The sequence below is a fragment of the Chaetodon auriga genome, chromosome 3 (assembly GCF_051107435.1).
Source record: "Chaetodon auriga isolate fChaAug3 chromosome 3, fChaAug3.hap1, whole genome shotgun sequence".
Lineage (NCBI taxonomy): Eukaryota > Metazoa > Chordata > Actinopteri > Chaetodontiformes > Chaetodontidae > Chaetodon > Chaetodon auriga.
The window spans coordinates 28262965-28331204 of record NC_135076.1 but is presented as its reverse complement, the minus strand read 5'-3'; the positions used below and the strand labels follow the sequence as shown (position 1 = coordinate 28331204).

General features: G+C 44.5%; 8 protein-coding genes across 10 annotated transcripts; 1 reads left to right on the top strand and 7 right to left on the bottom strand.

The window, feature by feature from the left end:
* Nucleotides 1-1507: 1507 nt before the first annotated feature.
* Nucleotides 1508-11941, bottom strand: sec16b (SEC16 homolog B, endoplasmic reticulum export factor). The gene is made up of 24 exons (XM_076726696.1): nt 11670-11941; nt 11283-11380; nt 11065-11167; nt 10236-10438; nt 10000-10151; nt 9846-9907; nt 9519-9657; nt 9197-9427; nt 8369-8466; nt 6650-6731; nt 6411-6528; nt 6216-6327; nt 5909-6014; nt 5660-5797; nt 5461-5574; nt 5090-5174; nt 4796-4955; nt 4509-4669; nt 4369-4397; nt 4099-4194; nt 3930-4019; nt 3722-3836; nt 3314-3352; nt 1508-3221 (listed from the first exon to the last, which is right to left on the bottom strand). The coding sequence occupies exons 1-23, from the start codon at nt 11939-11941 to the stop codon at nt 3336-3338; spliced, it is 2781 nt and encodes a 926-aa protein (XP_076582811.1). The 3' UTR covers nt 1508-3221; nt 3314-3335.
* Nucleotides 11942-13362: 1421 nt separating this feature from the next.
* Nucleotides 13363-15238, top strand: gadd45ab (growth arrest and DNA-damage-inducible, alpha, b). The gene is made up of 4 exons (XM_076726714.1): nt 13363-13493; nt 13885-13986; nt 14099-14306; nt 14447-15238. The coding sequence occupies exons 1-4, from the start codon at nt 13444-13446 to the stop codon at nt 14558-14560; spliced, it is 474 nt and encodes a 157-aa protein (XP_076582829.1). The 5' UTR covers nt 13363-13443; the 3' UTR covers nt 14561-15238.
* Nucleotides 15239-18226: 2988 nt separating this feature from the next.
* Nucleotides 18227-42134, bottom strand: gng12b (guanine nucleotide binding protein (G protein), gamma 12b). Of its 2 annotated transcripts, none has more exons than XM_076726716.1 (4): nt 41954-42134; nt 37003-37064; nt 20076-20196; nt 18227-19981 (listed from the first exon to the last, which is right to left on the bottom strand). In XM_076726716.1, the coding sequence occupies exons 3-4, from the start codon at nt 20166-20168 to the stop codon at nt 19856-19858; spliced, it is 219 nt and encodes a 72-aa protein (XP_076582831.1). In that variant the 5' UTR covers nt 20169-20196; nt 37003-37064; nt 41954-42134; the 3' UTR covers nt 18227-19855. The 2 variants fall into 2 exon arrangements, with proteins under 2 accessions (XP_076582831.1, XP_076582832.1); XM_076726717.1 differs by lacking the exon at nt 41954-42134 and adding an exon at nt 39083-39205.
* A 250-nt stretch (nt 42135-42384) lies between these two features.
* Nucleotides 42385-47481, bottom strand: LOC143318705 (protein wntless homolog). The gene is made up of 12 exons (XM_076727170.1): nt 47411-47481; nt 45976-46259; nt 45764-45888; nt 45524-45679; nt 45304-45440; nt 44705-44873; nt 44520-44617; nt 44374-44437; nt 44127-44270; nt 43949-44032; nt 43693-43858; nt 42385-43594 (listed from the first exon to the last, which is right to left on the bottom strand). The coding sequence occupies exons 1-12, from the start codon at nt 47479-47481 to the stop codon at nt 43494-43496; spliced, it is 1599 nt and encodes a 532-aa protein (XP_076583285.1). The 3' UTR covers nt 42385-43493.
* dr1 (down-regulator of transcription 1) lies at nt 46732-50212 on the bottom strand. The gene is made up of 3 exons (XM_076726710.1): nt 49304-50212; nt 49021-49184; nt 46732-47758 (listed from the first exon to the last, which is right to left on the bottom strand). Exons 1-3 carry the CDS (start codon nt 49521-49523, stop codon nt 47612-47614), a joined length of 531 nt encoding a protein of 176 aa, XP_076582825.1. The 5' UTR covers nt 49524-50212; the 3' UTR covers nt 46732-47611.
* A 578-nt stretch (nt 50213-50790) lies between these two features.
* LOC143318405 (retinol dehydrogenase 8) lies at nt 50791-53582 on the bottom strand. The gene is made up of 6 exons (XM_076726708.1): nt 53415-53582; nt 52481-52642; nt 52164-52343; nt 51982-52075; nt 51312-51495; nt 50791-51180 (listed from the first exon to the last, which is right to left on the bottom strand). The coding sequence occupies exons 1-6, from the start codon at nt 53509-53511 to the stop codon at nt 50944-50946; spliced, it is 954 nt and encodes a 317-aa protein (XP_076582823.1). The 5' UTR covers nt 53512-53582; the 3' UTR covers nt 50791-50943.
* A 100-nt stretch (nt 53583-53682) lies between these two features.
* Nucleotides 53683-60795, bottom strand: scinla (scinderin like a). 2 transcript variants are annotated; one of them, XM_076726700.1, is made up of 17 exons: nt 60734-60795; nt 59717-59909; nt 59448-59602; nt 58484-58645; nt 58218-58367; nt 57940-58026; nt 57155-57287; nt 56925-57013; nt 56608-56823; nt 56387-56520; nt 55807-55897; nt 55364-55534; nt 55094-55268; nt 54892-55007; nt 54727-54804; nt 54561-54621; nt 53683-54481 (listed from the first exon to the last, which is right to left on the bottom strand). In XM_076726700.1, the coding sequence occupies exons 2-17, from the start codon at nt 59895-59897 to the stop codon at nt 54312-54314; spliced, it is 2169 nt and encodes a 722-aa protein (XP_076582815.1). In that variant the 5' UTR covers nt 59898-59909; nt 60734-60795; the 3' UTR covers nt 53683-54311. The 2 variants fall into 2 exon arrangements, with proteins under 2 accessions (XP_076582815.1, XP_076582816.1); XM_076726701.1 differs by lacking the exon at nt 60734-60795 and adding an exon at nt 60301-60560.
* A 6286-nt stretch (nt 60796-67081) lies between these two features.
* On the bottom strand, nt 67082-67721 carry LOC143318410 (uncharacterized). The gene is made up of 2 exons (XM_076726715.1): nt 67527-67721; nt 67082-67418 (listed from the first exon to the last, which is right to left on the bottom strand). Exons 1-2 carry the CDS (start codon nt 67705-67707, stop codon nt 67201-67203), a joined length of 399 nt encoding a protein of 132 aa, XP_076582830.1. The 5' UTR covers nt 67708-67721; the 3' UTR covers nt 67082-67200.
* Nucleotides 67722-68240: the final 519 nt, after the last annotated feature.

Genomic DNA, 68240 nt, shown 5'->3' with positions numbered 1-68240 from the left:
TCCTCGCCCACTGTGCTGGCTTCTCATGAGAGTGTCATGGCATTAAAAATTGCCACCAGCGAGATCGACACTGGAGCTGACACCTTAACGGTATAATATTTAAGAGCGTGCAAGAGCATTAAAGTATACATGCAGTTACTAGTGCACACAACTTTGCCACTTCATATAGGAAATAAAAATGATATAGGAAATGCAGGCAGTTGATCATGATTAATGGCTAGTGATGTAGTATCATGCCAGAGTTCTGAATCTGGAGGCCATGCTGACTCTGAGCCACTGGGGATGACATTTCACAAGGCCCATCACTTCATCGCCCTGAATTTATAGATACACAGATTTAAATACATCAGTTATATTAGCCAAACATATAGTGGATGACAGCTTTGATGGCCCACGCTGAGGACAGAGGGCAGCTTAATGTTTTCAACCCCTCACTGCCACACACATGAAAAACATGTTCGACACTTATTTATTCTCAGGTGCAGGCTTTTCATAGTCCGGGAGTTCAGACACACGGGCAGCAGTAGCAGCAGTAAAGTGCTTTAACAGAGTCATAAGCCAGTCAGAACATGGGAGGTGTTTCAGACATTACTGCGACCACATCACGTTACACACACCACAGAGTTTTAATGGTTCAGGGAAGCTTGTTAATCAGTCAGTCACTGCTGCTAGGCAAAGTTATACACCTCTATCTTATTTTACTCATGGTGCTTTCTCTTCATTATTTGGTTCAATAGTGCAGCTGTTTCCATGCTGGATGTTTTGTTTGAGCTGTGGGTTTGCAGTTCAGGCTCCTTGGTGTCATTTTTGTCATGAACATGTCAGTTTCACATGATTTAACATATTTATACAATCAGAAATTTGGAGTGAAGTGCAGAAGCTGGCCCCGAGGCCGTGAGTGGACAGGTGAGTTACAAAGACAGCACCTGTACTGTGCTGTGAGCTGAGATTTACCCTAATACAAAGTGGGAAATTACCCCCAAATCTTTGAAATGTAGGAGTGCAGGTATCATATTCTTGTTTTCTTGTAAAGTCAAATTGTCAAATAGTTTTTCTGAATTTCAGTTTGCATGTAAAGTCAGTGGTAAATCAGTTTTTTTAACAGTATTGCTGAGCACAGCAGGTATGTTTGGTTCATCAGAGTCTTTCAGACTTCATTATGTAGCAGCTCAAGCTCAAGCGTGTTAAAGGGAATCACATGAAGTGTTAAAAAAGAATGATAAGCTCAATAAAAGTTGTTTCTTACTAAATGGTAATATTAAAAAAAACATCAGCCCTTCGGGTTTCATTGGATTTACAAATGTTTGCTGTCTGAGTAATCACTTAAAACAATAAGGACATGAAAAATTTAGTTTTCAAAAATCAGATTTTTTATAAAGTTACATATTTGCCAGAAGAGGAACGGCTCAGATTTTAGTCATTCAGTCAATTGAGACTCTTTCATGAAGCGATCCACTCTGAACGTTTTTATGCTCTGACTTGCTAACGGCAGGCGGTAGATGGTGATAATCCTGTTTACGTAAGTCCCTCCAGTGTGTTGGCAACTGCAGACTAATGGTAAAAGGAGACGGCACCTGCCGTGTTGTCACTTGCTCTACATTAAGTGAGAGGCCCTGTTTGGAATCCCGGTTATTTCTTGGCAAGATGTATTTATTCAGTATGTGACTGGTGAACGGGTAATTAATACATTTCATGTGGTGGTACAGAGGTACAAAAAAAAGCATTGGCATAATACATAAAACACAAAGTCATGTGCCAGAAGTACAAACAAATCTCAATTACAGTAAAAACGCTACAAGGTGAGTCGTAAAAAGATTTTCTAAAATGTATTCCAAGAGTATATATTACTGTGTTTTATATACATTTAAAGGAGCAAACAGCAGCTTTGTCGCCTCACAAACATTTATTTAATAAAGCTAATAATAAAGCCCATTCTCGGATCAAGACGTTGTATATCATCAGCACATTACAGTTTGATCCTATAAGAATCTGTTAGCTCGGGGTGGAGAGGTGTTGGCTGTTCGCCTGGTGGAGCCCCCCCCCCCCCCCCCCCAAGTAATGTGCTATCATTAGTCTTGGCAGCGCGACATTGAGAGAACACATTCTTCCATTATTTCCTGTGTCTGTCTTACCATTAAAAGGAAGTTATTTAGCTTAACAAACAGTAAAAATAATCTGCAGTTGTTTACATTGTGCTAGAATTTAGAGCGCAAAAGTCAGGCTACAGATTGTGTTTACTCACCGTGGACGATTAAAGATGGCTTCTGTGAGGCTAATAAATGACCACAGCATTGGATTACATTTGAGTGTGGACGTCATTTATGTTTGGATTTTCAGCTGTTGGTGGATTGTGTGTAAGTGCAGAGACGTTTCATGGTAAAAGATGATGCAGTGGGATTGATGGATTTACACTTGTGCTAATTAAAGGGTTAGTTTGGATCATCTGAAGTGGGGTTGAATGAGGTGCTTATCCACAGTCATGGTGGTCAGCACGCCCCAGTTTGGAGAAGCTTCTAAAGATTTATACTGTACAAAATACATTTTGCTGCTGCCCCGTCCACATCAGGACATTGCTGAGCTTCCTACACCAGAAGCTTCTCCAAACTGGGAGCGTGCAGACCACCATCTACCGCAGGTTACCACCAGCTGTGGATAAGCACCTCATACAACCCCACTTTAAAAAATGTGGACCAACACTTTAATTTGGCTGATTTTCTGGCAGCAAATGCAGCAAGGATAATCATCCATGTGTGAGCTGAGCTGTCAATCTGATGACATACTGTCCAATACTCGGAGGGCAGATTTGAGGGAGTCACAACTGCTGTTTTAAACTTTTTCCACCACATTAAAGCTCCAGATCAAATCCATCATACGAAAATGGTTACTGGGGTCAATTAAGATATCCCTTTCCCCAAATATGTCCTGCATCCCCTGGTGAGTTCCCTGCCGTCCCTTTCAGGAAACACACCCCAGCTGTTTGAGTCGTTGCAATATGAGTTACTGTGCCAGTCCATGCAGAGTATTTCTGTATCTAATATGCAACATGATGGTGGGCGAGCTGGGCGTTTGAAAGGGCATCCTTAAAAAAGACGTGGGTGGTGGGAGCGGTATGGATCTTACTGGTGTCCATCCAAACTCAGGTGAAGCTCTCATTAGACTCAAAGGCACTGTTAATGGTGGGTGGTGGGATGTCCCCTCTTTGGTTTTAGCTGTCAGTGATCCTACAAACAAAATACTTTAAGTAATTCATGTGAATCCTTTAGAAATCTTAAATAAGGTACAGATATATTTATCTTCAAATGGCTTCATTTACCTGTGATACAGGCTAGTGGTTTCTACCCCAGCTGCTGGCCTATGAAGAAGACATGGATATTTATAGAGAACTATCACATTTGCTTAGTTTACTGGCGGTATAATGTCATCAGTGGCAGTATCACTGCTGCCAATGCTTTAAATTTCAGTCCTAAAAAATGCAAGCTGCATATCATTTGCTTCAGCCAAGACATGAAACTGGACACGCTGGTCAGCAACTGTGTTAATGGCAGCGATGCAGCTCCTCTGAGGTCAGTGACCTCAGAAATCCCACACAGCACAAGAAGAATGTGGAGCATGGCAGCATATTGAAGACCCTGATAGATGAAATCTCAAAAACTAAAATCAACAGTGATGATTGATCAACGCTGACGAGTAAAAACTATTTCTAAAATCTTTCATAGCTCACCTGCTTTCCTGGAGAAGGGGTTGACCCCTGCAGAGGAAGGCTGGCTGGGAAACGTGTTGGGGGAGACGATGGCAGGTGGAGGAGGAGGAGGACTGAAGCCGGCAGTAGGTGGTGGCTGAGAAAACAAACAAACATCCATATCTTACATCACCAAACTGAAACCTTGAGGAGAGCTGAACACTGTGATGAATCTTTGCTCCACTCTTACAGGCTGAGCTGGGCTTTCCTGCTCCGAACTCTTCTGAACATCTTTGGGCTTTGATTTGAACCAGCTGCTGAACCATCCCACCTTGGCGCTCTGCACAAAACACAGAAAATAAGACACAAACGACTGTGATGTGTTTTAACAGGTATCCATATGACGGCGCTGCACCCACCTGTTTCGGAGGCTCGTCGTTCTGCTCGGGGGCCTTAGCACCTCGAGGAGGGCTGTGCTGGCTTTGCCCCTGCTGACCGATGCCGACCTCCAGCATCTTCAAAAGCAAATACACACATCCAGGTAACTTTAGGGAAACATGTACCAATGCACTTAAAATGTACACACTATTTACAGAATTCAATTTTAGCACCATAAATCCAGAAAAGATGACATCAGACCTGCCATCTTTGCTTTTTTATCAGTACAGAATATTACAAACATTACTCACTGCGCCTCCCCCAGAGGACGAGCCGGTCTCTGCAGGAGCAATGAAATCAAAATATCACGCACAGGCGGACTCCCCAGAGCCCACAGTGAATATCTGAATTGAGAAAGGAATGAATGCTGTCTAACACGAGGGCTTCTCACCCTCCGCTGCTGATGGCTGAGCACTCAGAGGACAATGTGGCGAGGCAGTTCTGACTTCAGCACTATCTGTGTTATGATAACTGAAGTCTTGGCTCACAGCCACTGTGGGCACCGGGGGAGAATAAACCACTGTTCCTGGCACGGGATAATTGGCGTGGGGCCTAGGCAGAGAAACGGGGAGAGAACGATGACATAACAGGGTCCATTAGGACTGATATCACATGTGCAGGAAGAGTTTTCCTCTTTGCAGTTGTACTGAAAAAGGCATGTTAATGAACATTTTGTACCAGTTCTGAGCTCCGCTTGCGTCCCATGACAACGCAGCTGTTTCCTCAACGCTTCCTTCGACTGGATGCTCTGAGCTTTCTTGATCCTCAGCGGCTCTGTAATAAAGGAGTTCAGGCTCTGGACTCTGGATGTCACTTCTCAGGTCATCCAAGTTCGATTCTGTGCAAAAATAAAAATGACAGCAAGTATTCTTTAGAGTATTCATTAGCAGATGTAGAAGAAAGCTGCTGCTCTCTCGTGGGAAATATGCCACACAGTGCATCATTTGAGCTAATGAGAGGATTAGAAATTACCTGAGTGCGTTTTTCTGTCCTCATGGGCCGAAGCACTTCTCTCAGGAGGTGGATGGTGCGTTTCAGTGCAGTCAAAACTCCCCGTCTGAGTAAAACAACACATTTAGGCTTCAGTTAAACGGATTTAGTCAAGAGTGAGCACTCTGAGCAAAATGCTAACATGCTCACATTTAGCAGGTGTAATGTTTACCCTGTTCACCTGTTAGTTTAGCGTGTTAGCATGCTAACATCCGAGGCTGGTGGAAATCTCATTAAGTATTTGACAAACTGAAATTTTGTCCCAATGATTTCACTTGGTACAAGGTGCCAAATTTCATGGCGATCTATCCAACAGCAGTGGAGACACAGCAGTGAAAACCACAAGAACTCACCTGCAAACTGTGGTACCTTGCACGGAGCTGTTTCAGCCAGTCAGGTTCCTGCTCGACTCCACAAACACCTGCATCACTGAACTGACCCTCAGAGTGTCTCAGCCTGTCTGACAACTGCAGGAGACAGGACACATACACTCACCTATACAGTTCATTTATGTAGAACTAGCTTTGTGTGTATAGGAGGATGTGTGCATACCTTAATAACCTCCCCAGTCAGCACAAAGAAAGGCTCCCTCTGTCTGAGGATCGCCTGTCCCACCACCTCACAGTAATGAAAGGCCTGAGATGCGAGTCCACAGTCCAGCAGCCGACTTGCATACAGGAGCTTGTACACCTGAACACAACGCAGCAACATTCAGCATCATAACGTGGCTGCGAACCAGAGATGTCTTATTTATAAAACTGTTTGTACACAGCAGTGAGATCTGGTGTAAATTTTAGTTACCTGGAATGAAGGTATTGAAAAGCATTTACCCCCAAGTGTCTGGCAGTACTCATACAGCTCAGTGCACTGGATGTCAGAGTTTGTGGCAAAGTTTTCAAAGGATTGCCTAAAGGTGAGGAGAGGATACACCAAAGACCGAAGATAGATTAGAATAAGACAGATTGAAGGACAAGTTCTCTTTCATAGAAATGGAAGATAATGATGTTGCTGCTTTCAATTCTGCATCTCCATCAGACTTATATTATTATTACAGAACATGGTCAGCAGTTAACCTGATGAAGGGCACTAAGGAACAGGTGCAGCTCACCTGTGGCTGCTGCCTAGAAGCACCAGTCTGTCTGCCTTCTGCGTGAACACCCCAAAGGGAACGCTGGCTGTCAGGTAGCACACGTGGGCGGCATGTAAGAGGCCTTTGGAGGCTGCACGGCGACGAGCAACACAAAACAATCAGTTTGCTTATCTGTGCAGAAACATTACAGCGTGTCTGTCAGTGCATCTGTACCGAGAGTGTCCCCCATGGTGACGATGGCCTTCTGTTGGACGGCGGGGTCTCCGGTCTCATTGGAGAGCATCACAGCCAGATGGGGCCTCCAGTCTCCCCATTTTTCATTCCCACAGCCCTGAGTGCAGGACATCACCATCAAAACTTTCATGAGCCGACAAGGTACAGGCTGATATTTCACAGTAACTGAAACTGTGACCATTGACGTGTGTGAGGAGTTCATGTGCTGCATGTTTTACCGCGGCTGCAGCAGGGATTCTCCCAGACAGCAGCTGGAACAGAGTCTGGAGGGGATCGCTGGCCGTTAGCTGGCCCGTAAACCTGCCGAGAGAGCAGTTTTTGTCATTGCACGTCATAACCGAGGTGTTAGCACGCGCTAGCAGCAGAGCCTCAAACTCCCCTCCTGTCAATTACAAATCAAAATCACCCCGGGTGTCCGTGAACCCGCCCAAAGACATTCCTCCAGTGTCTAGTATCACAAGAGGACATATGCTGCATGGGACCTGCTGGTGATGCCAAAATAGTTTGTAAAAATAGATTGGGTCACATGACACATAGATCTGTAGTTTAGTGATATGGAGTCCTCGCTCAGCACAGTTCTGCTGAAAATGGACCCCTCCTCTGTGACTGAAGCAGAGATTAAAAGGCGTTAATTGAGTTTATTGTACTGTGTCAAACCAGATTAGTTAGACTGTCCAGGAAGGTGTTAATGGTCAGTTATGTTCTGTAATAAGACGACCTGCTGTACATCACAAATAACTCAGGAGCCAAGATAAACTCTGAAAAACAATGTTGGAAATGACATTTTGTGAGCTCAAACAATTAATCATCATTGCTTCATTAATAACAACTTTCCACCTTTGACTAACTGACAGATTACAGTCAGCACCAGTCAGCGTGCTTCATCGTGTGTGTTGCCTCGTGCACAGATATGACGCTCATTTTCAGCAGGAAGCCATGTTTCAGTGAAGAAGAGCTCTGATCTCTTCTTGGTTTCATCATGGTAATTACCTTCCACAAACTCTAAGTCAAGGCCATTATTTTAGGAAACTGGACTGTGGGAAAGCCACGGGACATGCTGGGTGGAGTAGACGTCCCATCCTGTCCTGGTCATGTGCTACACAAGTCACAAGTTCAATCATCTGCGAGTCGCCCTCCACTAATTCTGACCACGGCCCGACGGTGCAGGACTTCATTACTTCTTCTCACTTACTCTGTTCTCTTTTAAAAATCTCAAATACAGATCAAACAAGGGCAATGTTGACGTGCTAAGGATAATGTTTACCATGTTCGTTATTTTAGTTTAGCATGTTAGCATTGCCAGAGCAATAATAATTCATCCTGAGGAGAACATGAATGTGTGCATCAAATTTCATGGCAATTCATCCGATAGATAGATATTTCACTCCTGGTGGTTCAATCTGGACCAAAACGGTCGACCGACAGGCCGACTGACAGACTGACCATCACTAAAGCCATTCCACCTGCACGGCCAAAACCATGGACGTATCAAGGAGAACTGGAGTTTCATCTGAGACTCCTGCTGCTGAGCTGGCTGACTTCCTGTTGCTCCCTGTGCTCATGAATGGGCTAAAATACTTAAATCAAACGGCTCCTCCAAATATTATCGGACTGCATGGATTCTATACAAAGACTGTTCTGTCACGGCTGCTTTTCCAATGGTTGTGTGTGGGGAAAATGCTTGTTGAACAAGGAAGTTGCAACTCCAAGGCCACTATGCCAAAATGGGGGGCCGGGGGCTTAAAACTCTCACGGGAGGCTGCAGATGTACTCCAGATACAAGCGACAGAAATACTGGCTACATTTCCTTGAAGTTTAAATCAGACGACAAGTATCTAAGTTTAGTCTGAGGGAGAATTGCTTCACAAATTACCACCTGTGTGCAGAGTTGTCGTCTGACTTCTTGCAGCTGTCATGTCTCAGATTGCTTTTCTCACCTGTTTAGCACAGTGGTGTAGGACCTGTTGTCCATTTTGCTGGCCAGAAAAAGTGCATGCCCCCACAGGCCGCTGCTCATAGCTGACTCCAGGGCCTCCTGGAAACACATGGGAAGGTGTGAGAGGACAAATATTCAGATCCCAGCACAGCATGACATCCATGACAACTGCTGAGTATATGCAAAGTATTTCAGTCAGGCCCTGGAGAAGGAGAAATTCATATTCTGGCATTTGCTAACACTGAGATTACAGCAGTGAAAAGTAACTACAAGTACACATAAGTACTGTGCTGTAATTACAGTACTTCCATTGCATGCTGCTTTATGCTTCTACATTTCAGACTGAAACATTATGTGATTTTTGGTCTTTTTGGCTCGTGATCCTTTAAACAAAAGCAGGGTTGGGGTTCCTGTCATGGCTTTTCTTCATCCTGTTAGCAGTTCACCTTTGACCTCTGCACTTCTCAGATGGCAGAACTTTGATTTTTCTTCTCTCCTCTCCCATTAATCTTCTCATGACCCCTCTGATTTATCAGGTGACCCTGTGGGGGGAGCTGACCCAGGCTGGGAACCACTTGACTAACCTTCCTTACATTAAGTAGTTAAAACTATCTCCACCTCGACCAGCTACAGCAGTGCGATGCTGCTTACACACTGATGCAAAAAGAATCTAAATAAAATTTTCTGCTGAATGAGTACTTTGATACTTGAAGTACATTTAGCTGAAAATACTTCTATATGTTCACATTGTAGTATTGATACTTTTCCTTAAATAAAGGAACTGAATAAATGAAGAAAGCTGAACAGAGTTGAGTTGAAAGGCAGAAACCTTCTTTCTTCCAGCCAGCAGCAGCTGGGTGTAGCCCTGCAGGGCCTTCGCAGACGTCTCTGAGCTGAAGCTGCTCCAGCTTCCTGTGAGCAGGTCGTCTCCTTTGCGAGGTGGTGCTTCGGCAGTCGTGCCCTCACTGAAGTCAATGAGTGTGGGAGCATCCGACTCCCAGCCTCCATCTGAATGTGAGCCCTGCATCAGCAGTTCTGCGATATCGGAGCCGACTATTTGCTGAAACAATGGAAGTTTAGAGAGAACTGTATCAAAATCACTTTGATTTTAGGCCAATTGATCTGTTTCCACATGTGATAGCAACACTTACTCCATTCTGTCTGCAGAGCAGTATCAGTATATTCCACAAGAGGGCAGCAGAGCTCTTATCATGCAGCTTGCCATCTCTCATGCAGGCGCCTGCCCTCTGGTGGGCAAACTCTATAGCATCTACTTTGTGCAAATCCTCCCTTCAAAAGCATGAAAAACCATCATGTACACACAACATTTACAAAATACTAATCAAGAATCATCTTTATAAGTCGCACAGGGCTAATAATAATGACAGATGTGATGTTCAGCTGAATTTATTTTGTCCCTTTATTAAGATTATTTAGTAGTGCACATTTCCAGTTTCACAACAAAGACGGAAGAATACCTGGTTAAAGGTCCCGGGAAGGTTCTCATCTCCTGCTGCTCCATGGTGTCACTCAGAATGACCTGAGCAGGAAGAAAGACGATAAGCATCTCTTGCAGTCTTATACAGGAACACAGTTCTAGAAAGAAGACACACGGGCTGGTGCTGAACGAACCTCCAGACTGTGGATTTCCAGCTGGCTGACGCTCTCCTGCGTGGACAAGCCCGGAGTGACTCGAATCAGCTGGCCTGCAGGACCAAAGCTGACAATCGTGTGAGGGATTGAGTACTTCAGAGGAGTTGACGTCTGGTGCACAGGTCCGTGATCTGAGCGGGCACAGAGGAACAGGTGTGACGATGAACACTGAGTGAGGTGGAGCTGAGAGGAAAGAGCTTCAACTGTAAACTCACCTGCTTCAGACGTGTGAACAGGCTCGCTGTGTTCAGCCCCATTAATGTACTGACTCAGTTCATAGCTGCTGGAGGATAACCCTGAGTTTTTGGAACTTTCTAATGTCCCCAGGTAATAAGAGGAAACCTCTTCGTTGTCTCTGGAGGGAGCATCCTCGTAGCTGTTGGCGTAATGCTGAGAGCTGTCTCTCCTTTGGTCATACCTGAAAGAATTAAAGCAACAAAATATAACATTTTCAGAGAAATCCGTGAACAGTTTGCTACTTCCTGTTGCTGCATATGATTCAGCCTATATTCAAGTCATGAAAGCTTTGCTTTTAGTACATTTGAAGCTATCGACACTGAGTAGCAGCTTTGTCTTTCCTGGATAAACAGATGGCAAAGCTCACAGATGCTTTTGGCCTGTAGCCCAGCATTAGTTTGAGTTTTGGCCCTCTGAAGGAAAAAGTGACCAAACACACAAAAGACATCGAAGCACTTCTGGTCATGTTTGTTTTCTGCAGATTTAAGTAAAGTTGCTGTTATCTTTTCTGTCCTGGACCACTGTAGCAGGTGTTCCTCTGGTACCTGTCAGAGCTCCCTGTTAGCCAGCTCCCACAGGCTTCCCGTCGGGTTCCACACTGATTCTAAAAGTCTGTTCCTGGAATTTAAAGTATTAATTGAGCTTTCTCCAAAATATATACTGCTAATTAGACGACTCCTTGTGTGCATGTGTCCCCCTCCGTCTGATTGAGGTTGTGCCGCTGCAGGTAAAGTCCTCAGACTTAGCAGACTGTCATATTTCATATTTAGCTTCCTTTAAAAACAGACGGGGACCTGTACGGCTCACCTGTACTCCTCGCTGTAGGAGCTCCCTGAATGTTCCTGGCTGTATGTTCTGTCTTGCTGGCGGTCCATCCTCCAGGACTCTTGAGGACCCCACTGACCTGCATCTTTATGATCACAGTAACATCAGAATCATCTTATTTGTTTTTACCATGACACCGAGTGAAGCACACTGATAACAGAAGCTCTGCTGTCTCCAGGAGCTGTTTTGTATCTCTGTACCTCGTCGTCCATGCTGTCCTCTGTAGTAGTCATGGTCATAATAACCATAGTTGTCTCTGTAGTCCCAGTGGCTGTGAGGTGGATATTCATACACATGCCTGGAAGGAGGAAGCCAGCAGAAAGTGCTGAAACACTGCACTGAATCTGTGCTCAGCGACAGGTGTCAGGTGAGTATCCCAGCATGCACTGAACAGCACTCGACCCGGTGGTTTAAGGACTTGAACTGGGGCTTCTGCACCACCATCAGGTGTTTTGACGTTTGTTTTTATCTTGCACTGCTTGATTACATACACTGAACTTATTCTGAACTTCCGCCTAAAATGTAGCTGCAGTGACTTTGGCACACATGGTGAGGACGATCATGCACGGTCTCATGAGCGTACGCACCTGGACTGAGGTCTCTGGTGTTCTGGACGGCCATGGCCATGGGGGTACTGCTGTGTGTTGTAAGGATACTGCTCCGGTCTGGCAGGCGGACTGGTGAAATGAGTCCTGTACCGGGCATCAGGATGAGCCCAGTACCTGTCCCTCTCTCTGGGGTTCGGTGCTGGGTAGTTCTGGTCCCAGTCCTGCTGAGGATACCTGTAGTAGTCCTCTCTTTCTTTCGCTCTGTGGGAGTGATGGCCAGAGTCGGGCCGGGGGTGACCTCTGTGATCCATGATGACCCCCTTCACACAAGATCAGCCTACCTGAAAGAGAAAGAAGAGTTTTGCAGTTCTTATTCCTGATTTTGAGGTAAAATCCGCACAAATAAACGGTTTTTTTTAGGTTGGTACAGTTCACACATGCCAGACTCAGTCAAAGTACATCCACGACTGCCACATCATTTCACAGGAAAGTCACAACATGAGCTGATAACAAGCCAGCATGATAACAAGAGGATAAAGTTCACAGATACTGTTTCTGCACAGGAAGCAGCGCTACAGAAAGTACAAACCACCCCAATGAGAGAAAAAACAAACGCAGAAAACTTAAAAAGTCAAAGTCATACCGTTCAGGGTGTGAAGGCGCACAATCCTTCATCCCGGTGTTTGCATCGTGTCTCTCAGCCTGTGTCCTCACAGCTGTCAGTAAACAGTGGAGCACGCCCTGAGGAGGTTGACAGCGGGAGCTGGAACAGAGGAAATCACGACTGTCTGCAGGTTAAACCCGACAGCGGGACACCGTCAGGCCTCTGCGCGTCGACTCCCCGCGTCCCCGGACTGAAGCCGACATGTGGAAAAAAGTACAAATTTGAAGTGTTGAGTGCTGCCACGTTGCCGGTAGGGAAGATGCAGAGAGGACCGTTGGAGTTGGTTGAACTGACCTCTGATCAGTTTCTCTGATGATTCAGGGAACAGCAGCTGAAGGAAACTGATCCGAAGTCAGCGGGGAAACGTCCAAGCTGAACGTTTCTTGTGGTAAAAAGACTTTTACGTTACGTTTCCACCAGAGGCGCTGAAAGCCGCCATGAGCTGAAATATCCTGCAACATGTTTTCATTCACTTTGCATCAGCCTGAATGAATTCATAGGCTGCTGACTTTAGATCTTTATTTCTTGTGCACGTGATTTGTTTGCAATAAAGCATTTTCAGCAGCTATTCTTGTATGAAAGGTGATATACGAAAATAAAGTTTATTAATGTCTTTGTGGTTATGTCTGATTTCTGATGACTTTGTGCTGGAGTGCACATGCAGCCTGCTTCCTAAGCTGGAGACACGGATAGTTAAATAAGTCAGGGTCAGATCAAAATCGGCTTTATTGTCCAAGAATGTGTGCACATACAAAGAGTTAGAGTTTGGTTTAAACACTGCTCTCAAAGGAAAAAACGCGCACAGCTTTTAGAGCAGTAAGTTAAATAGTGCAAAAAAAAAAAATATACACAATATATGTAAGGAATTATGAGGCAAATATATTAATATAAAATTTTAGATTGAAATTGTAAATCAAACTGAGAAGCTGGTGTCCTCCCGCCGCAGTGTCCCCTAACAGGCACAGGGTGTCGCCACACGCACACAGCGGCGGTGAGCCATGTGACCGGTGGGACCGGTTTATGTAAATGAGCGGTGGGACGGAGGTTTGACTACCGAAGACGTGGGACTCTCCGGCTCACAGACAGCAGCTCCGCGCGCAGAAACGGTCACACTTCGCTCTGGATATTGTTGAACACCAAACCGCTCGGATGTGCAATATGACTTTTGAAGAGTCCAGTGGAGATAACTCTTCAGAAAGGTTAGCTTCTTGTTGCTTTTTAGCACTTTTCTCTCTCCTCTTTGGCTGGAACTTGTTTTCAGCACCGGGGCCGTTTTGAAGGCTCGCTGGACGTTTGCAGACGTTTGAACCTGGACGCGTTTTTTACGTTTCTGTGTCTGTTTCTGCTGTCATCGCTGTAACGACAGCTAACGTCAAGCTAACTGATGCTAGCAGCTGTAGCTTCGGTTAACGCTGATTTCAGGGTCGAACCTGATAAGCAGAAGTGTTCGTGTTGTTGTGTCTTGGTTGCATCACTGGTCATCATCACCTCATGTGAACAACACGAGCTTTACGCATGTGAGCTGTCGTGTTGTGTGTTTTGCAGGCTGTTTTTAGTCAATTAATGTGTGTCAATGTGTTTTTCCTTCAGGATGGAATCGGTGGCTAAAGCGTTAGAGGAGGTCCTGAGCTCTGCGTTGCCTCAGGGTTGCATCACTGTTGGAGTCTATGAGGCAGCAAAGTCACTAAATGCGTAAGTTAAGGAGAAGATGCTGTCACTGCTGTGGACGCCAACAACGTGGGATAAGCGTGAGACACCCTGCTCCTCCTTTTCCTTACAACTGTCTCTCTCTTGTTGTTTGCAGGGATCCAGACAATGTGGTGTTGTGTCTGCTGGCCACAGACGATGAGGAGGATGTGGCTCTCCAGATTCACTTCACCTTAATCCAGGCATTCTGCTGCGAGAACGACATCAACATCCTGCGCGTCAGCAACATGAGGCGCCTGGCAGAAATACTGGGAGGAGGGAAACCCGGAGGGGAACCCGTGGACCTGCACTGTGTCCTCGTCACTGTAAGTGTCATCGCCCATGTCTGCCTTAAGTACCAAGGTCATTGTCGGTGCATGCATGGGGTTGTGCAATCGGACTAATTTCAGCCTGTTTGCACATTTCATAAACTAGCAGATGGTAACTGCTTTGTCTTCTTCTGCAGAATCCTCAGTCGTCGCTGTGGAAGGACCCCGCGCTGAGCAAAGTCAACAGATTCTGCAGAGACAGTCGCTGTCTGGATCAGTGGGTGCCTGTTATCAACCTGCCCGACCGATGAAGCCGCCTGGAATATTCATGTTTCGTGTGCATTTGGGGAAAAGTAACTGCACAAGGCCTGTGTTAATGTCTGTGTTGGACTCCTTTGGAAAGTGCTCCAGGCAGAGAGAGACGGGAGGGGCGGAGACAAGAACACAAGTGTTTACAACAAGGAAGTCAAACGTTCCAACAAATTTACCAGGTCAGGGTGAACTCGTGGGCCAGGGAAGTGTGACTCAGCAGTCTGGGTTCCACGATTTCCAGCGTATGACTGCGCCTTTCTCTGCCGAGAAAGAAGCCTTTACGGGAAACTGAATCATGTGAGCGGACAAGTGCACGTGGTGGTGAACACAGGAGGAGGCGCAGGACGGGGGGAAAGGAGACAGGGAGCCTCCAAGGACTGGACCACGCTGGAGAGGAGCAGTCAGAGCTCCCAGCTTGAAGGACTGCTCAAGAAAATTCAACCAAATCATTTCTGTAACAGCACATTTATTTAATAGTATTTAAGGCTTGTCACTTTGATCACTCAAAAGGGAAACTTTTCACACTTAATTATTATTATTTTATTTTAAGGACAATGCAATGTTAGACTTGTCCACTAACTGATGTTTTTATGTGTCATTAATTTAATGAGTCATATTTATTGTGCATGGAGTTCTGCCTTGTTCAATTGAATGAAATAAACAACCAACAGCTCACAGGGTGGTTCTGCCTCCGTGATTTCCAGGTATTACAGGTTTTGCTTGCTCGGAAGGAGTCACACTGAGGAGCAGTGCATGCCTCTCGCGCCCACATATGAGGCTCAGCATGCTGCCGCACAGGGTTTGGAATTTGTCCTGGCATGTCACAGGGCCGGTTTAAGTATTTACTGCACACATTTCCAACCTTTTCTGCAGCTTGCACCAAAAGCAAGATGTGGAGTTTTTTTACTTGAGCATGCAGCCAAAAAAAAAGCCAACTTAAAATAGTCTGCGCTAAATCTGCTGCTGGCATGCAATTCCTTGAAATCAGCATTACTCCTGCATGGGAACTCCAGTAAAATGTGACCTTTTGCACATTTTGAGGATCTCGTTTCATTGAGGGGAGGAGAATTCCTATTGTAGCATGAATCTGAGTGGGACGGGTCTCGTCGTGACAGCTCATTCTTCACGGCCTTCTGCATCTACGCCATCGGAGCTAAACTTACTGCTGACTGGATTAAAAATAGCAGAGAGGCAATAAGGAAAAAAAAAAAACTTGTGGAAGACCCGTTCCAGACTGAGCAAAAAGAGAAAACCAGAAATTATTGGTGCTTGTGCAGAATGGGGAGGGACAAAGCCCTCTACACAGAGGGTCACAAGACAATGGATGCATGAGTCAGGGCTATTCAGGACTCTATTGCTAGAGCTGTACAGTACTTTAGCTTCATGGCAAAAAAAAAAGGCCCCGTGAATAGAGGTCCCCCCCCCCCACGACCACTGACAATAGTAGCACTTGCAATTAACAGGCAGCAAACACAGAGAGGCTGACCTGCTGCAGAGATGTCAGTGTGCAGCCGGGGATATCAAAAGAACAACAATCCTCTCTGGAGGTCCTATCAGATGGTGGGGAGCAGATGGGGAGGACAGGACAAACTGGGTCAAAAAGCAGGACTGGCTGGAAGACTGGGCCGAAGTGTGGCCTGTGAGAGAGGGTTTGTGGTTCAGTAAGGGTGCATCTGCAAATGTGATAAAATGTGCACAGAGGCCGGAACATGCAGATCTGCTCTCCACTGCATGAACGTGGCAGAACACTCCGGCTACACTTTTCCAGTGACTCTGAGGTTTTGCTGCTGTCTGTCTGCTGGAGATCAGCAGAACTGAAACACTTCTGAGTCCCGAGTGCTCGCCACGAGACACATAAAACGCCAAAGTCCAGGATTTTTCCTTGGAAAGTGAACAACAATACCATAAATACCAGAGCAGGGTGAGTGTATAGTGACACCCAAACGCAATTTGATCATTAAAACCAAGAACCGTTTTTTCCTGTCACACAGGGAGGGGCCACTGAAAGCAGAGGAGATATTGGAGATACTGGATTATTGGCTTATCCTGGATCTTCTCCACTGCACTGACAGGTAACACAATCACTGCAAACAACGCAGCTACAAAGCCTGTGCTATCCATCATCTGACTCAGGTGGGGGTTATATCAATGTGGGCCAACAAATATGGCCTGACCTGATTGTGGGTGTAACATCACACCTGAGGAGAGTGAGAAGGGATAGAAAGGGCTTCTCAGCAGAGCAGGATGATTGCATAACAGGCCGGTCATGACTCAGGGGCACAGAAGAACCATCAAGAGAAATTAGAGCAAACGAGAATGTTTATGTGCTCCTGACCTGATACTGGAGACACTCATCCCCTGTTTGAAGATGGCGACCTGTGATTCCAACAAAGGAATGACAATTGGTCATAAACAGGCCTATTTAATGACTAATTGGACTAATGAGAGCAAATGAGGTCGAAGCTGCCTGTGATGAAAACCAGCAGAAACAACACATGCTGTGTGTAAAAGCATCATATAAAACAGTTAATACATGTTAAAGACAAAGCTTAATCAGTGAGTGTAATGCACGTAGCAGGTTGAGTATCTAGTTTTTCTTGTGTGAGCACTTACAGGAAGTCAAGCCACAGGGACTCTGTTCACATCGAGAGGTTCAGACAGTATATTTCATGTTTTTCCTCATCGGCTTCATTGATTTCTGTAAATATCTGCTTATTCTGAATCTGATGCAGCAACACGTTTCAAAGACTGGGAAAGTTGTGGAACTCCCCAAAAACACCTGTTTGGAAGACTCAGGTTTGTCTGCAAATGGATTCATTCTGTTTTTATAGACGTTTTTTTGGGTCAGAACTTTTTTGGAATATATAAGTTTTATATTAAAGCTACATTATTTGATCTAGTGCCACTTGGCAGCAGAACAACCTGTAAACACAACACTGCCATCTTATAAAGTTGATATAGCTAACACATAAGCAAAGAATCGCCTGATTATCCAGCACATAATGAGCAACATTAGCATTTCTAGTCGTCTTTCTGTCCAGCCATTGAATGAAAGCTGCATTTGGACTCTGAGGTTTATGTTTTTTAGTGACTAAATGCTACACTGTAGTCACCAGCTAGTCGCTAACTTCATATTAGATGTGGGGAGGGCGGTGCACAGTCGGTTTTCACAGCTGTTATCAATGAAAACAGCTGTCTGCTGCAGCTAGAAATGGGGCTGAAGAAAGCAGTGATAATGACCCAAAACAGGAAAGCTGCAAGATGCTGAAAGACCCCATAGAGCTAAGAAGAAGTGCACAGGTGTGATGAAACAGGTGTCACTATGAGTGACCTCACTCATGTTCCTCATAGTCGTTCGACGTAGCATAAAAATACTGATCAAACTAATAAATGCATGCATCCAACACACTCGTAACCAAATACTTTTGGAATTTAAAAAAACATGAACTCATCACATATTCTGTATGTCAAAAAATCAATTTTTTCCTGTGAAGTTTAGATGTTTTTTCTTTTAATATTTAGAGAAAAAACATAAACAAATACAAATGACGAATTTTCTAGGTTTATTTGCATTTACCACAAACAGGTAAAGGCAGAATATGATGCACAGTAACTAACGAAAGCACACATTCATATTCACTGGTAGAAATCAGCCAAACGCACCATTAACCCAAAGAACACATTCAGTTTTAATTCAAGAAGTTGAATTAATGTCGGGAAACAGAAGTTGAGGTTTGACTGAAACAGTTCAAGCCTATGAAGTACATTAAACAGTTAAAAGCAAGCTCATACCGTGGTTCATGGACACACAGACTGCGCTACAATATTTATGGACATATGAGAGATGCAATTCATTATTAAACACGAGTCACGGTAGAATATGATGTGGTACATGGAGCTAAAAGCCTAGAGTAAGACTCCCTTCACCAAAGGGCCTTTCTTATTCACAGTATTAGACAACAGCACTTATGTGACTAGAAGGTATTCCAGAGGTTGAAGCTGGATCACTTCACTTTTAAGGCCCTAGCTGGTAAACTTGCAAAGTTAGTTGCTTATGTTTTGCATGAGCACCAACACAGAAGTGACATAAAGTCACAGCGACAAACTGCCGGTCAAATGCTCTCATAATAAAATCAAAGTTTTAGAGCAGTTGTAAACATGGAATGTTTCAAACTCAGGAGTATAACAGTCATCTGGTTTGTATTTAACAGGAAACTGCTAGAAAACATTAAAATATTGAGTAGGTAGATCTGATAAGATGGCACAGATTGGTCCTGTTTTCAGCAACGATGGCCTCATAATGAATGTTTCTGCATGGAAATAAAGGAATAGCTCATGCAAAATGGTCATGCACGATGTACAGTGATCTCAAAGGTTCATACTGCTACTTTTATCTGTACGTTTCATCTTTAGAGAAATTTGGACAGAAAGTTTTACAATCATTTTTAAGGCAAACAAGGAGTAAAAAAAAAAAAACAGGAACCTACACTGTTTGGTCGAAAGAATTCACCCTCTGGTACTGAAAGTTCACTTATGCTTTGCACGGGATTCAACTGAAGCAGGTTTTGAAAGTCTGTCGTAAGATTTAGTGTCACTTATCTTAAAGTTCTTGCAAACTGTTTCTCTCTGGAAGGGTTAAATTTTGCACATCAGGACGATTTAAACTTGATTTCTCTATGTTACGAGAGAGTTGGGAACAATTAAATGACTTTCTAGATTTCTAGATGAAAAAATACAAATCAGCAGATGTGCATCAGTAGCAAAGGACCCCCACTCTTTCCATCTGCAATCATGTGATGACGTCACAGTTTACTTATCAGTATGTCAGGTGATCCTTATCAGGAGCACAAAAACTACAACAACTGTTTCCTGAAGCAAGCCTGATGAGGGTATCTGAATCTGATTGGACCAATGATTGAGGAGGCTCGTGTATGGACCCTGTGATAATTAGAGTCAGGGCGTCTCCCATTCACAGGCTGGGGTCTGTGGCCTTCTACGTCTTGTCAGATAACAATGCAGAGAAACAGAAGCCACCACTGAACCTTTACATGAACTTTAACTCACCTTTGTTTGAGCTAAAGCTTTGATCCAAGGCCACGGCTTCGCGCTTCTGCCTGTTCTTTGGTGTAACTATGTGACTGCAAGGCAAAGAGGAATACATCCCTTGAACTGCAGCAGGCATGAGAGAAGGTTAGGAGGGTACATGGGCCTTAAGATAACCTGTGAGCAGTATTACTATCAGCTTTTTTCCACATAAGAATCAAAAGGAAAGCAGCAAGAGTTCAGGTGTTCTCCTACAGAACAGTGCAAGGCTTCTTGTCCTTGAAAGGGTTTTCTGAAGCGGGGATGCCCATCAGCAGTGGGTCATTCTTCGCATGTTCTCCACAGTAGCGCATCAGGTCTGACGAAGCCTTGGACACCTGCAAAGACAAAGACACACCAGTCTACCTGTGCATGCATGCGGTAGAAGTCGAACACTCAAACTGGTGTGAATGGCTATGAATACAAAGGTACCTTTATCCTCTCAATGCTGGCCTCTATCCTCAGCTGCTGCACCGTCCGCCTGGCCTGAGCGATGCTACTGGAGCTCTGCATTTTTGATGACATCGCAGTCTTTGGACAGCTGTGCTCAAACCTGGATCAGGAAAAATAGCCAGACTTTATGTACTTTTATGAATTAGTGTAGAGATGCAGTTGGTATTTGCACATAAGAAACCAACAAAGCCACAGTGTAATTCATCTATTCAGATGATTCCTGGCAGCAAGATGTTCCTGTAGGTTTAAAGCAGCTGCTGCTAAAAACACTGCTAACAATGAAAGCAATGAATACGAAATCTGTTGTTGGCTATGAAGCTCAACACACTGCTTAGGTTAAAGCTTTGGTTGGAGTAGAACCACCGAAACTGGGTCATCAGCGTAAAAACCAATGTTAAAGTTGGGAAAAATAATGTTATTTATGTATAATGTAAATAGTTATGGGCACGGGGATTGACCCCTGAGGCACCCCATAACCAACAGAAGGGGGCTTGATTTGGCATCACCAGTCACTAGTCTCCCTTTAGCGTTAGCATGAAAGCAAGTGAGTGCGACATTGCATAAAACCTATAGAGTCGAGTTTGTTGAAGAGTTTGTTTATGATTGAAAGTCTCACACGTTTTTGAGAAGTCAGTAGAGAGAGAAACACAACATGGCTTCTATTTGTGCAACTGCAGGCAAAAACCAAACTGCAATGGTGACACAACATTCAGTGAGTCGAAAAGGGCGCACAGTCTTTGCCATGATGGAAAGCTGAATAATGGAAGGTAGCTCCCGACATCACTGGCATCAGCGCTCTTATGTGATGTAGAATCAGGGCACTTTAAATGTAGGCTAATATTTCCATGTATATTTCAAACTTACAGCTATAATAAGACTCTGCAGCCATGCTAGCAGCTCTGTGCGGCACTCTGACACAGCCATGCTTTGACCTAAATACTAACATCAACACGCTAACATGCCCCCAATAACAAGTCTAATGTGCTAATATTTAGCTAATAATGTTTACCATTGTCACAAACTTAGTTAAGCGGTTTGCATGCTAATATTTGCCACTTAGCACGAAGGACATTGAGCAGCTGTCAGTTAGTATTTTATGTTCAGTTTAAGTATTGGACTGATTAAGATTTTGATATGATGACGGTGCAAGATGAAAAGTGCATCACCAAGTGAATCATTCTGTGGGGGGCACGAATGTCTGCAGCACACTTTGTTCCAGTCTATCTCATAGATGTTCAGAAAGCACCAGAGGAAAAATCTTAATCACTTAAGTCAACAAGATTCATTGTCTGGGAGCACGAATGACAAGATTTCATGGTAGCCCAGCTAATATCTGTCCCTGGAACCATGCCAAGAGCACGACTCTAAAAAATGTAGATAATAAAAAAACTATTCAAAGCTGCACCACAGGCTGCAGGATAATGAGGCTTTGCACAACATTGCAGAGATTATAAGAAGAGAGATTACTAAAATTTTACTGCTCAAATGTCTGATGTCCACAGACGTGCATCTTCCCAGAAATGACAGTTGACTTAATCTGGAATTGAGTCAATGTGCGTAGAAGTTGTGGCCCAACCTAACGAACTCGTGTTTCACAATTCCCACTTCCAGGATACAATGGTTTGCTTTTACCGGCTCATTACGTCACTGCCTCTCTCTTGGAGGAGAGGCTGCACAGTTGCAACTTCTTATCTACACAAACATGACTTCTAAGAATCAGGAACAACTTCTCATGCAAGAAGAACAACTTGTGTTCACGCTGTATTGGAACACAGACACATGTGGTGTTGAGCAATAAATGAGAATTTCTCTGTGCACCCAACAATTATTCAACACTGATTGCTTGCAGCTCTTGTTCCTAGAACAAATAAAGAAAACACACCAGAAAGTGGCTCTGTGGGACTGACAAAAATAATCTTTGACATGTGGTGTGGTTAATGTTTGCTCTGTGCTTTGGTGCAGGATATTACAGAGGAGGGGGACACAGAACAGAAGGGAGATGAAACATGGACTACAGAACCGACTACAGAAGAAGGACAAGACCATGCATCCCTTTAATCCCCCCACACACTCCCTTCCGCTTCCTCCACAGGAAGCAGTATCGCCAGTTACCCTCTACAGTATAAATGATAAAATATGCGGTGGAGGCTTTAAAAATAGAAGCTACTCACAGGGACCGGTAACCAGCAGGGCCGGCTGAGGCCTTCCTAAAGAAAGCATGACACTTAAACAACAGTTGCCCTTTTTCAGAGTAGAAAAGCTGCTGTCGTAGTTTCTGCTTTCTTGACCTGTGCACTCATTGTTCCAGGGAACTTAACACTTCACACTTGTGGCTCTCTCGTCAACACAGCTGTAGTCTTTAAGCCCTCAGCTGCACCGGCCAGGCGTGAGTGGACACAGGAGAAGGGAGAGCTGCGTCACAGGGGGGCTGGTCTTCACCCCCCAGCGTCTGTCACATAACGCTGTGTGACGCCAGCGGCTACTACAGAGCTCTGTGAGGGGGCACTCCGGGCATGATGAGCTGTAAAAGCCTTTAACAAGGCCAAGTGTTTTCTGTTTTACTGCCCCATTGTTGGGTCTGTGGTTGCACCGTTGGCACTAATGCTGACAAGCAACCTGACAAGGCCACACTTATGGCTGTCATTAGATTTCCCAGACACAATCCTAAAGGTACATTTTATTGAATTTAATCACTCAACTTGTGTCTGCATTTTTTTTCCTTTGAACTCATTTTCTCCATCTTGTCATATTTGCTTGTATACACACACAATTGCTGCATTACATTTAACTCAATCACAATGCAATGTGGGCACAGCCTCATGCATTCATCTATACCTGTCCTGCTGTAACTGGATGATAAAAGTTGCAGTGAAACAACCCATTTGATTTCATGCAATTACAGCCTATTAACATTTCAAGTGGTCATACATACAATACATGCATGCATGTATGTTCATCTTGCAACTTTTACCAGAATTGATGTAAGATAAAAAGCTGCCACAGATATTCCACCAGTAGTCACAGAACTGAGGCCTGTGGAGATTCTTCCCCTCAGGCCAGCAGTGCCAGATGTGGCATGCAGTCTGCAGTAGTCAGTGTAGCAGAGGTGAACGAGTTTAGAACACACACTTGCATCAGGATTGGTTCATCCCCGCGGTGTCGGCACACACAGACTCTGCTGTGCAGCTCTGCTCAAGGAGCTGTCTGATCCAGTGAGGTCCTCAGCCCTCAAATGTGCTGAAGTTCAAGTAATCCTCTGTTTCAGGGAAACGTGGTGGCCAGTTTTACAGTAACCCTGCTGCTTCTGAGGGATTATAACATTCTCACAGACTATATCTGCTTTTAATGGGCCTCATCAATGTGGATTTTCTATTGGCTGTCTGTATTTATTTAAGTGGGCACATACAGTAGATTCTAGCCTTTTCTATGGAAACATAACTCCCTGTGCTGCTTAATATTAAAGGAACAGCTCAACATTTTGGTAAATACATGTATTCACTCTTATTATTATTATCTTCCTGTGATTTACACAAAAACAATGAAAACACACATTTTAAAATCCCTCAGTATCAGTTACACGAGAGAAGGCAGAACAAGCCGAATGACTACATCTGAAAAAACAGACATTAGTAGCTGACACTGGAAACCAAAACAAAACTGTCCGAAATACACAGCATCAAAAAGAAATCACAAAGGTTCCAAAACAGCAAGAATCAAAGTAACAGATATGTGGGATCCATCAGTTTGGTTCTGGTCTGTCTGATGTTGGTGTGGAGCAAACTCCAACCAGAAGCTCCATCAAGTTCTCGTTACACAATTTGTCCAGAGACTTGACACCAGATGCTCTCTTGAAAAACAGTATACACGAATCTTTCAAAGTGTGGCGTGTTTTGCTCAATTTGAAGTTTTTTAGATCTCTTTCAGCAGCACAAGTCCAGGCGTGACCGAACATCAATCACAACGTTTCCATGAAAGCGCAGCGTCCGTTCCCGTCATGGAGACAACGTAATCAATGTGATCAGACCAAGACAGTAAATGATGTCATTAACATCCACTGATTTGGCTTTAATGACCTGTTTAACTGATATTCCATCTTGAGACAAACTGAGTGCAGCGGCATTAGCACGATCATTCCTACGACCAAAGCCGACACATTTAGTTCTGGAAATGTTCAGCATTAATTTGTTCATTCTCATCCATTTAGTAACTGTGCAGCTCAACACGTAGATCCTCTCTCAGCTCCACTGCTGTTGGTGACGGACAGAACAAAGTTGAGTCATCAGCATACATAATTTACTGAGATTAATATGAGGAGACGCTCATATGTCTGTACACTACATTTGAAGCTGCAGCCAGTAGGCGGTTAGCTTAACATAAAGACTGGGTGCAAAGGGAAACAGCTAACCTGCCTCTGACCAAAGGTTCAAAATCTGCCTACCAGCAGCTCAGAAACTCACTAGTCAACACATTTTATTTGCTTTGTTTAATTCCTATAAAAAACAAACTGTTAGGAGTTATGAGCGTGTGCAGCTGCTGTCCACTGTTTCCAGGCTGAGGAGCTAAGCTAACCGTTTCCTGTATGTAGCAAGCTGGCATGACAGTCATCAAACTCAGCAGGAAAGCAAATAGGATATTTCCCAAGATTTAGTATTCATTGCTTTAAAGTGAAATCCGCTACAATAATATAAGAGACCACCTCTCTCTGCAGGGATCACTTAGCCTGAAGCAAACTTGAAGCTAGATGCACGAAACCTAAAAATAGATTTTAAGCCATTGTCTGATTGCCATATCATTTCATTTCAGAATGAAGAACTCGAACAACTGCATGAGTCGAATGAGTCTTCCTCCTTAATTCCAGTGAAACCAACAGGCAGGGATGTTTGTCACTGCAGGGTGTGTGATTCTTTGAATGTGGACTAAGCCTTTAAAATCCTTCCAGCCAAAAGAATGTCTGCAATGCCTTCAGCTGCGGCGTGCACGTCTGCATCCAGCATGTGTACTTCTGTGTGGTGAATGTAAACACGTGGCACACTGAAAGCATTGATAAAATACATTTGAAGTCTTAGAGCCGAGTGATTTCTTTGATGTGGCTGAGGGGCTTTGCACAGGTGGGCTCCCACAGTGCCAGCAGAGAGGTTCTGCAGTTTATGACAGCAGGTTTGGCTCTGCGGTGTGAGACTGCTCAGCTTGGATCTGCTGCCTGAACAAATACACCAACACTTACATCAGATTCAATTCAGAGCAGCATAACAGGACTAAATGTGCACCTGTGAGGGACAATACTCATCCAGTTTGTGCCCGAATCTCCGTCTGCACGATACGGCCGAGAACTTTCTAACAGCAAAATAAGCCACAATATGGCAAATGCACGCAAAGTCAATTAGAAAACACTGCTGTTGTCGGGCCGCATCTAACAAAAACTTTCAGCAGCGATTAACTGACAGAAGATCGTGAAAAAAGCTCGGGACAATCAGATGTCTTCTGATTGCTTGTTCAATTAGTGTGACAAATAGAAAATATCTTAAACGTCCACTTACTAGCTTTTTCTATAGCTTCCAGCAGCATCTCATGGTTTTTTCATTAAACAAATTAATGCTGCTCAGTTCTCAAATTTCTTTCAAGCTTTTTCAAAATTCATATTTTTCTACTTGTTTTTGGACAAAACAAGCAATCTGAAAATGATGCCTTCAGCTCTACATTCTAACATTTTAGAATAAATAACTGACCAGGAAATAAAACAGCAAAGAGAAACTGTGTCAACAAACATATGGACACGTGAGTGTTGTTTCACTGCAGCCTTGAAGAAATGTGAACCTATAAACGCACTGAACTGTGTTCCACCATGAGTTATATCGTTATATAGAGTCATACATGACATATCTCCTCACCTCATCAAAACATCAACTTCAATAACTCCTTTCTTTTATGATATTTAGTGTAATAAAAGGCAGCACAAACAAGCCAAGGTGCATTTTGCGCACAGATTACTGAGGTGTTATTCAGAGTCTGATAAACAGAAGGCAGGCAGAGCGCTGCAGCCTAAATGATTAGTTATCAGCTGTCCAGTTCCAAAAATGTCGGGCCGTGGGACACTGAGCAGCTCCATTATCTGTCCGCTGCACTGCTAAAGTGCCTGGCAACAACGGCGGCAGGCTCCACAGTCCGCTCCTGGACCAGGATCTGTGGCTGCCTCTACAATAAGCTCCGAGGCTTAGGCACATTTGAGAGGCACGGTGACAATGCAGACAGGCTATCAGTATTGTGCCACGCTCACAATTGCTGTTCGGCATTGTGTAGGACAGAGGCACCGGGCCAGGAGTGCCGAGCTTTTACAAGTTTAACTGCGCCCTCATGAGCGCTAATCTCAGACAGCCTGATGCTATCTGGGAGCCAGACTGTCCAGTCAGGCGTGCAGAGGAAAGAGACAGAGGCCTCCCAAAGAGAAAACAACACACAGCGTCGCCTCTGACTTCTGCTGGAGACAAACTGTGTGAGCAAAGCGACAAGAATCCAATCTGTGCAGGAACGTTATTGATTACAAGCTTTGATGGCGACAGGTTTGAAGAGCTGCTATGTGAAGTTAGCCGACATGAAAAGAAACACGGGAGGCGTTGGTGTTGACGCTGCTGACTAAACAGGACACGAGGGTTCCAAGCAGTTGAGTCACAGACTGCGAGTTTCTCCCGCCGCTGAACACCTTTCACCTGAGCGCTGCAGCGGCATGCAGCACCTTTGCCTTGGGTGAGGTCAGCTGTAGGACAACAGATTCTCACTCGCTTTTCTGTCATCCCGTCCTTTCTTCCCACCTGGGCCCCATGTGCAGAAAAACAGGTTTCTTTGAGTGTGTGTTTGCATGTGTCGGTCCAGTCACACTGCCTGCACGCCAACACAGACTGTTTTAAAGTTCAAAGCTTTGACTAATGTGCCTCTGATTGCCTGAGAAATAAGTCCATCTATGGCCCTTCATAGACACCCTGCAGTGAGGAATAGTGAATAACATCCATGGATTAGGGCTCTCTTTGAAGTTCTTGAAACTTTTCTTTCATGCATCAATGGAAGACAAGCAGCTAAAAGTCCCTGAACCAGGTGCTGCTCTCTTCTACTGCACATCATCATGCATGTGCTCAGTTTCTTCCCTGCTCCGCTTTGATTGTTTTCCAAAAAACTGTACATTTGGCTTTGGGAGATATCGCTTTGATTCGGCGCACAGAGAGCAGAAATGAACGGCTGACACAGAGAAAATGCTTCACCGTGTCTGCAGCTAAATCTGGGAGGCCAGATGCAATGCATTGTGCCACCAGCTGCTTCTATTAATAAAGAAATGCTGTCATGCAGATGGGTGTGGGTGGGGGTGATCATGCGAACCTGTTGCATGCGGAACACGCACTGTGGACAAGAGTAATAAAAAGAGCTTGGAAGCAGATGTCTTGTGTTTTCTTTTTGCAAGCGTTTTTAATGTTTTTGTTATTCTAAAATAAAATAGATGCGATCATGTTTCTGGCTGTGCTAACGCCACACGCTCTGTGACCATACGGCTGGTCTGTTGGTCAGCTGGTCCACGACTTTGGTCCAGACTGCAAAATCAGCATTGGTGCAATGTCATGAAATTTTGCAAAGACATTCAGGGTCGTCAGAGGACTGATCCTGATGTCTGTCAGCCCTGTCTGCTGCCTGAGTCGTCACTGAATGTTGTTCAGACGGTCATGTTTCCTCAACAATGCATCTGAATTTTAAGTAAAAACATTATTCTGCAGTCATTACGTTGTGCAATCAACATTTACTTCAGAATGATTTGTTAAACCAAAAATCTCGTCTATTGCCAGTTTAACTTGTGCAACGTACTTAAGTGACTGAAAGTTCTGAGATTCCACTGGGCGTGTCTCCATAACATTGCATCTGTGATGTATTTTTGTCCTGCATGCAGTTGAAAATTTACCGGATTCTCTACACCGTTCTGATGTCTGACTTCCCATCTCGCTCGATCTTGATCTGACCTGATCTGATTGGTCTGTCTTAAACAGACTCTGCATGTATTCTCCACAGAGCAGAGCGGAGAGCTGCTTCTGGGACGCTGCTGAAACAGAGACTGAACACACGATCGCCTGGAAGGGCAGCGATCTGCTCCATCGGACGCGTCACGGATGGAACATGGACGTTACGCAGAATAATGGTGACATTTTAACCCAAACCACGATCTTCTCCTAAACCTAACCAAGAAGTCTTGGTGCCTAGATGGAAGGAAACTTTTCACAGCGTTAATGATGAAGGTCCAGTTCGACCTAAACCAAAGGGCGACAGTTTCACCCTGACGACGAAGCTCTGGTACAAAGGTCTGTTTCACAATGTTGACCACAAGGACGAGGATGCGCCAGTTTTATCTTCCTGGCACACAAACTGCTCAGCTGTAAGACTGATAATGGCCAAATTAACTTTGGCTAATTTCAAGTGGATGTGAGCATAAACAAAGTCCTGCATCCAAAACGTGTGAAAACCTTCACGCTTTCCAGACCCTTACTTGTATAAGGAATGGAAAACAGACTGCACTTATACAGCGCTTTTCTACTTTAACAGGCAAACACTGATGGCAGCGAGGATGTTGGCCTGATCATCAGGAGCAACTTAGGGTTCAGTATCTTGCCCAAGGACACTTCGACATGTTTACAGTCAAACATTCGTAAACTAACATGAAGAAAGTTGGAGCTCTGCTGTGTTAGTTCTGTTTTTTTTTCCAGACTGTTTCATCTTCACTTAGATATTGGCAACACCTAATAACTCTGCTGTCATCACTGTAAATCTTCTGAAGAGAAGAAACTGTCTCAGCTCCCGTGGAACGGCACACACAGCTTGAAGAAAGAGCCCTCAGGGCACGGCTGAGCCGAACGGTTAATGAGCCCTTAGTCAGCCCTGTCTGCTGCCTGAGCCGTCGCTGTGGGAGCCGTCACGCCGCCTGTCTTTGCCTTATCTTGTGGCACACAGACACTCAAAGACAATAGAGCCATACAGTGGGGCTCCTCCAACAGACAGCTCGAGAACTGCTTTGTGGTTTGCGTCAGGTAAAAGTCACAAATGTGATGGAGACTGCATTGTATCCTACACCGCTGAGTGTGCTGCAGCGTGTGCATCTGTGACTGTGAATGGTTTGCGTGCAAGGTGGGCCAGGCTGCTATTTCCTGCTGAGTGGGAGACATGAAAGCGGTGAGATTTTTATGCCGTTGATATCTCTGCACAAATGCACCAAGCTGTCTCCACCCTATCATGGGAGAAAAACTCCCACCACCAACAAAAACTCGCTCTCAGCAGTTGACTGCATTCGTCGAAATCCCCCGAGGAGGGAAAAGTGAGCAGGGCGGAAAAAAAAGGCCCACTCTCTCCCACCAATACTTCCTGGAGCCCGGGGCAGTCCTGGATCTGCATGGGTCTCCCCGACAACTGAGCTTTGTCTAGACAGAAACCAATGCTCCACTCACTGGATAGGAATTCAGTAAACCCACAGGCCCTCATTCTCACACCACCTTTAGCCTGCCGCTCTCACATGGCACCAAACAACCAAGTCACAGCTCTCATTGTTACAATAATCCAGCGTTTACACTCCAGCTAAATGCACCACCCTGTCAGTCACTGAAATAACAAAAATCAGTGCATTCTGCAAAACAAGGTGCAGCCTGTGCATGAAAATCCGCCCTCTGTACTTCAAGCTATGTGGGAATGTAAAACAGGCTGCAGAAAATTCCTTTCATTCCAACTTAGGCTGCAACACACGCTGATCACGTTCACATCAAGCTTCAAAATCAGTATCGTGGGATGCAAACAGTGCTGTGTGGAGAACTGATATCTGTCCGAGAGGCCGACACCCTTCTTGGACGCGGTCGGTTGCTTAAGGATAAACATCAGCAACTCCTCCTCTGCAGACGTTTCCATGCGTTCACTCCTGACACCGAGCCCTCACCTTTTCCCCACTTCCATACACTCACATGTCTAACGAACAGACAGCCCTCCCCCAGCCCCCAAACACACACACACGTACACACACACACTATTTTACATGCATGCTAAGGCTTCCTCACATTCTTTCTTTCATTGATTGGGTCTCATGGGAAGGTTTATTCAGCATCACACTGACTGCCGGGAGTAAAGTTTTCCAAGTGCTTTCACATTAAAATAATTTCCCCTTCCTACACTGTTTTCCAAGGAGATTCAGACACAAACACATCTCATAGACTTGACTTTAACAGGCAACAAAGCTGCAGAATAACTGAGGACTTTCATGTGTGGCTGTAAGAAGGATTGTACAGATGCTGATAGCATCAGTGGGACTGATCATAACCCTGAAAGAAAGCCTCCAAAATGTTTTTACCATTTTGATTTTGCACATTTTATATTTTCTGCATAAAATATAATTCATCATCGAAATGTTGTTCCATAACCTTCTCTAAACTGCTGGATTTGGATAAACTGGGGAGGGGAGGACTTGACTCTGAGCTTTGTTATGACGTTCAACATGAAAACTTTAATTAGAATTCATTCATGCACTTTACACGACTGATACTTCATTTTTGAGACGAGACATTTTTGAGTGTGTTTTTGAAACACACTTTGAATGCTACACACTTAACCTTGCAGGATCTTCACCCAAATCTGAGTGAGTCTCTTTCTTTACTGCTGGGAGTTTTAAATGGGAAAATATAAACTGTCAGACATTTGGTTTGTGGATGAAAGAATGAATGAACTTCTTGATACTTCAAGGATTAATGCATTCCAGTTCCACAAAACTAGCATCTACAAGGTAAGATGGATGCATGCATGACTCTAATACCGCAAAGTTTTTTTCACCGGATCAAAAAGTGTCTCTACAGCTGTAAAAGGTTGCATGGCAGATTACAGCGTGAACAGAATCAGAGGCTGAACGGAGAGGAAATGAAAGTGGGTTTGTGTAGTTGATCTAATCAGCACATGCACAGCACTGAGGGAAGGTGGTGGAAGGTGATTGGGAGACTTCTTCACTGCTGCCACCTGACGGCTTATCACGACAGACAGAAGACAGAGAGAGAGAGAAGCAGAATAAAGGGAGGGCTGGGAAAAAAACCAGCAGCCTTCTGACCTCAGTAACAGGAACGACTCTTCAACCTCCCCCTCTCATCTCCTTCCTGTGAACTTTGAAGCACCCCAGAGCTGAGTGAGCACTAAACTGAGCATAATGAGCAGCCGTGGGGGAGGCAGAGGAGAGGGCTGTGGACGTAGGAGGCGCTGGGGAGGACACCATGTCCAGAGTGTCCTTTTAGGGAGGCTCCACAAGTGGCAGCTGCTTTTGTCTCATGACGTCTCTCTGATTGTAAGCATGGAGTCCTGTCGCATTAGTAATCTGCCCTTTGGTCCAACACGTTACCAGAGAGTTTGCATACACAGTGAGGCATTAAGAGCAATGAAACAGGTATTATTAACTGAGAAAGAATCCCAAACATCCACCTGACCCAGCTGTGCACAAGGGTCACTGCAGACAAAGTGCACATTTTTAGAGCGAGCTCACGGGAAAGTTTCTGCTGCTGAAAGCAATCACTAGTTTCAGGGAGATGTTTGGAAAATGCATGAATTTTACAATTTTAAGGGGCACAACTGTGGATTTATTTATCCTGCAAGTTCAACTGTGCACTTCCTTTTAGACAGAGATGCCTCTATCCTTACCAGTCAAATTGGAGATTGCGATTTTGAAGACAAAACATGTGATGAGATTATACAATATGATGCATTTCAACCATGCTAGCAGCATCCCATCAGCTAGCACGCTAAAACACTACACTGAAATGGTGAACATAGCATTATCCTTGCTAAACATCAGCATGCTAGCATTGCTGACGTTAGCAATTACCTCAAAGCACAGCCTCACAGAGCCACTAGCACGGCTGCAGACTTCAAATCTTGTGTCACTCTACATGCTGATGCCGAGAAGGTCTTCTGCACAGCGACAGCACGTCTGCTGCTAAAAACCCTCTAATCATGACCGCAGGGTCTTGACAATAAACAGTCCACACAGCTGGCTTTATCTGTCTATGTGTGGCTGTGTCCACTTTGAGACGCTCCTGTGCCACGTGTCTGCCAGACGAGAATTCCACCCTGATCTTTCCTGCGGGAGCCGTTCAGGGAATGTCGGCCTCCAGTTAACAAACATAAGAGTCTGGCAGTTAAGAGAGGAAGACCAAGGAGCAGTCGGGATGTCACCCTGCCCAGAAAATCTGCCAGCCACTGGTTACATGCCTGGAATTCTTTTCTACAAGCTGCTCTTTCCTGCTTTGATTTTTTCTCTGAAACATTTTCCTCCACCAGACAGTGGCAAAGGAAATATTTTCCAGTCCAGAAATAAGTTGCTTTTAATTGCATTGCCTTGCGAGTATACACTTGGTGGTCTGTGCCGCTGTAAGAATGCGCCTTTGATTGATGTTCATTAGGGGCGAAACAGGGTGGTATGCTGCTCGGCATTGCAGCCGCGTTCCATTGGAGTTACACTGTTCTGAAAACAAACCGCCGCAACCGGCCCGCACATACTTTCCCTGTGAGATCCTGGCCGGTGCTTTGAATGAATACAGCATTATAATACTCCAGAATGCATGAGTGAAAAAGGTTCAGTCATCATTTGAACTCTGCACCAGGCTAGGTTTGAATATCCTATGATGCAGGTCACTGCTGACTGAGTTAAAGCAGAACTTTGCTTTGAGGAGATGAGCTGCTCATTTTGGATAATATGGACGTTATCAACGCATTAAACTACACACATATCTTCCTTTCAAGCAGCAGGCTCGTCCAGGTCTTTGTGACCTCTTGACAGCATGAATGTTCTCACTCGTGTAAATGATTTACTGCAGTGTGATAATGTGCGTTCACATGTGTTGAGTTTACCTTTCATCATCAAACTCTGCTCTGGTGGTTTTGTCATGAGAGAGGCTGTTCGGTGACAGAGCAGGTCAGAACATGTGGTACTCAAGAAACAGAAACAGCTGACTTTCACTTTCATTTTCTGTCTCATCTTTTATTCTGTTCATGCAGTACTTCTATGTTTAATCTGCCATGCAGCCTTTTACAGTGTTGTAGATACTTTTTGATCAATTTGGTTTGAGTTATTCAAAAGATCTTTCCTACATTAGAGTCTTGCATGCGTCCATCTTATACAGATAGAACCAGTTGCTTGTTTTGTGAAACTGGACTGTATTGACCCTTGAAGAAGTTCATTCTTTCATCCACAAACCAAATGTCTGACAGTTTATATAGTTTCCGTTTAAATCTCCCAGCAATGAAAGGTTGAAAGGCAATAACGATTTAGATTAAGATCCTACAAAGGTTAATTTAAAGTTCGTAGCATTAAAAATGTATTTCAAAAAACCTGTTAAACATTAAAGTTGTCTGGAATGAGCTAACTCCTCATCTGCATCTGCACAGTTCTGCAGGTATTCGGTCAAAAAACAACATATCAGATTGTTTGAAATTTGGACCTGATGATGGCGCTAGATGAAAAGTAAAGGGATCCTCAAACTGCACGTCTTCAGACATTTCACTGAAAACCATCATCAAATGTCAACTTCATGGTGGCACTAGAGGAATAGTTAAGAGACCGACAGTCATTACTGCACGTCATCCGTGGACCACAACCGCCTGTACAAAATGTCATTTGCGTCCATCCAATAGTTGTTGAGATATTTCGGTCTGGACCAAAGTAGTGGACCGACCAGCGCACATCCCCGGAGACATGACGCTAGCACGGCTAAAAACAGTCTACATGTATGTAACCCTGCTCGCCATTTCCCCCACTGACAGAGGTGAAGTCAGCACCTGGCAGGCAGTTGTGTGAAAATTCTATCCATGGAAACGGGATCTGCAGTGACCTAGATGATGAGTGGGCTGATAATATGTCACAAGCAGGCAACTGGGGGGGGGGCATGGTAATTACACATCTGAAACTGCAGTAATAATTCATTCACGCTAATGGTTTTGTGTAGGAGCAATGCTGGCCGGGACGGACATTCTATTTTCTTCCCACGAAGCGTCACACGGGAAACGCTCGTGTGCTAATAAGCTCCATAATGGTACAACTTCAGTGTTAATTTAAAGCATGTGGTTCACACTGTCCAGCCGCTGAAGGAGCCTCAGATGGACTGTAGTGATTCTCTGTGTGCCCTGTGGCAAAAACTTGATGGGGCTGTTTGTCCTACTTCAAAGCCAACATGTGTCTCCATTATAGCTGTGCAGATAGGACAGCTAATCTCAAGCGGTATCTGCATGCATCCAGGCCACTTGGAGGCCACCCAGTGCACACCGATCCTGGTTTGAATTCCCAGAGTTAGAGCGGCGCGTACATAAATAACATTAAGAATGTAAATCTCTGGAAGTCTGGAGATTTATTTTTATAAGCGAGACAGGCTGCAGTGTGGTTCCTGAGAACAGAAGAAAGCTGCCAAGGACATCGCACATGGGAACAAAGGGCTGTGGATGTATTCCGTCTCGTGCAGATCAAACAGGTTTTTCCTTCCACTTCCACGAAAAAAACTGAAGTGTGACATGTGTGAAATGAAAGAAACATACAGCTTCAAGTGCAGACAGATGAGCCTTTTCCATCAGTCTGAGCATACGGTCACAGATGGAACCTGCACCCACCAAAAACAAAGAGGCAAAGCACACAACCGGCGCTGGCTCGCTGTCATGGATGCAAGCCATCGGAACCGGTGATCAAATGAGTATTAACCACACTACTTCCTGCACAGGGAAGAGACACTCCCGCCTCTGCCCATGGCTAACCAACATGAGTAGGAGTGTGTATGTGTGCGATGGAGGGGGAGTGGGAAGGAGAGTTGGGAGGGGGGGCTGTTCAGGAAGCGGACGCAGTGCAACCGAGCAGAAGGAAGGAAGATGCCCATATATGAGCAGATGCTTATGAAACAGGATGGAAGACATGCCTGAAGAGGCCTAGGATCTCCCTTGGGTGCGACAATAATGCAGTAAATGTGTAAACCTCCTCCTACATGTATAAACACACACCCTGGAACTCAAAGCTCCGGTTTCACCCTGCCCAGGCTTTCATTCAGGCCGACATTTCACAGTTAGCAGCCTGCCTGAGACTTCCCTGGTTTGTCGTGATCCTTACAATCACGATCAGGTTCATTAATTGCCACCAGAAACAAGCTGCTGACCTGCAGCCTCGGTGTTGAGAGCAGGTTTCTGCTTCTGACGGCTGCGCAGAACAGGCTGATGTCCTGCAGACACTTAGCAACACACCTGCACACTGGCAAAAAGAGCCTTTGTTTAACACCTGTGTTCAATACGCAGGTTTAATTATGAGCGATGTTCAGACAAGTAACCAACCAAGCTGCCTCTGGGAACGAATCCCTTCTCCTGACCTAAAATCTATCTAATGAATCACTTTGCCTGTTCTTAACATGTTGTTCAGTGACGACCTTCTACAGATGACACTACAGGAAGTGTTTAGGATTCAGATTCCTCAATTCATTCATCAAATTAAATTAGAAGTACAAAAGTGTGAGGAAGAAATGTACTCAAAGTATCAAAAGTAAGTTCTTAATGCAGCGAAATGGCTTCTGTGACACTTATTAATACACTATAATTAATGCAGCATATTACTGGATTATTATTACTCATACATTAATGTTTAAACTGCATTTTTCTCCTGCAGTTTGTTGAGGTGAGGCTACTTTTAATATTTTTTTAATACTTTTATATTGGGCTGCAACAATGATTATAATTTTCATTATGAATTAATCTGCTTATCGTTCTTGATCAATCCACTTATTCAGTATCACAGTCACAATTAAGCAGAGCTCAAAGCTGCCCTCAGAAATCTCATGTATATGCAGAGCATCACCTGCATGAAGAACTGTACGTTATTAACCATTTACTGTTTAATAAGACACTAAAAATCACACATAAAACCCAACTGCAAAGAGATGCAGACATACAAACTAAAGCAGCACTGTTGAGTTCTCCTCAAGAAACAGACGACAAAGAAAGAGGATTTTGGATGATATATCAAAGTTAGTGATTTGACCAACCATTCAGCCCAACAGGCTGTACACTGCAATGATGAAGGGCTCTCTTAAACCTGGGGAATAAAGAGAAAAGACTGCCCAATACTGCCCCCATGTGGAGGAAAAACATCAGCACAGAACACAGGAGGGTGAGCTACAGTGCAGTTTTGCACAGCTGATATATGAATCATCCCTAATGAGCACAGTGTTGTGGGCTTCCAGCTAACATGAGGGTTAATTATAAACGCATTTAAAAAGATAATTAAAAGACATTAAGGGAACATCCACATTTAAATTTTGGCCATGATCAGCTTCCAGAGAAAGAAACAAATGATTAATATTAAGTCCAAAAAATGTCAGTTACAAAGCGTCCACGTTATCTACAGCATGTAAAAACAAAGACTCTATGGCACACAGAGTCGACAAATAGAATCAATTAACAAAACTAAAATGTGCTGAGCAACAGTTCTTATAAAGAGTTCATAGTCTGGGGATGAACAAGAGACAAACTGAAAAAAGAGAGGTCAAAATCAATGCAGCAGAGGCCGAGAGATTCCACATTTTAGTCCCACATGTGGGTCAAGCTCAACAATTCAGGAGCATACATTTCCCATAATGCAACCAATAGTATTGATGTGTCAGACCCTCAATGCCTGAAAAATATCCACGTCTTTCAAACTCAAACCTGAGCAGTACAAAGAAAAGAGCCCACAGGCTAAAGTCTGTTTTCACCAGCAGGGGGCAGCACCGTAAAGTCTGAGTGGAGATATGAAAGACGGAGTGCGATGAATAATAGATAGACTGTTGAAGCAATGTTTGTCACCCGAGCCTTCTCTCAATTACAGTAAAGGCTGCGCGGCAGCTGCCTGCTGACGGACACTGACCTGTGAGGGAAACGATCTCAGCGAGCAGGTTGTAGGTTCCCGTCGGTGTGACCAGCATAAATCTGCAAAGAAAAGCAAAGGAAATGTTGAAATTACTAACAGCAATGAGAGAGTTTTCAACACCAGGGAGTCAGATTCTCCCGCCAGCCTGAGTGGAGAGGTGACGGAAACACGTTTCACTATTTATTAACGCCTGATCGGAAACACTGACAGATTTGTGGCATGCAGGAAATTGTTTATCTATTGGTCCTGTCGGCAGAGGCCAGACAAACCGTGAGAGCATGAGGCCTCTCAGCGTGACGGTCCAATCATTTAGGGAAACCGCAGAGCATGCCAAATCTCCAGCTCCTGCTCCATTTGCATTCATCACCATGTTCCGGTGAAACCAGTTCGATGGCCAGTCCTTTGGCCTGAGAACTGAGGGGGAGTTGAGTTGGAGAGCAGACAGGCCAAAGCACTTCAGTTCTTTCCACTGTTTGCTTGCTTTTTGCATTTCTCTTTCATTTAAATGCTGAATTCATCAAACAGTCTCTTCTATATATTAATGACAATTTGCAAAGATGGGTTGTTAAAAAAAATATTTTTATCAATCAAACTTTGACGACCTCGGGGTCAGGAAGTCATAGGAGGTTGTCTGATACTGGAAATTTATTAAAGCAGAAATAATTAATCATCAGCCAATAGGGGGCAGCAGAACACGCTGAAACAGAACACTGGCTTATTACAGCTAACTTGTTAGCAACATTAGCATTTATTTGAAGTCATGTTTCTGGCCATGTGGCAAATACAAGTCTAATATTTACTCTCCTGTTGGCTGTGCTGTGCTCTCTGTGTTGCTGCTAAATGCCATTTGGTTGCATTCAAAGGGTTAATCGGAGCTGTTTTCGGTCAGAGTGAACCAAAAACAGTGAAGCTGTGGGCTGTAAAATCTAAAACAACGAGCTGAAAGGCACTAAAAGGCTTCACAGAGCTGAGAGGAGCTGCACTCAGTCTGTTGTTTCCACCTGTAACACTCGTCAGGAGAGGAGTCAAACCGTCCACGTTTCCGAAAAAAGTCCATTTTTACTGCATGTGCATGGACATTAAACGGGTTGAAAAATACTGAATGAACCTTTACAGTCAAGATGTGTTGCTTTCAAAGCCGCGCCGGTCCACAAAGGACAGCTTGGATTCTGCTCGTGTTAGTGTGAGAAAATGGGAAAAATAAGCCGCGTCTCAACTATTTCAAGCTGAGGCAAAGCTGTGAATACGAGCAGAGCTGGAGGACAAACACTCATTGCTTTGGAAGTGAAATTAGTTTTCATCCTCACATGTTTGCAGAGCTTCATATGAGGCGTGATAGACAGAAAACATCACCAGAACACGCTGAGACCACCTGCTGATCTGCTGAGCAGCACTCAGAGGTCTGTCGTTGTACAACGTTGAAACCAAAGATGTTTTATTACCTGCTGTGTTCCAGTTTCTAAGCAACCTCTGACTTCCTTGTCTGGTTTATAATTTACCATGTGTCCAGAGTCAGCGCAGGTGGTGGAGGCCTGCTGTGTGTTTCAGCTCAGCACAAACAACAACGCAGCCTAACGGGAACCAAACACCATATAATAAAGACAATGACATCATTTTAAAGGCTCACATAATGAGTGTTTACAAATCTGAGCTGTAGATACGATACGACAACACATGCTTATCTAAAGACTCACACCTGTGGAGTCAAGACAACTCCTCCTCTCAGGTAACACCGACAGCGGCAGCTCTGCTCTGCGTCCTCACCTCAACCATTATAGTGATTAAAATGCATTTTTATGTCCATTATAAAGGAAAACATTTAAGCAGGTATGCCATCTTTACTAATACTAGAGTATTAATCACGGCTCATGCTTACCTCTCACTTACTTAAATGTGCAGAACCTGCCTCTGTAACCGACAGTATATCTCCACTTTTCATGGTGGGAATGAGAATTACATACTTCAAATGTGTGAATCTGATTGACTATTTATTTATAGCAGTCACGTGTTCAGTAGGTCTAGCTTGATTAAAACACACTTAACCAACCAATTACACATCCGAGCACACGTTACCCACAGGAGCCAGTCGACGGCGGAGGACGCGACGAGAAGATAATTAAATTTAATGACAATGGCTTTATTAGGAGACTCATTCCCCCGGTGCTGCACAGACGCGCCGCAGAGACCCGGAGCTGGTTTGTAATTGTTCAGCGGATCTGCAGATCATGTGGCCCTGATCTATAAATATCCCACTGCAGCATAAGACAGGTCCCACAGCGTCGGTGCGATCACACACAGGGTGACAGCAGACGGTGACCGGGCTGCTGTCACACAGGCCGGAGTGTCACTCTGCAGGGGGAACGACCCACATCCTGCCACAGCGACAGCCAATCAGCACTCCCTGCTCGCACCATCTGACCAAAGGAACCAAAACGCTCATTTCACCGCTCTCCTAATTCAGACGGTCATCAATCAATCAACCAATCAATCAATCAATCAGGTTCTGTCCATCAGAGACACAAGGCTGCTAAAGGCGTGACAGTAAGAATAAGTGAATGCACGCGTGGCCGTCGTCTCAGCCAGAAACAGCAAATCCCACCCCGCTCAGATCTCTGCTTTATTCCCAAAAAAAGTACCAGTAAAGGCCAGTCTGTGACAACATGCTGCGTTTGAGAAAGTCAACACCTTGTTCAGTGTTTTCAGAGTAGCAGACCACAAAAGATGATGGGCTTAATCTGGGGATACTGTGGGAGGAGGCAGCTGAACGTGCTCTCAGGTGGAGGACTCATCTAAATGCTAATGCTCCTCAGTCTGTACTATAGACCGCAGGACACCAGCTAGCACTAACATCACTGATTACTCTGCTGAGGCATTGATTGACAGAAAACAGCAACAATTCCTCATATTTGAGAAGCTTGAAGAGATTGATCTCATCATCTTCTTCGAGTGATAAATGACTTACACTTTCAAAACGGCTGATTCATTTCTGCTTACTGACTAATAACTGATCTTTTGAGGTCGACACTGTCTTAAAGGTCTAAAGAAGCACGAGGACAGGAGCTGCTCTGATGTACTGAATTAAAAAAAGAAAGACGTAATGACATGCTTGGTCACTGCCTGCTGGCCACCACACGAGATGCAGCTTGTTGTTCCGTCCTGAATATGATTAAAAACATAACTGGGACACGAGTGTGCATATAAACACAGCATCAGAGTAAAAACGGAGAGCTGTGTCTGCGAGGAGAAGCCGCCGACAGCCTTCAGCACTTGTTGATCAGCTGTTCGTGTGCCGAGCAGCCTCACATGTGTGACATATGTGCTCATAACACCTCCATCAGTGCGTTACGCTCCGGCGGGGAGGCTGAGAGCTCTGACGTGAGTCAGCGCAGCAGAACATACTTCACATGCTGCTGTGGACTAACAGGCTGGACGCTGGCGGCGACGGCGGCTCCGCTCTGTTGACTGGGAGCATTCTCTGAAGGTCTTTGTGACCAGAGCGGTGACGCACACACGAGCTCCCCGGAGGCCGAGCGTGGAATTTGAGTCGAGGGGTAGAGGGTGGGGGGGGCACTCTCACGAGATTAAACCGAGCTCAGGCCTCCACCGGTGGCTGTGGTCTTACCAGGCAGCACAGCCAAACCCACGTCAGCACCAGAAACCCACTCAGGTGGAGTCACGCTGGCAGAAGCCACAACCTGAGAAACATTCTGCTACACCTTCAGAAACACTTCCTCCTTCTGGGCTGTTAGCATCACATGCTTTCAGCCCAGATCCTTCAGATGAAACTCAAGAGATTCAGGTTTAAACACGGACCACGAACATTTACAAGAGCAGTTACTAAAAGATTGAATACACATTAGACTGTACTGTAAATATCTATTTGGTGGCATTATGGCATCTCAGGTCATCAAAGCGACTCAACAGCACAAACTGCAGCTTCGTTTCTGCACAAAAAGCTTCTTTAATGTCCACATCTTTGTTTTTTAAGCCACCGTTTCTGGTAAAAACCTCAGCTGTGGCTCCTGCTGTTCTAAACTTTGTCTGTGGAATCAAACACGAGCTAACATCAGCTCAGACAGGAAAATCTTGACTATCATGATGTCAAACTTACCACAGCTGATTCTGAGGTTTTTCAGGTCAGAGCAGAAGATGAAGCTGCAGAGCGAAGGCGTTAACAGTCAGCTGTGCCATGACTCAAATAACAGGATGCTTTCATTTAAAAAGATGCTTCAGTTATTGTCATAAAGCTCCTTTCAAAACACCAACTGATCTCATATCAGTGGTTTTGGTTATTCTGTCTCAACACGGATCACTTTTGGCCTAAAACTTGTCAGAAATGTCCTTAAACAGTTTCCTTTAGCCAGAGGTGATGTCTGTAAAATGCTAGTTAGGGCCAACTAGGCCCAATTACTCTGACAGAAGACAAAGACGCAGCAGTAGTAAATCCAGACACCTGAGAAACTGAAAACAACTATGAAGAAGAAGAAAAACAGACCGTTTCCCAAACAAGCATCCCTCATTTCAGCTGGTTTATGAGCTGAGGTGATCACTTCAGTCGTCCAACAGACCAAACATCCAGCCTAAAAACTGAGCTTCACGCTTCCTGCTGTCATGCTTCTCTCTAATTTTCCAGAAGTTCAGGTGTTTTCACGTTTGAGCTGAGCTTCTGGATCCTTCCTGGTTTATTTCTGGGACTTTCTAGCTCAAAGAAAGCTTCATCACTCGGTTACTAACCTGTTTGTGAATCTCTCCGACATCCAACATCCTTCAGCTCCTCAAAAAATACTTCTATAACATCACCGAGGAGGAGGTCTTCTCCTCCGGTGACCTCCTGTCATCCAGGCTGGAGGCCACCGTCTACCAGCTGGTCTTATTTAACCGCAGCATTGCTGTCACGTCACGTTACAGGTGCTAAAAGCTTCTTCGTGTAATCTGCGCTGATACTCACCTGGGCTCGCGGATCCGGCACAGCTGCTGTTTCTTTTCAAAGCGGAGCCATGAAAGAAGGCGCGAGCAGCTCCGTTCATGAAAACACGCGGACGAAAAGTTTGACGACGCAGGAAATAAACGGAGCAGATCTGGAGTGGAGCTCAGCGGACAGCCATCTGCTGCGGAGCCGCTGGGCTGGACTCTCATCGGCGCCGCGTCAACAGCGCCCCCTGTCCGCGCCGCGTCACACTGCGCGCGCACACACACACACACACACACACACACACACACACCTGCAAGTCATTTCACACATGAAGCCTGTATGAACCTGCTCACGTTATGGAGAACACGTCAAACACTGCAGGACAGATACAAAGCATAAAGTCTGCTTTTATTTCTGTGTCATCCCGGATATCTCATCCAGGAAACAGCACACCAACATTTCACAAAACATACACTGTCCAGTAATACACACACGAGCAGAAATAAATACATGACCACATTATAAAGTACTACGATATTCTTGATTACACATTTGAAATAAGTTTTAAATGAAGTGTACAGTGAAAAGAGCTGCTACAAACCTGCAGTTTATCTTGATAAAGAGCTTTTTTCCTTGGCCCCCGAAGCTTTCTGCAGGTAACCAGCTGCTCTAAATGTGAAGAGGATGATGAAGGTTGTAACTCGTCTCAGCCAAACAGATGAAGGAGATGCCGATCAGGCTCAGTCTGTCCACACAGTCTTCAGAAGAGCCGAAACAAGCCACATATTTGAGAACAGCTGTATGATCGCACCGCGAGGGTTTAATCAATAAGGATCAACATGTATTTGGGTTGCTTTTCCTTAAATTTGCTCACACAAACTAGATTAAATACAACATTAAAGAGAAGCTTTTTTATGATTCTCCAACACTAATTCATGTTCCTCAAAAATGACAACCGTTTAGATTAAGCAAATCAATTAGAAACTTTTTTTTAAAGGAAAATATAAATAAAAATTAGTCTATAAGAAAAAATAACTGTAAAAAAATAAGAGCTCACAATGACGTCACTGTGCACCAAGAACCTGATAAATACATGGGTTTGAATATTAATGTTTAGACATTTAGCACGTCTCATACCCCAAAATTAGGGAAACAAATTCACATCATGATACTGTGGGATGCTCTCCTGGTATAGTCAGATTTAAGGGGCCAAATTTAGTTCGTGGGCCCTATGAACCCCCTTCATCATCCCACATATGTTTTTTTTTTTATATATATATATATAATTACTAACACATTTTCCCATATTAGCAAACAAAACAGATTAGCCAATTTAGCAAAGTTCAATTGCCACTTAGTGAACATGTGTCTTTGGGGGCCTCTGGTGGCCCTCTGTGGAGTTACCGTGTGTGTTCCTACATCTCTCATTTTCCCCATCATCTACCTTTCAAGTCAAGCTAATTTCAAAGCTATTTAAAAGTCACATTGTTCGAGACAGTCTACATTTACAGCCTGCAGTGTTTAAAATGTGTTATTTTAATAAAACAGCTTTTCCAAGCTGCACTGAGCCTGCCAGTTACTCCTCAGCCACCTTCCCAGTGATCCTGTAGGTCTCTGTCGGTCCCTGCTCTCCACACGTCAGCCAGCTCGCTTGGCTTTCTGCCCTCTCCAGCACATCTGTCAACAGTGAGCACAATCTTTAGCTATTTGCTATGTTGACTGAGTAAATGTCTCTGTTTGTTTTCTTCGTTTGAGAATGGCAGACTGTTACAGACCTGTTCGTCGACTGTCTCCTGACTTGTTTCTGTTGTGCTTGTGGGAGGGAGCATAGAGGAAGATGATGGTGAAAACATACAGGTTCCACATGCCGTAGATCCCTGTGAGAAAAGCGCTGTGGACCTGGAGGGTGTAGTCTCCACAGCGCCAGTGACCTTCACTGACCTGGTGAAAAAGGTAAAGATTTTAAGAGCCCAAATTGTCACAGTGGAATAGAAATTAAGTTTTCCATGTTGGGGTAGGGGTAATACTTACTTGATTTACGACGAAGAAGATGACGGTCATGGCTGCACTTGCTAAAGTTACCAGCATCAAAAACTTGAACCTGAAGATTATTCCCTGCCAAAACCAGCAAATGTGGAAGAACAGCCAGGATAAAGTTATTTTTCTTCCCTTTATTTGTGATTCTGATATTAAAATCCACAAAACAAACCTTGTACCACAGTCTCCTCGCCTGTGGCATTGCATGAAGTTGCTGTATTTTCCCACCAATGCTCCTGAAGACACAGCGCACCATGGCACACAGGGAGAGGAAATACAGACAAACGGAAATCCCAGCCACAATAACGAAGGTAATCTGTGACGGCAGTCAAGGAAAAGGAGTGATCCGTATTTAAAGCACGTTCTCATAAGGCAAAATCAGACTTTTTCATGATACAGCGTAAATATCTGAAGGATACAGCCACATTTGTCCCAGTGTCCGACGCCCAAACACTGTAGAAGGGGTTGGTCAGATGAACGCCCCTTTACAAGAAATAAAGCACATAAATATTTAAACACAAAACCATAACACAGCAGAGCTCATCGAAAGCAGTCGTATCATTACCTTTCAGTCAGGTCAAACACGAGGAGAACGGATGAGCCGAAGACCACCAGCCCAACCTGCCACCAGTACGCTGAGAGCCGATTCCTCTGACTTTGGTCCTGAAGGATTTATTGTTGAAAGAAACTGGATCACTGGCATGACAGTATGAAGAAAAGCACATGAAGGAATGAGTAAAAGGCGCTAACCATGAGGTGTTCACCACAGAAGATGATCCAGAAACAGAAGAGCGTGGAGTAGAAGACGCCCTGCTGAACATCTTCAAACAGCAGCATCCAGGTCCACTCAAAGCCCAGAGAGAGCCACTCCACCGGCACGTTGAGGAACGTCATAGAGACACCCAGGGCGAAAATCACCCTGTGCACGGCAAACACACACTGCAATGACTCACATCTGCTCTTAAAAGACAAGTAACTTTGTGCTGCAGGCCGAGTATTGACCTGGTTCAACCAGGTCGATCACGCACTTAAGATCACGCACTTTTCCCTGCAGCACGGTGCACTTCTTTAAAGCATCACAGAAGGTTTACCTGTTTACCTGCAGGTACCTGTGAGGTCACACTGAGTGAACAAAGAGCCTGGGTTGCACTCAGCGTTTCAATGTAAGAGCAACACAGCTCTTATATAACTTCACTTTACCTTTTAAAAAAGCTGATGCTGCCTTCAGTTTGCAAGAAGATTTCTGAAGATGCACAGATGTACGGAGGCCCGACAGTGCCCAATATCAAATCGATTAAAATGATCAAATCTGTATTTAAACTTGATTATTCTTCCTTCTAGGCTCATACTTTTCCAGAAGGACTGGAGGTCTTGCCATGAGGCTGATCCTGTGCCAGTACCAAACAGTTGCCCCAAATATCCAGGGACTGTAGACCGTCTTCATGCTGATCCACACTTTCGTGAAGCCTCCATTCTGGTGGATGCCCTTTGAGGAGACAGACAGTAAATGTCTCAGTGTCACACAGACCAAACATATAATGGAAGTGACACTCTAAGGATTAAACTCACCACTATTTGGATGTCCTTTACTTCTCCAATGCCAACGTTCACCGTGTCATTCACTGGCAGGCGCAGGTTGATCAGGAAATATTTGTGGGCCACACTTCCCAGTTCCATGAACGGTATGGGATCACAGTGATAGAAGCGGCCTTCATTTTCATATGTCTGCAAAAGCACGGCCTGTCACACCCAGCAGAGACAAATCGGATCACTCCATTGCATGCATTAAACGCACGCGTGCAGGTTTACCTTCGGGACTGCTAACATGCACCTGAGCGGCCTTCGCTCCACTGACTGAAACTTTTTGGTCCACTCAGATGTCAGGTCATCCCGGTACGCCAGGCCAGCATCAATCGTGACGACGACATCATCTTCTACACAGACAGGAACACGATTCGGTTTATTACGTAACCGCCACAAGAAGCTTGACCCAAACGTCTGACAAAGAAGCACATTCTTACCGATCTGATTGATCATTTTGAACGCAATGTCGAACTGCAGAACAGCCAGCAGGTACTGAAACCAGGGGCTCATCTCCTTGTCCGGAAGAGGTACGTGTACCGCAAAGACGATGTCATTGGCATCCAGTGTTTTAGCCAGAGGCTCGTCAAAACTGCGGATCTGCTGGCAGCGATTTGATCCCCACGGCACGAGCCAGCCGTCAGCCCTGTGGCGATTAATGCATTTGGTGGCCAAGTAGCGGATGGCGCTGGTGGGACTGGGAGCTGTGGCAAAGGGGGATAATCTGTTAGAGACATTTGGTTTGAGTCATGACAGAATAAAGCTTCATTAAAAGAACCTGGAAGAAGTAAACTGATATTAACACAAACAACATGCAGGACCACTTTCTACAAATACTTTGTCTAAAGACGATAATTCTACGAGTAAAAACAATCTGTTGACTCACCAATTAATGCTCCAACTATGATGGAAAGGACTTGAAAAACAAGAATAAAGAAACCCAAGAAAGCCAGTTTTTTCGTGCTCATGTTCTCTATGATTGCTCCTGACATTTTTAAAGGACATTCGGAGATGTGACGCTCGAGACTAAAAGCATGTGGTCCCAGTCGGCTAAGTGCTGCTCTGCTGCTCCACCACGTCCGACTCCCCTGAGATCATCTCCAAACAGAGTGAGTGCGGGGGGGGGGGGGGGCTGTCATGTGTTTTGATTACACAGCGATTTAATGTCATATGATTGAAAACATAAAACAGCTGTCTATAAAACATGATTCCTTTATTGCTTAAAGAATACAACTTTGTAGCATAGGCGAGTGAATGTGTGTCACAACTAGGTTACTTCTTTACACTGAGGACTGGCCACAGTCACAATGCAAATGTTGGATACTGCACCCGAGGAGAAGGGAAATAACAAACCGAGCCTGGATATCAAAGCATCTTACAAAGTCGTAGATTAATGATCCTTAACAATGTTTACACTGACCTGGAGTCAGCAACGAGAATCACAGTAGCACCTACACCTTAAAAAAAAACACCGACTCTGGGCTGTTAGTCTGTCCTCAGTCTTTGGTTGTATGAGGCAAAAATATCCCATTTGTGAAAGGTGTGGCTAATTAGCAATACTGTGGGTGGTTCAAGGTAGAAAGAAAACGCAACATGAAGTATCTGAATGAGCTAAAATTAAACAAAAAGTCCATACAGTCCCCTACTTAAAAAAAAAAAAAAAAAAAATCGAATATTCACAACCCCATGACCTCTGCTGCTCTGTGCTCTGTTGACACCAGGTGGGGGGTGGGGGGTCCACAAAACATCCAGAAATCTACAACTTACTCACAACATAATGTCAAGACATGATTAAACAGAAGCAACCGGAAAAAGGGGGAAGAAGAGATTAATCAAAAACCTTATTAACAGCCTCTGCAAATCATTTTCAGGTACTGGTATCTGAACGTGTGGCTATCTCGAAATCCCCCTTCACCTTTCTCTTCGCTGTCCATTCCAATGTGCATTATCCATGTTACACTGATGTATACCAGCGGTCAAACACGCAGCATGTCTCTGACGATGACAGCGCTGGGAGATTTGCGCACCAACACGGTCCCAGGAAGGGATTCGGACAAGTTGAACGCCGTCCTGGGATCACATGTCGTCCTCTTCGTCTTCATCCTGAGAGGAGCCGGCCTGCTGGGCGGCGCTGGCAGATGCCGCTGCCATCTGTGCCTGCTGGGCGGCCTGCTGCATCTGTAGCCACTCCTGCTGGGCGAGCTCGGCCTGCTGCTGCCGCGCCTGCAGGAACACATCAGAACAAAACAGAGACGTGAGAGGAGGAAGACGAACGCAGAGCTTAGGAGGCAATTACAAGGGAATCATGACGGTGAGATCTGATGCTTCATTAGAGCTGAGCGACAGTCACTGTTTCTGACATGGAAAAGATGCGCAGTGATACGCATCAGAGAAGAAGATCAAAATAAGGTCTTTGCAATACAATACTGAAGCTCAGTTATAGTCTGTATGACACCTTACAAGAAGATTGATTTATTGATTAGCATAGCACGGCTGCCACTTCCCGAGATGAAAGCTCCATCCATTATTAAGACATCAATGTTAGCATGAAAAATGTTAGCATTTCTTGTTACAGGAGCAAATATAAAAGGAGCCAGACTGATCACAGTTTCTGTTGTCTCCCTGCAGCCCTGGCATGCAGTTACATTCCTGAAGAGGTGCACCTGATCTAAGCCTAGACCCCCACAGACCCACCTACACAGCCACTGCACGTAGGTACACAGGTGTATCCATCCCACAGCAGCTGCTTTAACAGCACTACTTATTCACAGCTTATATTTTTAAATATGTGCAGCGAAACAGGGGAATGGCTGTAGAGAATACTGTAAAGGTGGAGGTATAAAGTCAGCTTAATGAGTTTAGGTTTTCATGCTACTCCATGAAGTTCAACACACACTGTTTTACCTAATTTTCCTCAAAAATATGATCATGAAAGTAAATAAATGCAACATATGACTGGCTCCACCCCAAATTATCTTGGCAGTTAGAATACCTGTACCTGCATATCTGAGTGACTGAGTCCTTTTAATGTCTTTGGCTTCTATTACACACTTGCATGTAATTTATTGCCACTTTGATCCACTCTGATGTACATTTCACTTCTTAATCATAATATTGTATGTTTAAATGTTTGATATATTTGTACTTTGTACACAAAACTATAATGTGTAACTTAATATATTACTTTGTTCAACTTGTGAAAAGTACAAAAAATACTCATTAAAAATATAGAAATAAATAAATCACTCATTCAATGAACTTGAGATGTTTTTTTCACTCTTCACTTACACAAACCAAGAGTGTAATTTTACAGTATACCACATACTGTAAAACGATTTCTGTAATCTCAATACTATTGTGTTCACTGAAACTTGTATGAAGTCACTCAGTGATTTCCAGCTCTCTTCTACACTGCATGCACAGTAAAATGGAGATGCCAGTCCACAGCATGGACACGTGGAGAAGTGCAGATGTGTTGATCGTACCTTGGCAAATAATTCCTGCTGTTGTCTGAGGAGCTCTTCCTCGGGGATTCCCAGGTTCTCCAGCCGGGAGCTCGCCTTCCTCCTCTTCAGAGCTACAGTTTTACACTCCTGCAGCACGTCTTTCACCTCCGTGATGTACGATGCGAAACCAAGACTCTCAAGAGCTGTGATGTGAAAACAAGAGGCGAAAGCCTAATAATTACTCTGTGGTTTAGGATTCACGGCAGAGACATGGACACACCCCCTGCTATACTCCCCAATGCACCAGTGGCTTTACACTCACCATTGATGACATGCTCTGGAGATATGGTCTTCTTGTCGGACTTGTTGCATATTTCATTCGCTTCTGAGGATATGAGGTGTATGAACTCTGTGCAGCAGTTAACCACAAGCTCTCTGGCGTCGTTTGCCACTCGGACGTTAGGGAGAGTTTCTTTAATCATCTTGTTGATAGCTGCTCTGGGGATGGTGAGGTCGTCGTCGTTTCCAGAGGAAGAAGCCATCGTGGCAGAAAAATGACCACAAACCAAGGAAATGAAAGCTTCTTGACAGAGTGGTGAAAAACGAAAGCAGACGGCGTCAGGCCTTCTTGGGTTAATGGAGTTAACGTATAGCGCCCGGCAAAGACGACGTCAACACCAACTTAAATGTCATCAAAAAAGACGTTTCCTCAAAGTTAGCCGGCTGGCTAGCTCGCTAACTAAGCTAACGCGGATTTTTACGTGTTAAAATAAAAGAGGTGCAGTTTCCACAAACCACCGCTTACACACGGAATGTGACACGAGACGAAAACGAAACGCAAAAGCACAAATATGAGAACACAAAAACGTCAACACTGGAAAATTATGCTTAGCTAGCTAGCTACCAAGCTAGCTAGTAGCTGTGGTCCCTGTCGCAAGCAAGCCGCAACCCAGACGACAAGTGAAAGCGGAGTCTGAGAGCATGGCTAAAGCTAGGCTAACAATGAACTGCCCCTACCTTAGCTTCAGTAACTAACGTTAAATAGTTGGCTGGGTGGAGGCGACGAGTGGAATAAAGTCGCCACAACACTGCGGCTTACTCTGACTTGCATCGACCAAATGAGACAAACATGTCAAACAATCTTAAAGCTACTAGCAATCCATTTATAATTTTATATTCTGGGCAACATTAGCTTAAATTTGTCCGGAAACAGCGTCAAAGGACCGGATACAACGTCACCAAGCGGGCGTAGTGTGTGGCCTAGCAAATGTTTACCGCCACCTACTGTTCGCCTAGCGAATTACAATTTTCTGTTTCTGTTTATTTCACTGTATATATATTCAATAGTGTCCTGCTTTCTGTCTCAACTTATAAATATTTGTATGGAAAGGGTTCTCAGTAAATCCATGTGGAGTGAGGCTCAGAGCAAACAGATGAATGCCAGATTACGCCACGAGTAGACAGCCATCATAATCCAGTGTCCCCAACACAATAGGCATATGTCACAAACACAACCGGATTAGTAATACATATCTTAAAATATGTTAAATTAAAATACACATCACCCTTCAGTAAGGCATTGTAACTATCTGGACTGTCTAGACGCTTCATCTGATGATTAACTTTGTCGGTGCCCTTCATAGTTTTGCTTACCACAGTACTTAACATATTGTGTAATATGGGGCTTGGAGGCTTAACGGGTTAAGAGAGTTATGGTAGTCGGCTGAATGTATCAGTGTGTGGTTTAAAACCTGCAGCAGGAGCTTGCAGACACATATAATGTAAAAAGAGACTGTGCAATCAAGATGATGACTTTCATATTTTTATTTGTTCACAATAAGCACTGTTTCAGTATTTCATTACAAAGAAGTCATACAGCCAAAAATGTAATGAAAGAGAAGAGACAGGAAACCTGTGCATGGAGGAATGGATGAATATAACAAAGATGAGACCTGGGCTCCATTAGTTGCTCTTGTCCTTATCCAAAGTAAAGCTCTTTCGACTTCTCCAGCGCAGAAGTTTGAGGAAGTTCAGACTGGCGTTGAAAACCTTGTCATGCTCAAACACCATTTTGTAAAACGTGTCAATCGGGAGGTCGCCGTTGGGGTCAGCATATTTGAGTGTGGTCATAGGGGTGTAAAGCGTGTTTGTCTGATGACGGAAAGGCGGATTCTCCATGGTGATGATCTTGAGAGTATGCTACGAGGAAACACACAGACCAAACATAAAGCACAGTTAAAACCATAGCTGGACTGATTGATCTGCCGCGCTTCACGATCAGAGCGGTTCATGACGAGGTGAAGAACGTTTGGGGATGAGTAACAGTATACCTCTGCTATATCATCAGCAGTCTGCCCGAGGGTTTCGAAGATTTGTTTGTAGTTCTTCAAGTAGATGTTCGTGAACATGTCAGCAGTCACTTGGTCAGCTTTACTGAGATCAGTCTTCAAGCCCTCGTCGTAGACTTTCCGCTCAAACTCTGTTATCACCGGTCCAGGCTCGATCAGGCTGATGCTGAGGAGAGAGAGGGAGTGCATTACAAATATAATCCATCCCTCCCAACAGGAAACTGAGCAAAGCATGCACAGTTAAAAGCTAAGTGAATGCTACACAGCTAGTGTTAATATAACAGACTGTGATGGAACGTTTCCTGTTAAGCACATGCACAGCTGCCCTGCAGAGCTGTTCCCTTTAATATTCAGGTACTGATTGCTGAGGGCTGTGATCGGACTCGCTCCAGACCAGGATGTTGTTTTTCTGATGACATATTTTGTCTGGCACATTTTCCTCTCCGTGTTAAGACCATGCTGAGTCTTGTTGTGCAATAGATGAAACAAGTGCTGGTTTGCGGACATTTTATATGTTAGAGGGAGTGTTTTCTTGCTGAGCTTTGTGAGCTCAGTTTGAATCTCACTGAGAAACCAGTAGATCATGAAATGACCATAATGTGCAGGGGGCTGTGTGTTCTGCAGAAGCAGCACAGAAGCGTCAGTATCTTACTTGAGGTTAAACCTCAGGGCTTGAACGGCTAAGCTTTCACAGAAGCCTTCCACTGCAAACTTGGATGCTGCGTAGATGTCATTGAATAAAATTCCTGTAAAACAAAAGAGAGTGAAACAGTGTTAAGACGGAGCTCTGCCACCATAAATAAATGCTGTGGTGATGAACAGGTGTCGCCTCACCCTGGATGCCCATGACGCTGCTAATGACCACAATGTGGCCCTTTTTCCTCCTCTTCATGTCAGGCAGGATTTCCTTCAGCAGCCGCACCAGCCCGAAGAAGTTGGTGTCCATCACAGTCTTCATCTCATCAATAGACTGACACTCGATGGGTCCGATCAGACCCATCCCAGCATTACTTACTGTGAGAGGAAATCAAGCGAGGCAAGAACAGCCGTTATGTATTGGAAACACATGCGTGCTGTAGTCGCAGACCCAATCATTAAAAGCTGCACTGGCAGATTTTCTGACTACACTGAACCAAATGCTGTGGGCTTACTGAGAATGTCCACCCTGCGCTCGGGCAGGCTGTCCACGCAGGCTTTGATGGAGTCCTCGTTACACACGTCCAGCTGTTTGATCTCCAAAGTCCTGCCCAGAGTCCGATCCGCTGCCTCGACCAGCGGCTCGGCCTTGCTCAGGTTCCTCATGGTGGCATAGACTACAAGAAACAACGTTGGTTTGAAGCTGTCATTTTGTTCACTGATTGGATGCAGAAGTGCTGGTGAAACTAAAGTCTACCAAGAGACAGCAGGCACTTTCTCTTAATCTTTTCTGTCTCTAAATGCCTGCTGCCGCACCAAAACGAGGGGGCTAATGCAGTTTTATTTAGGATGTCTGAAACGTTGAAAAGTGGCAGCTGTTCGACTCGTCTCCAGAAACAATGATCCAGTTTTTCGGGATAATCTGCAGACACTGGGATTGTTTCTTCTGGAGAGCACAGTTCCAATGAATGTGTTATGTCAAATATCCAGCCTAAAAAGAGACGTTACTGTTGAGCTGGTGTTGGCACAACCTCAAAACACGCAAAAGCAAAACAATCTGAAGACAAAATGGTCTCACTGACTGTTCTGTGTGTGTTTGAGAGTCAATAAGTCTCTAAAAGCATCATCTTCACCACTCCTAAAGTGCTTCTAACGTCATAAAACCACCAACAGTACTATTAGAAGCTGCTCGTGTTGCCAACATCTTGACTATTGCTCATCTTTACCATAGTTAAAGGAAAGCCCTCTCATCCTTTTCTAAAATTGTCAAACAGTCCCATTGTGTTAAATTACTCATTTTCAAGGTTTCTGCAGGGTTTCGAACTTCAAAACAGACACATTTCCTTCCTCTCTTTCTTTTTCTCCTCAGTCTATCTGCACACCACGCGACTCAAACTGTTTCAGAAATACAGCTGTCAGACAAAGCTTTTTAAAAGGTGGTAAATTTACCCATGAACCTTTTCTTCTCATCTTTTGCGATGCGGGCAGCCAAGGCGAGGCCGATCCCAGAGGAGCAGCCTGTGATGAGTACCACCTTCTGGTTCATTGTGCCCGCTCAGTGTTTGTCTTGCAGCTCCAGCAGCAGAGAAAGAAAGAGAACAAAAGAGGCGTCGTAGTAGAGGCAACAGGTGACGTGGAGGCACTTTTAAAGCCCCCTCCTTAATCCACAGGTCTGCAACTCAGCAGAAGCCTTGTGCACATGGGCTGGAGATTACCATCAAGCATGGCGGACACACGGCGCTGATGCCTAGTAAGGATTTAGGCTCATGATAACAAGTTTATTGTCGCAATGAAGCGTAAGCTACGAAAAATACGACCAGAGACTTGACAGAAAAAGCCCACGTTCATGTTTGGATGGAGAAATGCAATCAGAGGTGCAAGACGAGTTTCAAAAAAGCTCCAATTTTATTAAAATTCTTAAATTGGCTTTGCAAAGAAGGCTGTAAAGAGGGACATTTGACGTGCAAATACACATTCTTATTTTCACAAACAAACATAAACTTGTGATGTTTAAGCGCCAGCATCTCATCTACGACACTACGTAAATTCTGAAAATTTCCTTGAGGCCACACTGAAGTTGGGAGAGATAGTGCATCGTGGTTTTTCACCGCTGAGCTTCATTATACTGCAGCAGAAACAGTGAAGACAAAGGTCTGACTTCATACATCTAAGCCACTATTCTAATCTCACAATTTGAGTCTGAGTTTGTCGTGTTATGTAAAAAAGATGCTTTAATGCTCAACGCATCTCCAAGCGTCCCCCCCACCCACACAGAAGCTCACGTTATCTGACAGGTCGATTACTTTGCAGGCCTCTTGCAGATGCTCCTGCTCTGTGTTTTTCCTACTATTGCTTTTTGATACGGGCTTTCAAGCACTCCAGAGGGTCTCTGTCCCACATCTCGGGATCCCAGGCGTGGAACCAGCCGGTGAAGGTGGGTGGCTCCTCCTTCTGCTTGATGATGCTGATGGGGATGCCGCTGCGGCCAGAGGGGTCCGAATTTACATAATCTTGCGCTGGAAACAAAACACGATGCATTTGAGACCAGTCTGTCATGTAATTTCTCCTCATCTCTGATAGCTCTGTTTGTCTTACCAATCTTGGGCGATCCAGTTTTCTCGGCCTCGTTGGCATCCTTTCCGATCCAAACAAAGATCTGGTGGGAGAAACAACCCCAGGGATTTAGGGACGAGGCAGCAATAAAAGTGAGATCCAAAGAAACTGAGACTGAATCATTTCACTGACAGTGAAGGCAGCATACCTGCTCCCAGGTGTCCAGAATCATGACATCATCGCTTGCCAGATCCAACTGTGTGATTTCGCCGGGCACCTCCTCCGCCTAAAATGATCACACACAAGTATCAAAATAAAATAAACAACTGCATCCCCTTAAGGAATTAATAGAGATGGAAGCTGAAATACTTACTATCAGCCTGCCTGTCTTGTTTGAACAGCCGAACAGTCGTGGGGGCTTGACAGTCCTCTGCAGGGTCTTGGAGGTCTGGTAGTCTCCCTTTCCACCCAGTGCTGCCCAGAAACCACCTGACGAAGAGCAAACCACAGTTTTCCACAGGAGATATTTTACACCGTCATCCTGCAGGGCTCAAAGCTCTTTGTTCAGCACTCACCCGGCTCGCTGCCTTCCTCCACCTCAGTGGTACTGCCTCCGAGCACGCCGGCAACATACTTGGCTGCAGTCATCTCTTCTGGAGTGCCTCCCTTTCCCTTCCACAGGAACAGGGACTCTGACGTCTTCAGCACAAACACATCATTTGTGTTCAGGCTGGAGGCGGTGGGCTTCACCTGGGTCGGTGAGACACAACGAGGGGGAAAACGGTGTGAATCGCTCATTACAAAGCGTCAGTTTCTGCACGTTCATTGTAATAACTGAGGCTGACCTCAACGGCCCGTGTGGCTTTGGTGGAGCTCTGGCGGATGTGGAAGAGTCGTGTGCTGCCAGGCTTGCTCTCGCCACTTTTGCGGGACGTCCCACCCAGGTGGATGATCAAAGCCTTGTCCTTAAACAAGCTCACAAGATGAGCAGGCTCCTGGCTCTGAGTGACACGAACCTGCCGAGACACAGCAGCAGATGAACCTTCGTCCATCGTGAAGCGAAGCGTGATAAGAGTCCTTCGACCTGTTCACTTGAGTAAGTCAGCGAAGGAATACTTCCACATTTTGAGAATACCGTTTTTCCAGTCTTTATGCTAAGATGACCGGCTGCTGGCTCCAGCTTCATGTTTGATCTCCTCATCAATTCTGGCCAAACATGTTTCCCAAGATGTCAAACTATTCCTTCAAAGAAAGACTCCATCGATTGTTTCCACAGTAAAAATCTCACCTGAGTAGCTACTCCACCCATGGAAGTGTCCAGGTCGACGGTGAGAAAGGCTGAAGCACCCAGTTCATCTTGCGAGCACTTCTGTCCTTGCCTAAAGACAGCAAAGCCGCAGTGTATTCAGAAATCATCCGTGCTGGACATTTATGGTCCCCAGACTGTGAATCTTACTGACTCCCCAGAGTTTTCCTCTCGACTGTCACAACAACTATTGGATTATGATGAAATCTGGTACAGACATTTGTGTTCCCTTCGTAATAAAGTGCAATTTGCCGAGCCTGCCTTTCATCTAGCGCCACCCAGAGGTTTGAAAATTAAAATCTAATCTAAAGACAGTTTGTGTGTAGATAACTGTCAAGTTTGTTTTTCGTCCATCTCTTCAATCATTCACTCTTTTTTCATCTAGATTTTCTTCTCATTTTATTACACTTTCCTGATATTTTGTATAGATATACTTCTGCTGTCCTCTAGGGTTCACTGTGTCTTAATCTAGTATTAAGATCTTTATTGTTTTTTGTATTCTGCTCATGGTGCATATTACCCAAACAGGTAAATCTGGCCCTGCTGGAAGGTTTGCTCTCACCAGGTGTAGATGATATGCTTCTTTCTGCCTCCCTCATTGTAGGTGTACAGCACCAGGTAACAGTCACCTCCGAAGAACTGTCCATAGGTGGATGGGTCCACAGGTACTTTTTCACCTCCTTCCACACGCCAAATCTGTAGACACCCACCACTGTCACATCTACACGCTGAGATTTAAAGAAATGAATTACAGCATGATCATAGTTAGACTAGTTACCACACCTGGACTTGCCCAGAGCCATCATCCACCATGGCGTGCTGGGCAGCCATGTTGCTGTCGCTGTGGAGTTTGGAAGCATCAAAGGGAATCTGCTCCACCCGGGCGATGTTACCGGTGACGTAGGCCTCACTTGGGCCTGTAGTCTCATCCTTGTCCAACCAGTTGAAGAAGAAAGTCTTAAACAGGGTGGTCTCCGCACCTGCTGGCATGACTTGGACCTGTTCATGTCAGAAACACACTGATGAGCAAGCTTATGCACAAACAGGAGGCCAACAGGATGATGTTCTGGTCGCAGACCTTCACTGCATGGAAACATTACCTGAGTAGTTTTGGAGTAACCCTTGTCACTGATGAACTTCTCTGCAACTGTTAATGCTTTGTCGCGCTCAGCAGCATTTGCATCCTTCCCTGCCGTTTGGGCCGTAGTACAGAGGTTAGAGACTTCAAACTCAAATCTATGAATGAGTCATATTTTCCCAGTTGCAGCATTGATAAATACACAAAACAAGTGTATGCAAAGAACAGGAGGTTGCAGAAACGGTCTACTACCTTTCCAGACAAATATCTTTTTGTTTTGTCCGTCGTCCAAAATGTAGCATTCATGCGGGGAGAGGACGCTTTGTTCGAAGGGGGCTTTCTCAGGCAGCGGGGTTGTTTTCATCGAGCCAGACATGTCAGAAATCTAGAAAGAAGAGAAATGATCAAAACATCTGCATTTATCATATTACAGTTTTCACATTTAGCCACTGAAATTTTCTCTGTGCTAAGTGTTGTTGATTGCTGGTGAAATAGTGTGAAAAACAAACATAAACGAGACAAATAAATGGAGTGAAAGTGAAGACAAATGAGAGACATAATGGACAGACGCACAGTCAATAACATAAAGCAGTTACTGTGACATTTGTGGCAGCATCTTAATTTCTCTGAGCTCACTGATCATGTGATTTTAAGAGGCGGGCCTATGGACATGATTGGTGGCATCACAAAAAGCTTGGAGGCCAATCCTGGTCCAATATTCCCAGGTGTGATGTGGAAACCTGAAGCCTCTGCTGCACAAACACTGAGAATAGACTTTACAGGGAAGGAGGAGACGTCTTCTGTCCAGCTGTTTAACTTTGATATTTTCTTTTTACATATTCATATATTCTAGAAGTTTTAATGAGAGAGGAGGAGTAGTTGCCATTTCAAGGATTTCAGTGTTGTGATTATGCTTTTTTTTCTGCAAAAACCACGTCAGGCACACATTAGACAGTTTTTATGTCTGCCTTCATACATGTGTGGTAACACATATTCACAGGAATTCATTTCAAAGCTGAGCGTTTGTGTGAATTTACCAAACAGAGAGACGGTTGGCTCTTCAGCTTAACAGCGACGACACTATCACAGGTTCCTGGAGGGAGGTCGGGCTTGGGTCCAAGCACCTTTAAACACACACACACACACACACACACACACACACACACACACACACACACAGATTACAACGCCGCTCTTGCATCCTTCCTCGCAGCCAAAGGAGTCAGATTAAGTCAGAGCCTCAGTCCCAAATATTCAAACAGGTTTCTCGAGTAAAACAGTTCAAATTTAGAAGCGAATAAATAAAAAAGCTCACATTAATGACAGTTTCCGGCTCAGAGCCTTCATCAATCATCTCCACGGTGGCGCGGCCCCGTCGCTCATTGTCTCGGATATCAACGGCCAGCTCAGTGGTTTTCAGGCGTTCGTACATGTTGGATTCACTGCCAGACCAGTGGTAGATGTCCTAACATTTCACAGAGAGGAGCAGAGGAAAGGAAGATGGAAAGTTATGGTGAAATAAAGCACCTGAAGTGTTTCCTTCTAACATATTTTGAGTAAGTGGTCCCTGTTCTGGTTCACCTTTCCCAAGTCAATGATGAAGCAGTCTCCTTTGTTGAAGCTGGACCAGGAGACGGGCACCTCCGTGGCTCTGACCACGCGACGACCTTTAACCTGCAGCACGCGTTGGACAGTAACCTCATTGGTAACCACATGCTGGAACCCTGAGGCCACGCCACCTTTCTGAGACCGCAGTCAAGACAAAGAAAGTGTTAGAACTACTACATTAAACTACATCTGCATGGTACGGAGATTTCAGCCTGCTAATCATGGATGTAAAGATCAATATTAAAGGAGCAGTTTGGCTGTTGTAAAGCCGCAGCCAGGAGGCGGTTATCTTACCTTGGACATGGTCGGCCTGGCTCCGTCCTAAGTCAACAATCTCTGCCTCCCTCCAAAGCTGATCAATTAACACGATATATCTTGTTTTTCACTATCTATAACAACCAAAGTGTAAAAAAGACAAGCTGTTCCCCCGTTTCCACTCTTAATGCTAACCTATTCTTCATATTTTGGTATCAATCTTCTGTAACTCCTGTCAGGAGAGTATATTCCCCCAAAATGTTGAACTATGCCTTTAAAGATATTCAGATTCTGACTTGAGATGATTCGTATTTAAGCAAATCTGCCATGTCTATGATCCCAAAAAGCACTGGCTGTGGTATTTTTCCAGCGGTCTAGTTCATGTCATGATGTCTGCGCCACTTTCTGTGGTAACTCTCTGTGGAAACCTTGAGCAGAAAACCTGAGGGAGCAGCCAACCACGAGTCCAAACAGGTCCCAAAATAGCACTGTGATGAGGTCTACTTCCCATATAAACATGCAATACTGAAACAACACCTTCAGCTCAGGTCATTACCTTGGTTTCATATTACAAGTAATTCATCTCTCTCGGTTCCTAAAGGCAGAGTTTATTCATGTCTGTGAAAAGATGTTTTAAATGATTACCCATGATCCCAACCTGCGTGCATAAATCATATTTCACCTTGTATTTGATGCCCTTCTTGAAGTAGCCCGTAAAGGTGACTGACTCTTCATTTTGATGCTCAGTGAACTGTACTGGTTTTCCACCCAAGAAATTATCCATCTGGGTCATGAGGATGGCAGCACACCCCTTCTCGTCCTGGGACGTGTCACTGCCTGTGATACAACAGGCAACAGTTAAAAAAGAACAGTGGCTGTAAAACAAAGAGAGAAATTTCCACATTCAGACAGTTTGCCTTAAGGTGTCAGCAGAGAATCTAAGTCCAATACCCATCCATGTGTGAATGGTGTAATTAAAAGTCTGGGTGGTGAAGAGCACGATGTAAGAGTCTCCGATGAAGAAGTCTCCGTGAAGTTCAGCAGGGACTGGAAACAAATCCATCTTCTCAATCCGCCACACCTGCAGGCCGGGCTTCTTCCCGGCCACCTCAAACTCTTTGTGGGCAGCCATAGTGCTCAAAGCCTGAGAGGAGACACGGCATCATTAACAAGCAACCCATCAGGTCACAGCAAGGACCATGAAACAGGAGGTCAAAGACTGGAATTGAAATTCACTGCTTCTGGTTTTTCTTTCAGGTTACTCTTTGTGTCATGTTTGGATTCGATTGAAGAAAAACAGCCACAATAGAGGAAAAAACCCCTTCAAAATAAAAGAAATAAAGTCCACTTCTTAAGACAGCCTTGTTGTTGAGAATGTGATGGTGCACATCACAAAGCATTCAAAAGTCACCCCTTTCATCAATAGCACATTATGTTGTTCTGTTGTATTTATTCTGCAGCAAGTGTTGCTTAACCTGTAGTACAGGTGTGCAATCAATAGCAGGGTGTTGGTATAAGAAATGTTGAAAAATCACCTGATGAACCAGGGAGTGTCCTCCCTGCTTACTGCCAAAGTGCAGAGCTAAGTGTGGGTATTGTGGTGTTAACCTGCAGCGTCTTTTCCACCCGTGAGGGAAGAACTGACGTTGTTTACAGACAAAATGAGCATTTATAAACACTTATTTACATGCTGTCATATTGATTACATTTCTGCTTTTAGGAAATTAGCACGTTTCTTTACGCATTCTTTTTCTGCCCTGAACACCTGAACTCTGACTTCTATATTGAAAATGTACTTTAAGCATTATCGAGACTGTTTTGCAGAAATCATTGCGAGCGACATCAGTCTTTCAGGGACTTGTTGCTACGAAAAAATTATGGCGAAATCTTCTTTCTGAGCTTGATAAGTGCCACCTGAAAAGCTGCAGAGCGTTTTCAGTCTGCAGATCATGAAGAGTTTTCTATTACCTGGTGAGGAGAGGACGAGGACAGACGCTGGGTGTGAAGAAGCTGACACGCTGCTGCTGCTGCTGCTGCTGCTCCAGGTTTAGTCTGCGCTCAGGTCTCCTTTAAAGCCTGGAGGGACATCCGCGTTCTGCAGAGAGGCGTGCCGAGCCCCGTTCCGACCCATCCCAGTCTGTGAAAAGGGCTGCTCCTTCCCAGGCAAATAACACCGCACTTCATTGAACAATGGTGACTGACAAGCAACGTTTGAGAAGACTCCTTCTCCTAAAGCCTAAAACTCTGAAGTGGCCCCTGGATCAGGCTGCTGTCAGTGGACCCACGCCTGAAGCCTTCCTTTCAATATGTCTGACGAAGGCCTTCATGCCACAATCACAACTTTGCACTGATTAAACAACGGATGCACAAATATTCACCTCATGGAGGCGCTAGAGGGAAAGTCAGAGGGATTCATCCTGAGGGACCATGAATGTCTGTCCAGAGCTGATGGGAACTCATCCAACAGGAGCAGAGACTGGCAGACTGATGTACGTTTCCTTTGGGCTTTTTATGCATTACAGACCTGATTATGAGTGTAGGACTGCAAGACTTTTACAGGTGATCAGACCTTAATTAGGCTGTTAATACAGCTAAAACTGACGTACACTCATTTAGAGTCATGTGTCAGCCTTAGAAGAGGGATCTTGTAATTATCTCATCAACTTTTCAGTTTTCTCAGCAGCACTGACTCCAAATCCTTCAAATCCAGACAAAATACAGATTGCTTGTATTCAAAAATAACACATTAACATGCATAATTCAAAGACTGGACCTAATATGGGCTGTTGAGTCATCCGTTTCCTACGTCGCCCAGTGGATCTGTAGCACGAACAGCTGGCCATCTCCTGGAAGCCATTAGATTTCACACTTAGTCCTCATGTCTGGTTGCGTAGTTGATTTGGCAGTTACAGTGTTGTTATTTTAGCCAGTGATTGAGTCAGGGGGTGATTGTGTGTCACTGGCTGGAGTTTGTGGCCACTCTGTCTCCCCTGTGGCAGCTTGACAGAGAGGGATGGCACAAATCTCTCCTCTGAGCTCCGGCGGTCGCCCTACGTTAGGGCTCGGCCCATCACTCCTACTGTCAGAGCTGCATCAGCACATTCTGCCTCATTGTGTGGTGTACACACAATTCACACAGTCCCGACCTGGAACAAACTGCATGCCGCCACAAGACACACACACAAGTACACAGGCTGCCAACTGCAGACTGAGATCTGTTCAAACCTGAGTGGGACTAAACGCTCCTGCACTTCATATTACATAACTATGGAGGACACGGACTGCTATCATAACCTGCAGGGCCACAAAATTTCACATGAAAACATCTGAACACTGCTGTGAAGCACATGGCACACCCACAAGTCAACAGTCAACAGATACAAGCAGATACATGAAACACTGACGCAAAAATGCCTGCAAAGCCTCATGAGTTATCATTTCCTGCCGCAGCACTTGTTGAAAACTCACAAAGAAGATCTCTTCCAGCCTTCAAAGGGAATTCACTTGTTACTGCCGGGCAGGATCATTGATAATTTATCAGTTTACTCAAGAGTTAGATAGGATTGAATCTTCCAGAAATGATTAAAGAAGTAGTTCGACATTAGATGAGATGATTCCTAAACAATATTCCTGGAATATCTGCAATCCCCCATAGATCCCCTTATAACACCCTGGCCTTCATTTGACAAGCTTTACTTTTAGTCTGTATGGGATTTATCCAGGTTGCAAAGACAGAGAACAATAACTTGGCTGCGAAGGTGTCTGAGGTCATATGAGTTTACCTGAAGTCCGCAGCTGAACTGCAGGTGAGGGGTGCGGCTCTCTGGTGTGTGTGTGCTGCATTTTGCTGAGCAGATCACTGCTGCACAGACAGTATTCTTGACTAAGCCAAAGGCATTTGGCAAACACAATAACAGGAAGCAGAGTTATACACATGCAGTACACTAATAATAAATCTGTAAAATGACATAATAAAGTATCAGCTGTTGTAAACGACTGGCTGATGGATGAATTTATCTCAAAAGCCTGGAATCACCTATTAACCACAGAGTCCAGCTGTTCAATGCACCCCACTAATTCTGCACATAAAACTCAGTGTCCCAGCCATGAGGAGCAGTACTCTGTGAACTGTGTACAAATTGTCTTCTGTGGCTCTGGAGGAGCAAGAACAAGCCTGAGAGAATCGCCCACGAAGCAGCCACAGCGATGTGATCTCTGTCTGGGCATGTTGATTTTTAACACAAAGCCTATATTGAGCAGTGGGGATGAGGTTTGTACATAAGCACCAAACAGGATTCGGCTTTTTGAAGATTCGCCCAAAAGGCCCACAACACACATCAGCAGCTGGGGATGCAAATCATTGCAGGTCAATGAACCTCACAGACGGACAAGAGCGGCAATATTAGAAAACGCTGGAAAACCCTTGATTACATTAACTCCACTGTTGTCTGACTTTCTACAATATCTGTGCATGAATTGTGATTATGACAAATGAATTCTGTTTACAGACTGGTCAGATTAGCATTATGCTCACGGTTAGGCAACTGAAACAGTCGGTTAAGCTTCGGGGAAGATTGCTCTTGAATGTAGAACACGCCCATCCACCAACCGAACCGACGTGCCCTCACTCTCCACCTCGCTACATAAAGGCCATTGGCATTGTGGTACTTCCTGGTGTTCTCTTGGTGTGAAGTTCGTCTTCGTTCTATGTGGTTTTGAGGTTTGTTTCTCCATTCCAACACAACGGTTCCCAAATAAACCGTCTCTGACAGACCTGACTATGAACTGCTTTCTACCAAAGGACATGTGCTCTTTAAAACAGCTGACGGTGTTCTGCTGATTGTTCAGAGCCACAGGGACGCTGGTTCCGGAAAGACAACTAATCAAACTGCAGGATCTTTAAGTATTTCAAAAATCCAGTGGTAACAAGGCTCTGATCACCACATCCATTGTTACGATGCCAGTTTCTGGGCTTTTTGGTTTCGGTGCATGTTGCAGAACTGTCATAACAAGGACATCAGTCATAGCTCTGATGGCCAGTCAGTTCCTCTTAGTGCATGTATAGTAAAGTTAGCATCAGTTCACGCAAACAATTCCAATCCCCTGGTTGTGTCACCAGTGCTTACACAATCTCACAGTGGGTTCATTATGCAACACACACAAACACGTAACAGAACAACATGGCAGATGAAAGGTGGTGTGAGAGGGATGTCATGAAGTTCACATTGTTTGCAGCTGATGTGTAGGTCGGGGGTGGGTTTTTTCTTCTGTGCAAAACACTATTTATTATCTATATTTGATCATATGCAGCAGAATTCTTCTTGTGTGAATTCAGTACTAACACAGTATTCTTATGAGCTTGTACACAATGTACATATATGTTTGAAATATACGTATATATAAAGTTAATCTTATTTTTTTTATTCTGCATCATTTTTTAACTTGATTTTTTTGCCTCTCTTTTTATGCCTTGCTGGGTGTACAATTTAGTGTCCCCAGTGTGGGATTAATAAAGTTTTATCTTATCTTATCTTACATGCATCATGGCGACTGTCAAGAAGAGAAGCGTAGATGCAGAGTGTCGCGCTTTTCAAGCAGCTTTAACAAGATCGCATTGATTCTCCCTAAAAGCCACTAAATACTTATAAAAAACATATTTATGGACAGACATTCGTCATTCTTACAGTAGTCGGCAGTCGGTTTCCTCTAAAGTCTTTAATCACTGAGGTGGTTTGGTCTGTCTTTTCAGCAGCACAGATGCTACTGAATGATCCTGGAAATACTGTAAGAATACTACAGACAGCTGTTTGTCTGTATGAACCTCTCACTCATTCACGACCAGATGTTGCTTCTCGTCACTTTGATCATGAAGGTGAAACCAGAGTATAGGTTACATCATAGTATAGAACTGAGTATTTGTAGTTTAGAGAACACTGTCGATCTGAGATGAAAGTGACAGAAAGGACTGAGAGAAAATGTGCATTTACAGATCTGTCGGCTGCTTCAGCACTGTGGATTTATCAATACATATGTCAAGTTTCAGCCCTGGTCAGAGCACAGATTCTGGCAAAGCAATGGTTCCCAGCATGGAGTCTCAACCCCCCACTAGGTGTCGCCAAAGCTTCACAGGGGGTTGTGACGCCTTCTTGATTTTAAGGGGTGTTTCTTAAACATTTACAGTCAGCAAACACATCGGCATTGCATTCATATATGTTATAAATGAAATTATTATTTCTAAACTTTAGATTGTTTTTTTTTTTAAATAAAACTTGTGACAGGATAACAGCACAGTGAAGACCTGACCACATCTATATTCACAGAGCCTTTACTCCTTAAACAGCCTCGTCCTGCATTAGACAAGTGTGCAGCTAAAACTACCAAAGAGTGAACAGAACAAGAGCCAAGCGTCCAAAAAAGAAGCTTATTAAGAACATATGATTGTCAAAATACTACTACTAATAATAATACAGGCAGAGAATTGCATTAAAAGTTCCTAAAAATAGTAAGAAAACTAATTTCTTCTGCAATATTGACGGGAAATAATCTGCTCAAAATTCATCCAAATCCCTCATTTTTCAGTCTTCCTGCGGTTACTGTGCTCACTATTTGGATTAATTGTACAGATTATCATTTGTTATGTGCTCTAGCTGCTTTGCTTTGAATATATTATGAAGTATCCAGAAAATAAGTCACTTAGTGGGTTGTCGACAGTTTACTCAACTACACAGCCTCTCTGTTATAGTGGATGGATGGCAGGTTAACAAGACGGATCAATTTTGATCATTTTGCTAACAAAGGGGATGAGTTCCCCCTCATTTCCCCCCAAATCACCTCCTCAATATCCATGATATAGGTAAGACAGTGTCTTGGATTTGATAAGGAAGCAGACAACATGAATGAGAGAGTCAATCCACGAGAGCAGCTGCACATAGTGAACAGTCCATATGACTTTGGCCTGTCATGGTGTTATAATTACAGCTGCGCCTAGGTCAGCGTCAGCCTCACAGCATGTGACACTGCACGAAACAAGCTGTGCTAAATTAGGTGTGATCACATCTCAGCCACAGGGAAGGCACAAACACAGCTTTCAGATGACTCACCGCAGGAAACAGACAACAGGCTATTGATCCCAGAGAGAGTCCAAACACAGGAAGACACTTTTCTGTCATCAGGGAAGAATACGTTACAAAACAGACATGCAACTGCCTTTTTCTCAGATCCATCTGTAACGCAGCGTTCAACGTTCACATCTCAGGATCATTCGCACGAACACTTCTGACAGGAAATTATCAAACAGTTTATTTAAAAGACAAATGGGTGCAGCGGCTTTTCTCTGTACATCAGTCCTACAAAGACATAAAAGCAAGATGATCTCTCTGCTGTTTCTCACGTATTTTATGTTGATATATTGCAGATACATAGAAATACAGCTATTATCATCAACAGCATGAGACTAATTACTTTGTAAGAATTTAAAAACATCACAATGACTAATCAGTTGATTAATTTACAGATTAACATTACAAAAGACAACATTATTATTGGAACGGCTGAATTCATTAAAATCAGGTTCATGAAGCAATAACATGGAGGTGATTCCTGGAGCTGCAGATGTCATCGACACTTTCAATCATGTGGATTTTCTCTGTTCACAAACAGAAACAGCCACCCAGAAAAAGCGTCTCTGAGGGCCGCTGGGGGTGTTTTTAGGAGCTGAATAACAGTCATTCTTGCCCCTGAGATGAGTCCAATCTTCATATTTTAGGCTATGCAATACTGTATGACTGTGTGCAATGTCGTTTAAAAACCGTTCTGTACTGTGCTTAAATACAATTTTGAGGTACTTATACATGAGTATTCCATTTTATGCTGCTTTATACTTCTGCTTCACTGCAATTCAGAGTCAAATGTTCTACCTTTTACTCCACTACATTTACATGACTACTTAAGTTCCTTTATATGTACTTTATAATACAAAATTCAATCAACAAATCAATCAAATCTTTTACTTAAGTTCAAGGTCTGAGTGCTTCTTTCACCTCTGCAGAACACACACTGGGAAACATGGACAATCCAATGCATGTCAACACGGAGCCACCAAAATATAAGATTAATAAATGGGGAATAAAGGAAGAAGGGGCTATTTCAATAATGTGTGGAGGCAGGGTGTGAAATACTGAGAGTAAAGTTTTTTAAATTTAGTCTTTGGATGCCAAACAATGGCCTCACTGCAGAGACGAGGACCAACGCAGCAGCTCAAGTCTCTTTCCTCTACCGTTGCAGCAGTGTAACGCTGCGGTCTTGTTAGATGTAAACTCTGCACGGCTTCGTTAGCAGGATGTGGGGCGTCAGGTCCGGCATTCAGTCGGTGTGTTGGAGCTTCAAAAAGGTCGAAACCTTGATCTGAATCAAAAAGCAGCCACAGAGCAGATGGTTCACCTGAGCCCGGCCGCCAGCTTCTCCATCGCAGCTTTGCGCTCTTCTGCTTTCTGCTGTGAGCGGCGCAAGACGTTCCTCAGCTCCTGAAGGTGGTCCAGGGTGCCCACCAGCTCGCCTTTCACCGTCTTCATCTGGCTCTCCAGCATCTGCGTGTGATGGAGGGAGTTTCTCCTGTATCGTCTGCTGGAACGCACCTTTTCCTCCAGGTCCTCCACTGCAACAAGCAACCAGGAAACACGTCACGCACCACAATTACCAACAAGAGATTTCAAGGCTCAGGCAGCTCAGATTTGAAGTACTAATGTTTGTTTGTGATACAGACCCATGTTCTCCTGGAAGCCCTTGCTCTCTGAACCTGACTCTGTCTTCTTGTCCAGCAGGTTCTTGGTCTGCTGCAGCATCTTCTCCATCTTGGCGAGTTCCCCGGCCTTAGTGTCACTGTCTCGACGACTTTTCAGCAGCTCCTGCTCCCTCTTGGTCAGTTCACTGTGATGCTTACTCATGTCGAGAGACAAAAATCTAACCAGCACAACCTGCGACCTAACAAGGCAACACTCAGTGACCTGCTGCACAACAGCCAGCAACCTCAGTGAGCATAAGACACAAGGATGATGCCTCTAGACCTGATTTCAGCATCCAATAACGTTCCACCCTGGAACATAGACCTCCCTCTCTGCTGCTGCCGCTGTAGCACATGAAACGCTGGTTTGTTTGCAAGTGAACTGTGCTGCTGGTGCTGGTGTTTGGCTTTTTATAGGCCATAACCTCAGCACATGTCTGGAAGTCATCTGCAAACAGCCAGCTCTCAGTACACACCATTACAATCTTCAAGTCATAAGACCAGCTTCACGAAGCCCTCGAGCAAAATGGGCAATGTTTACACTTCCTCGTGGGTGACAGAGCACTCAGGAAGAGCGAAGGTTGCTCAGCTTGTTCGGAAAAGAAACCCAACCGCTGTCTTTATTCACACCTGAGGAGGAACTTTAAAACACAGAATCCTGAAAACAGCCTGAACAATACGAAACCACAGAACTGA

Excerpts from the sequence above, each read along its gene's own strand:
- sec16b (XM_076726696.1), bottom strand. The coding sequence starts at position 11,941 with ATGGATCACAGAGGTCACCCCCGGCCCGACTCTGGCCATCACTCCCAC. Across the intron at positions 6,328-6,410 it reads CACCATGGGGGACACTCTCG|CCTCCAAAGGCCTCTTACAT; the intron begins GTACAGATGCAC and ends GTCGCCGTGCAG. Across the intron at positions 4,020-4,098 it reads ACGACGAGCCTCCGAAACAG|AGCGCCAAGGTGGGATGGTT; the intron begins GTGGGTGCAGCG and ends TGTTTTGTGCAG.
- gadd45ab (XM_076726714.1), top strand. The coding sequence starts at position 13,444 with ATGTGCAATATGACTTTTGAAGAGTCCAGTGGAGATAACTCTTCAGAA. Across the intron at positions 13,494-13,884 it reads GGAGATAACTCTTCAGAAAG|GATGGAATCGGTGGCTAAAG; the intron begins GTTAGCTTCTTG and ends TTTTTCCTTCAG. Across the intron at positions 13,987-14,098 it reads GCAGCAAAGTCACTAAATGC|GGATCCAGACAATGTGGTGT; the intron begins GTAAGTTAAGGA and ends TGTTGTTTGCAG.
- gng12b (XM_076726716.1), bottom strand. The coding sequence starts at position 20,168 with ATGTCATCAAAAATGCAGAGCTCCAGTAGCATCGCTCAGGCCAGGCGG. Across the intron at positions 19,982-20,075 it reads CCAGCATTGAGAGGATAAAG|GTGTCCAAGGCTTCGTCAGA; the intron begins GTACCTTTGTAT and ends TTGTCTTTGCAG.
- LOC143318705 (XM_076727170.1), bottom strand. The coding sequence starts at position 47,481 with ATGCACATTGGAATGGACAGCGAAGAGAAAGGTGAAGGGGGATTTCGA. Across the intron at positions 45,441-45,523 it reads TAAAGGACATCCAAATAGTG|GGCATCCACCAGAATGGAGG; the intron begins GTGAGTTTAATC and ends GTCTCCTCAAAG. Across the intron at positions 44,438-44,519 it reads GTGTTTGACCTGACTGAAAG|GGGCGTTCATCTGACCAACC; the intron begins GTAATGATACGA and ends TTTCTTGTAAAG.
- dr1 (XM_076726710.1), bottom strand. The coding sequence starts at position 49,523 with ATGGCTTCTTCCTCTGGAAACGACGACGACCTCACCATCCCCAGAGCA. Across the intron at positions 49,185-49,303 it reads TCCAGAGCATGTCATCAATG|CTCTTGAGAGTCTTGGTTTC; the intron begins GTGAGTGTAAAG and ends TTCACATCACAG. Across the intron at positions 47,759-49,020 it reads AGCAGGAATTATTTGCCAAG|GCGCGGCAGCAGCAGGCCGA; the intron begins GTACGATCAACA and ends GTGTTCCTGCAG.
- LOC143318405 (XM_076726708.1), bottom strand. The coding sequence starts at position 53,511 with ATGAACCAGAAGGTGGTACTCATCACAGGCTGCTCCTCTGGGATCGGC. Across the intron at positions 52,344-52,480 it reads GCGCAGGGTGGACATTCTCA|TAAGTAATGCTGGGATGGGT; the intron begins GTAAGCCCACAG and ends TTCCTCTCACAG. Across the intron at positions 52,076-52,163 it reads CAGCGTCATGGGCATCCAGG|GAATTTTATTCAATGACATC; the intron begins GTGAGGCGACAC and ends TTTGTTTTACAG.
- scinla (XM_076726700.1), bottom strand. The coding sequence starts at position 59,897 with ATGGCTGCCCACAAAGAGTTTGAGGTGGCCGGGAAGAAGCCCGGCCTG. Across the intron at positions 55,535-55,806 it reads TGGGTGGAGTAGCTACTCAG|GTTCGTGTCACTCAGAGCCA; the intron begins GTGAGATTTTTA and ends GTGTCTCGGCAG. Across the intron at positions 54,622-54,726 it reads TTCTGGACACCTGGGAGCAG|ATCTTTGTTTGGATCGGAAA; the intron begins GTATGCTGCCTT and ends TTCTCCCACCAG.
- LOC143318410 (XM_076726715.1), bottom strand. The coding sequence starts at position 67,707 with ATGAGTAAGCATCACAGTGAACTGACCAAGAGGGAGCAGGAGCTGCTG. Across the intron at positions 67,419-67,526 it reads GGGCTTCCAGGAGAACATGG|TGGAGGACCTGGAGGAAAAG; the intron begins GTCTGTATCACA and ends TGCTTGTTGCAG.